This window comes from Megalopta genalis, chromosome 6 (assembly GCF_051020955.1).
Source record: "Megalopta genalis isolate 19385.01 chromosome 6, iyMegGena1_principal, whole genome shotgun sequence".
NCBI lineage: Eukaryota > Metazoa > Arthropoda > Insecta > Hymenoptera > Halictidae > Megalopta > Megalopta genalis.
In genome coordinates, this window is record NC_135018.1 from 8,662,667 (window position 1) to 8,733,592 (window position 70,926).

The 70,926-nt window shown below is 40.9% G+C and overlaps 6 protein-coding genes and 1 long non-coding RNA gene across 12 annotated transcripts in view; 2 read left to right on the forward strand and 5 right to left on the reverse strand.

Annotated features, from left to right (window-relative positions):
• Positions 1–30,766: 30,766 nt before the first annotated feature.
• Pomp (proteasome maturation protein) lies at positions 30,767–32,106 on the reverse strand. The gene is made up of 5 exons (XM_033476385.2): positions 31,951–32,106; positions 31,635–31,729; positions 31,489–31,549; positions 31,240–31,415; positions 30,767–30,938 (listed from the first exon to the last, which is right to left on the reverse strand). The coding sequence occupies exons 1-5, from the start codon at positions 31,951–31,953 to the stop codon at positions 30,851–30,853; spliced, it is 423 nt and encodes a 140-aa protein (XP_033332276.1). The 5' UTR covers positions 31,954–32,106; the 3' UTR covers positions 30,767–30,850.
• A 383-nt stretch (positions 32,107–32,489) lies between these two features.
• On the reverse strand, positions 32,490–33,331 carry LOC117223841 (uncharacterized). Its single transcript, XR_004491020.2, has 4 exons — positions 33,192–33,331; positions 33,010–33,085; positions 32,869–32,927; positions 32,490–32,759 (listed from the first exon to the last, which is right to left on the reverse strand). It is a non-coding gene; the product is annotated as an uncharacterized LOC117223841 (long non-coding RNA).
• A 116-nt stretch (positions 33,332–33,447) lies between these two features.
• Positions 33,448–34,419, forward strand: LOC117223840 (SOSS complex subunit C homolog). 2 transcript variants are annotated; one of them, XM_076523263.1, is made up of 4 exons: positions 33,448–33,678; positions 33,756–33,895; positions 33,964–34,088; positions 34,218–34,419. In XM_076523263.1, the coding sequence occupies exons 2-4, from the start codon at positions 33,868–33,870 to the stop codon at positions 34,371–34,373; spliced, it is 309 nt and encodes a 102-aa protein (XP_076379378.1). In that variant the 5' UTR covers positions 33,448–33,678; positions 33,756–33,867; the 3' UTR covers positions 34,374–34,419. The 2 variants fall into 2 exon arrangements, with proteins under 2 accessions (XP_076379378.1, XP_076379377.1); XM_076523262.1 differs by having other exon boundaries at positions 33,448–33,655.
• A 50-nt stretch (positions 34,420–34,469) lies between these two features.
• Aldh7A1 (aldehyde dehydrogenase 7 family member A1) lies at positions 34,470–37,293 on the reverse strand. Its single transcript, XM_033476384.2, has 8 exons — positions 37,125–37,293; positions 36,853–37,069; positions 36,609–36,796; positions 36,350–36,549; positions 36,036–36,280; positions 35,856–35,965; positions 35,537–35,797; positions 34,470–35,463 (listed from the first exon to the last, which is right to left on the reverse strand). The coding sequence occupies exons 1-8, from the start codon at positions 37,278–37,280 to the stop codon at positions 35,251–35,253; spliced, it is 1,590 nt and encodes a 529-aa protein (XP_033332275.1). The 5' UTR covers positions 37,281–37,293; the 3' UTR covers positions 34,470–35,250.
• On the forward strand, positions 34,525–35,238 carry LOC143259761 (rRNA N(6)-adenosine-methyltransferase Mettl5-like). Its single transcript, XM_076523261.1, has 2 exons — positions 34,525–34,864; positions 34,931–35,238. Exons 1-2 carry the CDS (start codon positions 34,525–34,527, stop codon positions 35,224–35,226), a joined length of 636 nt encoding a protein of 211 aa, XP_076379376.1. The 3' UTR covers positions 35,227–35,238.
• A 134-nt stretch (positions 37,294–37,427) lies between the features above and the next one.
• On the reverse strand, positions 37,428–42,412 carry ebo (exportin ellipsoid body open). 2 transcript variants are annotated; one of them, XM_033476382.2, is made up of 16 exons: positions 42,228–42,412; positions 41,892–42,095; positions 41,631–41,822; positions 41,358–41,517; positions 40,958–41,214; positions 40,692–40,858; positions 40,302–40,608; positions 40,132–40,224; positions 39,892–40,060; positions 39,687–39,825; positions 39,257–39,615; positions 38,860–39,187; positions 38,597–38,794; positions 38,246–38,524; positions 38,010–38,175; positions 37,428–37,933 (listed from the first exon to the last, which is right to left on the reverse strand). In XM_033476382.2, exons 1-16 carry the CDS (start codon positions 42,228–42,230, stop codon positions 37,856–37,858), a joined length of 3,099 nt encoding a protein of 1,032 aa, XP_033332273.2. In that variant the 5' UTR covers positions 42,231–42,412; the 3' UTR covers positions 37,428–37,855. The 2 variants fall into 2 exon arrangements, with proteins under 2 accessions (XP_033332273.2, XP_033332274.2); XM_033476383.2 differs by having other exon boundaries at positions 42,176–42,412.
• Positions 42,413–68,257: 25,845 nt separating this feature from the next.
• Ets98B (DNA-binding protein Ets98B) overlaps positions 68,258–70,926 on the reverse strand; it is a 104,185-nt gene continuing 101,516 nt past the window's right edge. For all 4 annotated transcript variants that reach the window (XM_033476396.2, XM_033476393.2, XM_033476394.2 and 1 more), the window contains one exon: positions 68,258–70,926. This exon is cut by the window's right edge and continues 5,829 nt beyond it. The gene's annotated coding sequence lies outside the window, so the exon portion shown is untranslated.

Below are 70,926 nucleotides of genomic sequence, written 5' to 3' on the forward strand. Positions count from 1 at the left end.
AATCTCCTCGAATAGTGTGTAAATTACTGCAATTGTATCGTGTATATGTCCTATTCTTGTCTTCCCATCTCCGTCACTCCACCACCCGAAATCCAGCTTATGTTTCTGGCCTTGTTACTAGCAACTTCAGCATTAAATCTCGCAAAAGCTATAAATTGTCTGCGCCCAAAAAAGGGGAATCATTAGCAGATCGCGGAACTTTACGCAAAAATAAAAACGTTCTGCACTAATTGTGAAAAACTGGGATTGAATAAATATGTGTTCCTTCTTTAAATCATTTTAACGCGCTAACAATAATGCAACAATATTTTTATGTCATCATAGTATCGCATTTCACCGAACCACTTTTGCCATAAATGCACAAAATCCGCAGTCTAATCGTTAGTTCAGTTTTACAAGCTCTACCGCCGTGTAAAATCTCATCAGAAAGCGAGTGTCACGGCTGGTGACCTCTAACTTGCAAGTCTAAAGTATGAAAGCATTAACCTTTTAGGCACGACGCGCCATTATAGTGGCTTCCGCGGATATCATTTTTTAGAACGACACGCCACTATAGTGGCTTTCGCGGATGTCTTCTCTCTGAACGACGCGCCACTATAGTGGCTTGCTCTAGTAGCTCACTCGCTCATCGTTTGAACCAAATAATCGTCTTCATATGCATTGTTTCACACTTCTTTTGTCTTCACATCGATTTACAACAGTCTACAGGGAGTCCCAAAAATGTCTCGCAATCCGGAAATGGCGGGTTCCTCGGATCATTTGAAGCAACTTCTTCCTTTACAAAATTTTTTTCTGAGGCACCGTTAACGAGTTATCAACGAAAAACAGTGACCAATAAGAATCGAGTACGGCTGACGCGAGGCGGCCCAGTCAACCAACGCACGAAGCCCAGTTCCGCTCATGGGCTCGGTCGCCTCGCGCCAGCTGAGCTGGGATTCGACCGCCTCGATCGCTGGCGCCGTTGACTCGGCCGACTCACGTCAGCTGAGCTGGGATTCGACCGCCTCGACCGCTGGCGCCGTTGGCTCGGCCACCTCGCGGCAGCTGATCTCGCCTCTCATTTATCACTGTTTTTCGTTAATAACTCGTTAACGGTGCCTCGGAGAAAATTTTTGTAAAGGAAAAAGTTACTTCAAATGGCCTGAGGAACCCGCCACTTTCGGATTGCGAGACAATTTTGGGACACCCTGTATATACAGACAGAATATACAGTATCAGACTCTGTACAGTACACATCAGACTCTGCCGTCCAGAGAAATAGCCTCGCACAGAATTCAGCCGTACCTAAAACGTTAAGCAACGTTCAATCACGAAAAGAAGTCCCCGGCGACGGTTTGGCTCGCTCACCAGCGCGTGTGCCGACGTTATCGCGACGTCTCTTATCGACTCGCAGAAGAGCGCATAAACAATAGATGCCCGGCACTGACGGCACTGCCGGCAGTTCATCGGGCCGATTGCGATACCGTGCACGTAGTCGCGCATGGGAGCACGGATATTCGTCAGAGGCGAGTACAGTGCGCGGGCTCGAGCCCGACGCCCGACGCCCGACACCCACGCGTTAGAAAGAGTCGACGTATGAAGATTGAAAATGGATTTTCGGAACGCAATTTCCCAGCGAGAAAATGTAGAGAGAAAGGGAAAGAGAGAGGTAGAAAGAGCGAGCGAGCGAGCGAAGAGAGAGAGAGAGAGAGAGAGAGAGAGAGAACGTGTGCACACGACCAGGCCCGGCCATGCGTGTTCCCGGCTCGTACGTTGAATATTAACAAAAATAATCCAGCCTCGCAACAGCTACACCGTCGCGTCGCGCAACTCTGATCCTCATTTGCGCGGAGGCCGGTCTTTCAACGGGCGAAGCCTCGTTGCAACCGCGGTCGGCCCGTAATTCCTACGGTACTTTTCGAAACGGCTTCGCAACGCGGAGCCAGATAATTCGAAATGAACAGCGGGATTATCGCCGCTACGATTAAAATGTAATTCGGTCGCAAAATTTCGTTTTTATTCGCGTGGCACACGAGGAGCGATGACATCGATGGCATCGATGTTGCCAATTATAGATAGCCGTGACACCAAGAAGAAGAATATGTAGAATAGTGGAGCCAATTACCGTGGACTGACCTTTTTGGACATGACCTATTTAACCTATTTGACCTATTTTTGGACATAATTAACTTTAGAGAATAAAAGGATAAAGAAAATAACAGAATGGAAAAATATTAACACCTTTACAGTCGAGTCATGCCTCCGAAGCGTCACTGAAAATTCTTATATCACGTTTCAAAATAATTGTTGCATTATCAACTTCATTCACATTTAAATAACTGTTAAAAGTGCAGGTCAGAAGAACTATTTTGGATTTAGAGTCGAAATGGCTTCGAGTGCAAAGGATTAAAAGATAGAAGAAGTGAAATAATAAAAAATATTCAAAAATATAGAAGATAAAGAAAATAAAACAATCAAAAAGAGTATTTAAAAATAAAGAAAATAAAACAATAGAAAAATATTCAAAAGTAAAGAAAATAAAAGACTAAAAAATCTTAATATGTCTTATTCGATAAACATAAAGTGATTTATGCCCGAAAAGAAATCAAGGGCACAGCAATTGGTCACCACGGGATAACCGACACCATTACCTTACAAGAAAAACATCTTACCAGCATCGTGTGTCGGGTTCATCGGAGAGTTCGATGCAGATTTCGGTGAAAAACGTTCGAAAACGATTACAAATCGCGTGTTACGCTATAAAATGGAACTTGGCGTAAATAATACTAGCCACCGGAAAACAGTGTTGCGGGAAACAGCTCTGGAATGAGAATATATTCCCACAGGATGCCGGGAATGCGCTTGTCGAATGTATGAACTTGTTCCCCGTGGGACCTTTTTTGACGAAACAGCGTGTCACTCGACCAGTCCGGCGACACTCGTGCATGGGCAAAGTGTAGAACCGTAGACTGTAGGGTAGCGTAGAGTGTAGGTAACGAAGCGGCCATTGAAAATGTCTTATGCCACGAAAGCCCTTCGTCACGCGTACGAAACACGGCCCGTGTCTGTCAGCTACAGGATCATTTCCAATCATTTTCGGGCACACTTCGCACACCGATCGAAAATCGATGAAACGTATCGAGTGGTGGCGATCGAATCGCGCGCGCTGATCGCATTGGCCCACGTCGTGTCAAAATTGCAGACGAAATTTCAATAAAAGAAAAAAGACAAAACCAGCGCAACAAATGAAATATGGTTAACCTACATTTACAAATGTTCGGCATCTCTGGCGATGGCATCCCTTGGAGAAGAATGAGGAAAAATGTGCGAAAGAGGAAAGGTCCGGTGACTCGGATTGTTCAGCGAGTTTATCGGCCCGTAGGAAAATCAGGTTAGACTGATACGTATCAGATCAATGAAATTTATCGCAGTGTTGTAACGATAATTACGTAGCAACGCGTTAATAGGTATTATCGTGAGCAGCACAGCGTCACGTGCAGCCATTAATGAAATCCTACGTGAGAAAGGTTTCGATCAGCGAATCGCTTTTAATTACGTTGTCATTCTCTTCAATTTACAACCGGCAAATAACATTTTCAGCGACGATCCCCCGCTAATTCTGTTTCGCCGAAACTTCCGCGAAAACCCATAATCGTTCCGCTCGCGATCCTGCATCCACCGTGGGATTAACATTCTCTGTTTATTTGTTTGTTCGTTTGTTTGTTTCTTTCTATGAAACATTAGTTGATCAGGGAGACGAGACGAGGCGCGAGTGTAACCGACGACACACCCGATATAAAATCAATAATCGACGTCCCCGCGCATCGATAAAGACAGGTATGCGGGACCCGACGTGCCACCATTACTAGGCAAGGCCTGATGAGCGGCTGTTTTACCAGTTACCACTGAAAATAAATCAGTCTGTCACGCTCTTTGGACACGATCGCTTGTCATTTCGCTTCACCTCGCCCCATTCGTAAAACATTCTGTCCTTTACCGATTTCTCTCCGATAGTAATTTCTCTCACATTAACCCTCAGCTTGGATGCAAAACTTGAAAAGAGGAGATACGATTATTTAAGCCTTGGGGCTCGTTTCCATAATTGTTGACAATCGGCAACTATAAAAACGAGCCGTGAGACTTAAATAATCGTATCTCTTCCTCCGAAATTATCCATTTTTGTTTCCAACTTGTTTCTGAGAAACAATTTGGGAGAATTTACTGTCCTTCAATACTGCCGTGTGCCAGAAGATGCAGCTGTTGATGTTAACTGTAATGATATTTTTGTAAAACAAAGGTATCAATTGCTATGTTCACAACACTTTTAATCGCAAAGAAAATTGTTTTTTAATTCTTTTAATTTTTAATCTTCCCACTGTGCGATAGAGGGAATTCTCCTCGCGGATTGCTTCGAACGAGTTGTTTTCGCGTTCGAATCTTGTGGTAGCCAGAACTATCAATTCGAACATTTTTAACAACATGAGAAAATGTCCGAGGAGAAAAACGTGCCATTCGGTGACTCCTCAATTATTGTCATAGGGGAGTTTTTCCGGAATTTCCGCATATTCTCATCGGTACATTGTTATACGGCTAGTGAAAAAACGAGTACAATCATGTGTAATCTGTTGATATTCGATCCATTCCTGCTGCAGCACGGTATGGTTGAACAACTTTTGCATGCATTTTTATTTTCATTTTTATTTTCACGCATTCATGGAAAAATGCAACGAAATATATGGTCCGATAAAAAATTTAAATTTCACATTGCCTATGATCCGCTAGTAAAATATTCGAATTATTAGACACAGGAAATAAGCACGAACACTTCTGTTTAACCTCTGCGTTCATCGATTTGTTTAGAAAATTCTATTTTGCATAGAAGTCCGCATCGCGCGACAGTAACCATGCAATTGTATTATGAGAGAAATTCATACAACGTTCCGGATTCATTCATTCAGATGATTTTTACGACTCGTCCTATACAGACCACCGTATAATACAAGACCGAGCAACTGACAGTAGATAATGTGTTAATTGGTTCTACGCGTCGACCGACGAGCAGAACAGGCAGATCGGTTCGTTTCGGTGTGAATGGCTGTAAAAATTTCATTTTAATACGAGGCGGCGCGGCGGTGTATCGGCGATATGTTCAAGTTCCAGCGAGTCGAAAAAAAAATCAAATAAAAATCGCTTCGGGAGGCTCGATAACGAATAAAAAGTCTGAGCCGCCTGAAATTCCCATTTGTGAAAATATACAGTGGCGGTGGAGAAGGCGGCGGGGAGCAGGGAGGAAAAAGGACGCGCAGCCGATCCCGCGCCACGGTACCGTCAGGCAGATTTCAACCCTCCGGGGCCCCGGCAGCTAACCTCAGCTAGAGCCGATTAACGACGCAATTTATCAAAAAATAAAAGCATGCTTTTAAGTTGATATTTCGGGACACATGGCGCTGCTACGCTACGACCGTGGAGCACGTTCTGGATCGAATAGCCTTCGTTTTTACTGAACGGTATAATTACTGCGTTTTTGAAGGCTCGTTTACTTGTCAACCAGGTTGGTCCTGTTCGATCCGACTCGATCCGCTTATCCTTTCTATACCGATTAACGATTTTCCTACTACCGTTGACGGGAAACTAGTTGATATCATATCTATGTCTCCTAAGCTTCGGATATGTTGGAAGAAAAAAAGAGGAAACGTTGATATAATTGCTAAGATATTCTGATCCCTATCGGTAGCAATTAGTAACGTATCCATAATTACTGTAGGATAGTGGAACCGGCTACTGCGGAGTAGCCAGTTACTGTAACTTTTGTTTATTTTCAAACATAATTAACTTTGTATTTTTCGTATAAGACATATGACATTTTTTAATTTAAATTCAAGTAATTATTTATTTATTAAAATTTAACATGTAAAAGACGGAAGTTCTTCAAATACCATAAAAATCATTTCAATTTTTTAGTAGCGAAAACTCCTGAAGGCTGCTAACAGGGCTCAGTAATTCTCTCTACTACCAGTTTTATTCCACTACCTGTTCATTTTACTGTTACTGTAATAAAGTCTGTACATTTCATTGTTAATGTAACGAAGTCTGTTCATTTTATTGTTAAAGCAGTGAAGTCTGGGCATTTTATAATTAATGTAGTAAAGTCTGTTCATTTTATATATAATTTATGTATCGGAGTCTCTTCACGTTCTGGTTCATTGCTTACCAATCATAACGACTTCATAATTGATCGGCTGAACAGTTAAAAAACTGACAAGAGAGAACTCCAGATTTGCTCCAGATGATAGCTCGCATCTCCATTGATGTTGTTAAGGTGTTTCATTATCATCAACATTTCCCTGTATTTCCTGGGAAAGCATGCTTTTGTTCTACCTATTACTTTAGCTACGTCAACGAGGATATTGCAACATCTGATTGAATATATCCCAATCTGGTGCATCGTTCATGTTCCTTGCGTCGTGTGCTCATGCTGCTCCCAATTTACATTCGATCAGCTGTAGCAAGAATACACCAAAAGACGACAGGACACAATATCCTCGTCGGCAAAACTAAAGTCATAGGTAGAACAAAAGCATACTTTTCCAGGAAATGCAGAGAAACATTGGAAATAATAAAACGTTCTAGCAACATCAATAGGGATACAGGCTACCACCTGAACACAATCTGAAACCCCCTTCTCCCAGCTTTTTAATTGTGACCAATTAAAAGGTCCTTTTGATTGGACCTTTCATTAACCGGAACCTGAACAGGCTTCACTACATTAGGTGGAGCACCAGCAGGCACACATCAATATCAGTGTGGCTTTGACCCTCCGATGTAATAACGCCAGGTTGATGAGGCCATCTGCAATGCTTGCGAAACGATGGGACAATTCTTCGAAAAGAATACCGATGACACCCGACGCACAGTGAATCAATTTTCGTCCAAAATGGCTTAATAATTTGTCAAAGAAAATACAAAGATGCATTGATTTGCATAGAAAAAATTATATGATTTCATACAAAAAAAAATTCTTGTCACCTTTATTTTTTATCGAATAAAAACTTTTACGCAGATTTTCATTAACACAATTTATTGTTAGCCGTAATCCGAGTAACTTATGCCCAATTCATTGTTTCATTAATTTTGCCTAAAAATTTGTAGCCGTTATAGCTACGTATTTTGTTAAATAACTCGAAAGATTGCAACTTCTCGCAATAAAAGTTTTCATAATGTCAAAATGTACTATCCGAGGAATATGTCGGAATAATAATCCCATGATATTTTGACTCGTTGTTTCTTTTCAAACATTATCTAAAGTGTAGGAAAATAAATCGAACTTAATTATCTCATTTTGGGTTGTTGTTATTATTATTATTATTATATTGCATACAAGTATTATAAAATTTCTGTATAGATGCAATCATATAACGTCTGGCCATTATTTTCGATAAAGATTACTTCGTAGAGTGGCCTTTCGTTCATAAGGCAACGTAAACAAACTGCGATATGAACTAACGTACTGTTTGATCTTCCTAATATTCGCTCGGGGGACTCGCTCGAAATTAAGCTCCTGCTGAATTTTTCGCACGTTCTCTTGCTAAATATGATTATTTAGGCATTTTAACACATCATACACATCTTTTCGAATAGATACGAAGCAGTGACTTTTTATCAATTTTGTCCATTGACGGCCGCATTGTGTGACGACCAGGACAATAAGAACTGAACAATGCCGGGCCGCGAAAGCCTCGAATCTCTGATTAATATTAGATTGCTGTCGACGGATAAATTTAATATTCCTTCGCGGTGCTTTCCCGAGAGCACTCGACCCGCGTGGTTGGTTCGCGGGCGATCGATGGGATTTCTTGGCCGATTCAAACAGGCGACCGGTGGAAATTGCCGGAAGCAATGTCAGACAATATTTCGCTCGTTAAGGTCCACAACGGTAGCAGCGAGAGGGCAGGAGGTATTAAAAGTAAGGCACGCTGGCCGAACTTATCTCATTAGAACAGCTTGTAAAGCCAATCTCCGCTGTGCTCCCGAACCGACCCCGGATTACGCGCCACTTTCGAAGATGATTGGGAGTTCGGTCCTGTCTCTACCATAATCGAAGCCGTTCCGTCATTTCGCGACGCTTCGGAAGAAGATCTCAGGGAAAGTGGAACGAAGTCAGAGAGAAACGCTCGTCGCGTTCATCGATCGACATTAATACATACACGATTGCCATCCATGAGTGGACCTTAATTTCATAGGATCACGAATTAGCTCGAATCGATTCCTTAAAGCGCAACGGCGCTTGGTTGCAAACTAATACAAAACAACCGCTTTTAAGTGCTCCGTAAATCTAGCGGCAAAGAACCACAATCATAGACGCATAGTTTCCATAGACGCATAGAAGCATAACAGATAGATAGCGCATCCCTTTAGTCTCAACCTTTTTTTCTCTTTCCTTTTTATTTCGAGCAATTTTAATCTCTCTTGAGATTATTTTGCATTACATCGTATGTACAAAATGCTGTCGAAGTTACATGTTGCTGAGAAGTTACATATTTTTACAATATTACAGACAGATTGTTCGTAGCTTGTTTGAGAAACCAGTTGACTGCAGTACAAATTTCTACATTATATATTTCAAGTATTTCATTTTGTGTAATTTTCTGACGAGAATGGTTCTGTGGTCTTCGAATAACGGACATTGCCACAGTACGTGGTCAATGTCCTGTCTTTCGTGGCCGCATTGGCATTTTGGGGGTCGTTTGTAATGCCTGATCTCTGTCTGAACTTCGGAAACACCGGAGAACAATTAGATATGTATCAGAATATTAAATAGCGTCCCCAGGAGGAGGATCGTATTAATTGGGTGATCAATTTTAAGGAATCCCGGAGATCGCCTTCCACGGGGAAGCAATTCAGCGAGGGTGGGACCGATCGATGGGAATACGCCGGCAATTTTGCCCTGTTCATTTTTCGGCCGTTCTCGAATCATTATGATGATGAGTCGAGCGACCGCGAGCGGAGCTGCGCGGCTCGGCGTAGACGCACGATTACGAACTACATCAAATCGGCCCGCGGATATTGAAATATGCTAAGAGAACCAACCCATATCGCCACCTGTTCCCTTAATGCACTCATATGTATGTGTAGGATATTCTAATGCGATTTCCAATTCATAATACATCGATGCGCGACCAACGAGGGCCAACGGGGTCCAACGTGGGGAAGAGAACGATGGAAACATGAACGTGACAGAAACAAGGAGAACTGCCACGGCATGGCCGTCTTATCGGATCATCGAGACTCGTTCGAGCCGATCGAAAGCTCCCACAAAAGAGGAATCGAATAGGTCCGATGGATCGAATTTTTATTAGCTGCTCCGCGAGTCTCGGGACGGCTAAAAGTTACCGCGGGATATTAAATTACTTGGCTGCCCCGTGCTGATAGTTCCGAGCCCGCGAACAAACTTGTGGAGCCACGGTTTTTTCAAGTTTCGTGCACTTTAAAGAGTAGGCAAGCACGCTGTATACAGGGTGAGGCACTTACAACAGACCATCCGAATAACTCGATTGCTGCCGGCGATGGAAAGATCACCTATTCGGTGATAGAGTAGCGGAGCCAGTTACTGTGGGATAAATAATTATTGTGCCTATTTATTCTCAAACATAATTAACATACTATGTACGGAAGAGGTATCGATACCTTTCTAAAAAAATTTATTTTTTTTAATTTCATTACATATATAAATATGTAATGAAATTACAAATGGGATATGAAATATCCCTCGTTATATACTTGTTATCAAAATCTTATTGCCAGTTTTGCAAATATTAAACGTTCCTTACAAATCTGAGATAGTGTGTTAATTTTATATTTATCGTATAAGACATGTCAACGTATTTCATTTATATTCAATTAATTATTTGTTAAAATTAAACATATAAAAGACGGAAGTTCTTAAAATACCAGAAAAATTATTTCAATTTTTTAGTAGCAGAAACTCCAATAGGCTGCTAACTACCATAGACTAGACTGCGGGTTTTATTGCATTCGTGACGAACATTGGTAGATTGAATGCAAAACATTAAAAGCATATGAAGATTTAAAAAATTTCTTACACTTATTGTACCACAATTTTTAATTTGCATAAAAATCCGTAGTCTAGTGATAGCCATCTCACTATGTGTTAATAGCTTTTATGTGTGTGTGGGTGAAAACATACAAAGATCATCCGAATCTTTGTTCAAATGTAACGATATAGGTCATCGATATTTTTTTTAATGAAATCATATAATTTTGTATACACGATTCGATACTCTCGAAAATTTTGAATAAATATGTATTAAACTTATGTCAGAAAACTATTACTTTGGAAGATATATTATCCTTATTATTAGTACTACATAAGTGAGTAATTATGAAGAAAAAAGGGGTGATATCTCCGATTTTGCCGAACGAAGCGACGCTATGAATATGCACAATTATAGATATATTAAGAGACTTTATTGTTAATAGATACATTTTTCGTACTGTCAACACCCCCCAATGTGTTGACAAATGTTCAACTTATAGATGTTGAGGAAAAAATTCCTATAAATCACTGATATTAAACCAGTTTCGACCCTTAAAAAAAGAGAGAATTGACCATCGTACCTGCTCATTCACCTACAAAGAGAACCATTGACATATGCCATTCTCGAAATCAAGCAAGTTTCGTCTGGCACTTTAATTTTTCGTGGGAAAATATCTTGGGAATAGAGAGAAAATTTTATAATTAGGTCGGAGGTCATGGCACGGCTGAATTATCCACAAGGTCCTCTATACCGGCAACTGTCCGGAAGAATCTGTGCTTTATCGTAACGAGATTCGATAAATATTTCGAAAGCGCAAGATGGAAACGGATATGATGGTTAATGCGAATAAATGGCCGGGCAACCGTCCATGCAGTCGGGCATTATGTTATAAATTAGCTATTGTTGGCTGGTCATATCCGGATGTGACTAACTGACGAAGGATAATTTAACCGTGCCGGGTTCGGCACTATCCGCAGGAGTCACTGCGAGCCCCCGGAAATGCCCTTTCTAATTAGCATGCCGACCCGTGTGGAAATTATGTTCGATTTGCTGGCGATTTGACAGCGCGCGGAAGGCAACGAAATTTTCTGGACTCGCGCGGCCGTACGGCTGCGGTGGAAATCCCGCACTCTATCCGTTCGACGCAGCATCCCCTAATTATCTTCGATAATCGACGAAACTATCCTGTCTATGAAAGCGTACGAATGGCAAACGCATTTCGTAATTTCGCCCGGAAATTCTGCTGAAACACTGCTAAAAAATCTGAAACTTCTCGCAATTAAATTTATATATGCAAGAAACTTCAAAAGCGTCCATTATGAAATTACATTACGCGTTATTACAATCCACAATTATTACTTATTTACCGCTATTCAAGCGGGCTTCTCTTTATTTGTTAATTACTCGCGTCTGTTTTCTTCTTATTCCGTATATTATCCCGTTAATTACCTTTCTGATGCATCAAACAGCTACCATTAAATAAGCTACAGAGCTAATTGTTTCGGAACACAATCGAAGTTTTGCAGTATTTCCCACACCTCGAATTTTATTCCGTCGGAAAGTAAACGCGATTCAATCGTGAATATTTATCGGCATTGAATTATAAATCCTGTCGAATTTGCAGTACTATAGACAAACAATTTTCACGGCAGCCGAACTTTATCACATTTGGGCGAATGTACGTATGCATAAATATTTGCAGGGCAATTATGGCGTACGCTACTTACGTACATCGTTGGCACAGAGTGCCCGCAAAATGTAGCATATCAAATTTCCAATTACCGATCAAACCTTGATGATACAACTAAAAATTGCACTCGTTTTAACGCTTGAACATGAAAGTCGATCGTTAATTGTTTTTGAAAATGGTTTTGCATCGTAAAGAGCAGGAGAAATGCTGCAAACTGAAAGGTGTTTAAAAACATTATTAAAATACTATATAATTATTAATATTATATATACAGGGTGTTCCAAAATTATTTTAACAGCCGAAAATGAGGGGTAGCTAAGGTCATTTGAAGTAACCTTTTCCTTTGCGAAAATGCAATCTGCGGCTTTGTTTACGAGTTATTAACGGAAAACACTGACCAATGAGAGGTGACGGCGCGAAGTTCGAGAGCCCGCAGCACGAGGCTTTCACAGATGGTCGGGACGGACTCGAGCCGCGTTCGAAGTATTGAACAAATCACGAAGCGAGAACTTTCCGGATATTTTTTTTACTACGTAACAGTGATATTTTTAAGAAAAACGCTGTTCACCTCTACTTTAGAACGTCTGAAGAATAGTTACTAATTTTTCGGACCCAAAATAATATGTAGTTTAACCGTGACAGCCGTTTTAATTTTCTGGTGGATTTTAGACCAAAATCCACCTTGACATAACCTTGGCACGACCTTGACACGACCTTGACATAACCTTGACATGACCTTGGCACGACCTTGACATGACCTTGATATAACCTTGATATTGTACGAGGTCAATGCACTATCCTGCACACATTTCCGTGCATGAAGTGGATTTACAACTAAATGGATGAGTTTCTTATTGATAATATTCTTCATATTTCTCTAACAAACATATCCCTTACGTCCTTTAACACGATTAGTATTTATTAAATTAGCTTTGCGAATCATTCGTTGAACTGTGTTCGGACACGGAATTATTTAAATTAAAATATCATTTACGTACTTTGTTAATCTTCACTGTACACCTTGCTTAAAATTTTCATATGTTACACACAAGGTGTCATGCACACTAGAAAATTAAAACGGCCGTCACGGTTAAATTACTTACAATTTCGGGTCCGAAAAATTAGTAAATATTCTTCAGACGTTCTAAAGTAAAGGTGAACAGCGTTTTTCTTAAAAATATCACTGTTACGTAGTAAAAAAATCCGGAAAGTTCTCGCTTCGTGATTTGTTCAATACTTCGAACGCGGCTCGAGTCCGTCCCGACCATCTGTGAAAGCCTCGTGCTGCGGGCTCTCGAACTTCGCGCCGTCACCTCTCATTGGTCAGTGTTTTCCGTTAATAACTCGTAAGCAAAGCGCCAGATTGCATTTTCGCAAAGGAAAAAGTTACTTCAAATGACCTCAGCTACCCCTCATTTTCGGCTGTTAAAATAATTGTGGAACACCGTGTATATATTATATATATTATAATTAAAGCTATTTCGCGAGTGAATCTGATGCGGATTCAAATTTGTCGATTGTTCTAGCAACAAACGTCGGTAACATTATGATCAGATTTTATTAAGATTTTTTTAAGATGCGGATTTTACAGATTTATGTCAAAAACGAGTGGCGACAATTTCAAATAGTGAACAAATTAAAGTAATTAAAGAGTATCGACTCGATAAAATAATGTGTCGATAAAATAAATCTGTCTCTTACAATCGATGTAGCATTTTTATTTTGCATAAAGACCCGCGGTCTAGTTATGATTATCGAATATCTAGATTGCGATTACTATTCGTAAGCATTGTATCCGGGAAAATTGATAAAGGTTTCGGCCATTCTTAAGGCTAGCCACACGCAGAAAAATTCCCTCCGCGATCCGAAAGAGCGACAACAAACATAAAACATAACCGTGGTACCCGCGATCGATCGATCGTTCGCTGTTCACTGCGAATTGAAAAACAATTAGCGAATTGCGGTTTGCACCGGTACCCACCATCGTTCGAACGTATCGCGGACCCAACTACCTATCCACCCCCGTCCACAGGAAACCCTGCAATTCTCTCGTACTCGGGGTCGCAGATTTTCGGGCGAGGTCATCGCATACACACGACGTTAATTTGCATACTCGCGCGCGAGAGAGAGAGAGAGAGAGAGAGAGAGAGAAAGAGAGGGAGAGAGAGGAAGAGAGAGAGAGAAGAAGGATAAACGGCGAGGATTCAACGAAAGTACGGGGAAAGTAAAATGCGTCTCCGTCCGAGGATGCAGAGGGGCAAGGAAACGAAGGAACCGTGGCTGTTCAAAGAGATAAAAACGCGGTGCCGCTGAAAAAATATTTTTTAAATAAATCTCGAGCCCGAATAAACTGCTCGCGCGTTCGAACGATCGTTGGTCGGTGTCCCTTCATCTCCGCCCTCCGACTAACGCAAATCGAGTCGCTATCATCGCGAAGAATATTTAACACATGTTGATAGAGGCGACCACTCGCCATGCATATTGCACGCGGATGCATTGCCGACTCGCGTCGATTGATTTTCCAACTGGTTTAATAACTCTTTGCCTTGTAAAATGGTACCAAACTTGCGAGGAATATTTCGAACAGAGTCTGCTAAATGAGTGGGTTAGAATCATAGTAGCGTGAGTGATATTTTTGGAAAATTCAATTTACGTTTTAAAATCTGATCTAAATAAACCTGCCAAAGTGTTAGACAGATAAATGAAATAAATGATAAAATTACTACAAATTAACTCATCATCAAATATTTTGTCAAAATGAATAGTGAGAAAGTGATTTTTTACGGAACACACTAAAAGCAGGTGTTCTCTATTACTTTATAAAAGTAACAATAAAACATTTATTCTGATTTTTAACAATTGTTATTGTAATATTTGCCTTGCTGCAAGTGATACATACATATATATTGAATAAATAACTCATGAATGTATGTTTACAATCTGAATACAGTAATTTCTCCCTAATTCGCGCTCAGATTGTTCATTTTTGTTTGTAAGCTGAGCATCGATTAGGGAGAATTTACTGTACTGTCTTTTGAGGACTAACGATAAGATTCTTGAATCACGCATGCTTACCAGACGTCGAGTTGACGAGCCAGGATCGTTTCTCGGTGGCTCGGTTACTCGAACAGCTTCACCGTACATTCGCGCACGGTTGTAGGTGCTCGAAACCCTGGGCTGTAGTTTTACACAATTTTCCATTTCCAGCCGTCTACGGGTGCTGTCGGTGTGACCAATGCCCACGATTAATACCCCGGCCATCATCACTCGATAAAATGACTTAATCACGAAGAAAAATTCGTTGAAATAACCGGCCTCTCGTTCTTCCGAGCGAGTTCCAGCCTCAATATATCTCGCTTAACTTTTCCGAACACTTCGGCCCCGTCTCTCTTGTTCTTGCCCGCTGCCTATCAATCTGTCTTCCCACCCCGCGCGCACCCACGCCCGCACCCAGACCCCCGTCGATTCATTTTTACTTTGCTACGGGTGCCCGAGTCCGGGCCAATCCGTCAGAATAAGTTCGAAACGCGACGGAATAATACGGTTAACCAGTCCGACGATCCGTGCCCTGTATTCCCCTTCTGCCGACAGTTCGCCACTCCGCGGAGCTTCGGCAAGAAACGTTGGACAGTCGAAACTTTGTTTCTTTTACTCGCGAAGAACGAGCGATTTTGAAATATTGCTCGTTTGAAATGCTCGTCGTACACATGTATCTGCAAGAACAGACAGCGAGTACACGAATACGAGTATATAATGACAATAATAATGACGATAATAACAGTAACAGTGGTTAAAGTTTTCCTTAGGGGACCAAAATTTTTCGGCTTTGTATCGACGAGGAAACACTTAAAAGACAAGTTTTAAAGTGCGAAACTGATTGCTTCAAAAGTTTTCCTCACAATTGATGAATTTTCAACGTTTTAAGCGTTCTTTCAGCGCCGTCTTGTTGCTTGTTTGTAAACATCGTCCAGTGAGCGATGCCGTGAGGCGCCGCCATATTGTTGCTTAGTCAGCCCAGGTGCCGCTAAATGGCAAAACGCGTAACCTAGAACGAAATTTTGATCCCCTAATGAAAACAATAACCGTAACAGTAATGACAGTACGACAAAAGTTGAGAATGTGCGTACAATAGCGACGGCAGAGCGTTGTATGTATATGTATGTACACAGTGTACTGCCAAACCTATTTCTGCGACTTCGCGTCGTACAAGTTTTCATTTCGTAACAACGGCGACGCTTGAACGATACTAAAACGGCGGCTAAAACACGAGCCTAACATTACAGGCTGCGATTATAAACGAACGATCATCGAACGATTTATTCATCGGGCCGGGCGCGGGCTGGATTAAAAGGATAGAGCGAAGCGAAAAAAAAAAATTATCAGCATTCCAGCTCGGCCGACTTTCAACAAATATTTCCCGATCGAAAAATCGCTCGGCCCTGACGCCGAGCGGATACATATTCGCCGCGAAATTCCCGGTTACGCGTAAAATAATTCCGGGTCGCGTTATAAACGACTCGTTATAAACAGCGGAGACGCGACACCGGCCGCGCCTGGTACACGGTAAACGTGTCAATTACCATACCGTTCGTTCGTTCGTTCGTTCGTTTAATGCAATTTGTCACATGCGAATAAAATAATCCGCAACTATCAAACACAGTGCGCACGGGGCCGGACTTAAGTGCGTGTATTTGAAGCGGGACGCCCGGGACACATCGCATCGCCGGGAATTTGATTTTCAAGTGATGCTCGACAACAGCGAGGATCGACGGATTCCGATCCAGCGTGCATCGATCAGCATGAATTTCTGGACACGCGCGTTGCGCGTGTATAAAGCAGATGATTGTCAAAAGTACGTTTGCACGCGAGCGGCTGAAATGATATGGAAATCAGCCCGTAGGCTCGCCTATGGGAAACGCCAGAGCTCCGCTGATTCTGCGTCTCATTCGCGTGAAATACATATTTTTTCGCGTACAATGCCGCCACCGTCGCGCCCGAACTGGATTCCCATTGGTGTAGCGGGAACTGTATCGTTCGTAGAAGAAATCGTTGGTCCCGATTTACTTAGGCACAAGTTTGAGCACTCTTAACCCTCGAACGGCGGAACATTTTCACAAGTGTACTATTGACGATATTTGTAACAATCCTGAGCTTTGTTCAGCAATGTTCCGAAAGCAATTTATTTTATTTAACTACCGAAAATTGAGTTATTAAGTGAACGATTTAAATACTCTGGGTCAAAATTGACACAATCGGCAGGACGCATGCGTTCGCCGCTTGCGACTAGACGCAACGTCTGCACGCAGATGATATTTTCTGTTAGCGTCGGACGCGTGCTACCATCCTTCGTATATGATGCATTTGTGCGTACGATGCATTTATTATTCAGTATATTACCGTATACCGAATAGAACAGTATCGGATAACGGTAACGAGTGAGAAGTTATGAAAGACATGCGATGATAATCTAACGTAAGCAATGTTGAAATATTTGTCAGTCGATGCGACGCATCGTACAGGCATCCCCTCCGAAGGATTAAATTCAATTAAGCAAAGAAGAGATTGAACTTTCTAATTACGTAGAAGATGAAGTTTCCGAGTAAATTAGAAAGTTCCAAGGTGCGTTTACAACAGGCTAAATTATACCTAGTTTAATATGAAAATTTACTGAAAACAGTACTCGCGCGCATCGGCCAGCATTCGAACGGCGCCCTAATCTGGTTCATGGCATTCCGGATTCGGCTGAGAAGCAAACGACAAGCACACGACAGCGCGTTAATTATCGGCCGCGGGAGAAGCTTTTCTGGGATAAAGCGGGGACGGTAGGCGTCATCGAGGACGGCGCGAAAATCTGTATAATTCGTTACAATTTTTCCTGTCGCGAGTTCACGGTTCCGTGGATTTTGAAGTTCATCAGATGATTATACCGACTAATGATCTCCTGAAGTATGCTTGGCCGCGTGCTCCCCGGCTCTCGACGCGACAGTCGTTCCGTGCTGCAGCGGCCCCGCGGCCCGGCCGGCCTGCCCTCTCCTCCTCCTTAGGATTATTAAAACATTAATGAATGAAGATTATTTCGCCGGGTGTATAATTGAGTCGGTCGAGTGGCAAAAGCCGTAAGGGGGTAACAGGAAAATTATTAAATCCTCCGTTCGTGCGTGCACGGTATCGGCCCGCGCCTTCTCTTTCTCTCTCGCTTCGCAGTCTGTCGTTACTCCCGCGCATCCCGATCTTCTACGTTTAATTACATTGTATAATTACACGGACAAACGTTGCATCGTGCGCAGCGCAGTGCTTATTCCTTTTTCGCTTTGAGGGCCACGCACCCCGTATCTCCGCGGCCCCCGCGTACCTGCAACCCTGTAACCTGACACCCCACGGCACCCCGCAACGGCCCAGAAACCTACCCCCACCAGCTATCGCAACGAGAGATCGTTATAAATTGTCAAGAGGCGAAAACAAGGACAGCATGAAACGATACAAGCATCCTTAAAAAAGACTCGACGTTAAAACGTGACCAGAGTAATGACAATGTTAAGGATAGGTACGAACGTTGATTGAATTTATTTGGATCAAAAATAAAAATATCGCTCGGGTAATTGGTCATGTATACGGGCTTCCACTTACATCCAATTACTTCGCTATCTTTACCGTGGCACGGAATCCCTTAATTGTGTATTCGAGAATTCCTCCCTGCGTCATTCGAACGAATCGGGATTCACGATTTCGCGACGTATCAATTTTCTCGTATACATTTCTGTGGCTACAAGGGAAAACGCAGCAAGTCACAATTTCAAAAAATTTCGGTTAATGCATTGATCGAACTGTGGTATATGGGATTTACGTATTTATCAGAAATATCATCGTGAAAATAAATTCTATCGACTCAAGAATATTCTGCAATTTGAAAGCAACAATATCTCGGATATGACCTGCGGCGTTCTTTCTTGCAGGGACAGATTTCAAGACCCGCAGATGTGGAATCGGCATTTAACTCATCCACTGACAAGCCTATTTTAAGCCTATTTTCTAGATGCCAATATTTCTTCTTTTTAAGTAAATGAACTGAATGAGTAAGAAATAATAAATAAATTCATTTTTTGTTGTTCGCAGAAAAGGATAGTCGACGCTTTGACTTTAAATGAACGACTAATACGACCTCCATATCCGAAAAAATATCTTGTAGGTCGAGTTCGTGTTGAAAATGAAATACGTAAACCACCCGTGGCAAAAATTCTGCAATTAAACGTGTCGAGTCGTTTCGTGTTTTAAATTAATAACATGTTATTAACGATAAAGAGAAATACGATGACATAAACTTCGTAGTATGCAGTGAAAATATACATTGATATGCAGATATTTATATTATACGGTAAAACATCGATTTTTCGAATCCTCAATGTCAGAATTTATCGCGTCGCGATTGTCTCGGGTACCTTAAATAAATTTAATACCGATGCGAGAAGTATGTAGTTCGATCGTCCCCGAGCGTGGAGAAAATTCGTCTGGCAAGCTCTTAAACGCGAGCCAATGATTCACAAAAGTTTGTAAAAATTTGGCGGAATTCAGGCTCGTTGTTCGGTGAGATACGAAATCGTTTGATTTTTCATAGACGACTCGACTCGTTGATTTATTTAGCGAGTTCCCCAATGAACATCGGCCGGATGTTATCTAGACAAACTCGCTAACGAGAGGGAAAGAGCTGGAGAATCGGCGCGGGATAACGGAGGAAATTTTGAAAAGTTGTAATCTCTGTCGACGATGAATGATGGGTGTATCGGCGGAATTAATCGCAGATGCGCGGGTACGGTACGCGCGCGTGTCGTGCCCGTTCGCGTGAATGGGCCGATAATGCGGCGACACATGCATGGAAACTTCGATTCGTTCCTCGGTGAAAACCGCTTAATATCTCGGGATACATCGGCCCCCGCACCGCCGTTCGCTCGCTCGCTCGCTCGCCGATTTATCGGTGCGTACGAACGATGCACGATGAAATTTCTATTTGTAAAATTCATTATGCACTGCCTCCGGCGCTAGATCCCCGGCGGATAATCCCTTTAAAACGGCGATGTTTCGAGCGGTCGCGAGGCGTCGCGTCGCAACGCGTCGTTCCGCCGCTAACAATAACAGGCTTTTACGTTTAACAACTGTCGGCGACTCCCGCAACACGGTTGAGACCCGAGCAACAAGCTATCTACGCTTGGCCGTCAAATGACGACGTTCCATCGGGCCGGCACCCCTCGTAAATTCTCCCCCCATTTACGACACTGAAATCGAGCCACCGTTAAACCGGCCCCCCCGATTTCATAGTTTCCCGATCGGCCGTGTCTAATCAAATCATACGATACCCGTGTTGCACTGCTCTCCGTCTGCTGGTCATTCTTCGTCGGACGTCGTTACTTTTCGCAATTGTTTCAGCGGTTCTGTGAATCGGTGCGAATGTTTGAACGAGCAGAATTGTAGGAGAGACCGGGGCAAAGAGGACATTGTTGAATTAAAATTTCTGTACAGGTCCGATGTAGTTTCAAAACGACATTAAGGTTATTTGCAAATGCGATGCTTTGAAATTAGATAGGGAACATATTAAATTATAATCTTTTGTTTGAGTATATGCTTTTACGAAAGAAAACGTTTAATATCCTTCTCCGGGCTTTTCTGGTCTAATTATGCCCCGGTCTCCCCTACAGGGAAACGACGTTTTGCGAAAAACGCATCAATTTTCGCTACGCTCTCTGCGATAATCCTATTAGCACAAGTGCCCGTTCTGCTCTGATATTTCGATGGAATTGTGGTGCGTTCCTCCCTCTCGCCGCGCCGCCGCCGCGCCGGGAGCAAAAAAGGGAAGCGCGACATGACAATTATCTCCAAATCTCTAATTTACAATTTTGAAACGTGCACCGACGAACATTATGTTCCGCGAAAGGATTATGTACATTCCGACAGCGAACTCGAATTAATTAATCTAGATGTACAGGTAGAAGCGAATGTCCGCGCCGACGGACAACAATGTTCGCACGAGCACATTTGTCAAGAATTCGAAAAATGATAAATAACGCCTGAGGTAACGCTCTCGATATCCGATAATAGATCGAAACTGCGAATAACGAGAATCCAAGTAGAAAAGGGACATTATTAAAATAAAAATGGTAATACATAATGGTGGAAAAGTTTCGAGTACGCGACAATGCATCATCGGCCAAGCGAAGCGGAAGCGATAGATGGGGAAGTGGTTCGGGGTGGAGGGGGTGGGAGGACAGAGTCGATGGAAAACGTGGTGTTGGTCCAGTGGCCTAATTCGCGTATTCTTTTTCGTGACTATACACCGCGCGTACGTGTTGCAAATCGAAATTCTATCTCCGAACGATGCGTGGAAAAGTGCCATCGACAAGAAGGGTGATGTCGGGTTTCGGGTGGTAGGCAGGGGAGGGTATGAACATCGCGTTCGATGCCGATATTCAGCGTATCTCGACACACGAGTTCGCACGGGTACACGCGCCGTCGCACGCTGCTCCGAAACCAGCGCGAAACCAGTCCGAAAACCAGCCCGATCCGCAACGTCCCTACACGGGCTAAAATCAAATTCAACTGCAACCATGCTAAAGGACTTTTTTTTATACGTTGCAAGCCTACCGTATGCAGAGCGAAATAAACGACAATGCGAGCCGCATCTCCGCTGACTGGGCGCGTGTGCACGCGCGTTTACCGTCGCTCTCCCTCGGCTCATAGCCCGCTCCGGCTCTCTTCGGGGGCGTGAAAGGGTGGTCGGCCCGTATACGAGTCACACTCGCGCCCAGCACGCATACAGCGCCTGCGACGGGACCATACAGTTGACAATGTAACATTGAATTTTTCAAATCCGCGGGAAATTCTGCGATCATGCCGGCGGCGGAAAAATTTTTACCGAAATATCGCTTCGAGGATCGCGACGTAGATCGAATTATGCGGTAACGTCGAGCCGTTCTGGCCGACGGTTTTCCGAAATTTCGATCACGAATCGCGCAAAAATGGAATTTCAAAGATGACCACGGTACCTGGCGATTTTTCTCTCGATACTGTGCTCTTTGCTCTCCGATACGGTTAGGAGGCGCGGTTCCGTTGCTCTGATTCGCAAAGTGCCTCGACGCCGGTGTGGTCTCGTTGTTCTCGCGTTTCTCCCTTGCGAAATAATGCTCTGAGGGGACATGGTTTTGTTGCGCTTAGCTGGGAAGCTCTTCAGAAATCGCAGATTCCACGTTTCTGTTACGAGCCGAGGGCTCGGCAGTTGTGAATGTTGTGAATGGCCGACGTTCGTTTGGATTTCCTTGGAATTACGTATAGCTGCAGACTACAGTAATTTCTCTCACGTTGTCTCTTAGCTTGGGAACGAAAATGGACAACTTGGGAAGAGGAAATACGATTATTCGAGCGTTGCGGCTCGTTTTTATTATTGTTGATAATCGGTGGCTATAATTTATAGTTGTAATTATGAGGTTTTTATAAAATTGCATAGATTGAATTTAAAATTAAGTAGAATTCATTGGTGTTACAGATTAGTCAGTTCTTATTAGGAATTGTTTCGACAAATTATATGGGGGTATAATTGACAAAATGAATATTAATTTAAAATTGACATTAGTTTTATGACTTTAGTACATTTTTAATTGAATCCACAAAAATTTCATAATTTTGTTATTATTTATTTGAATTTAGCTAGGAAATTGATAGTTAGGCTAGTTGATGGTTAATTTGATCTTTGTTTCTAAAGCTGAGAAATAATTTGAGAAAAATTACTCCAGTCGGCGTCTGTTTCACCACCGTGTCAGAGGACTTGGGAAAAAGGGTATGATTTATGCTCGTACCTTTTAACACTATTTTCACCGATATTTTGTATTATACAATGTACCGAATTAATTTTGTAATAACTAAGGAAACATAGAAGAACATAGGAAATAATTTTTATTGGAAACCATTAAAAGATATCCTTTAAACTCCGGCTAGAAAAATAGTGTTAAATAGAAGTTATTAAAAGATATCTTTAGGCAACATCGATATATGTAAAGGGATATCGTTGTGCATCGTACTAGCAACTGATATGGAAGAGTATGTGACTGGATAGATTAATTAGACTCGATATACTAACATTGAAGTATAGTATGTTACCAAATAAATTAGGATTTTACAATTATCTGAGTATGTATGTACTGTCTCGCGGATTCTATTATAAACCAAAATTTTATATAAAAATATCAAATTAAACATGAACGTTCAATGTCGAAAATTGCGACATTCTCTATAATCTTCCCTTATTCTAGAACATCTTAAGTTTAATTTAAAAAATAATCATCTCTCTATCTCATTTCTGTCAAAAGTTCTACGATTTTGACACAAACTTGGTCATTTCTCCCGACTGTTGAGCGCGCACGACTCCCACAAAATTGCCAATAATGTCACGATCGAATATCGCTGAATATTACATTGCGTTAAGAAGAACCGATTAAGCAGATTCATTTTATTCAGATTATTTTGAAACGCGAATGAGACGTTGCGCACACATTGCGCGCGCGTGATTATCACAGGCGAAAATAATCGGTAAATAAGTAAAGCCGGATGCTATTTGTCTGGAAATCTGCAACTCAAAGGCGGCACGCGCGCCGTCGGTGTTAGCGAATTGTTTTGTAATTATTTCGCCGAGCATATTAATTTTTGATGCACGCGCGCCGTTATTCCTCGGCAGAGAAACTTCATAACGATAATTAACTTCATGAATTTTACATAAACTCGCGGAACAACAAAACAAAACACAAGTTCGTTTGGCAGCGCGCCGTTGCGTCCGCAGCATCCATGCGATAGTATCTCAATTATTCGTGTATTGGTTATTCGATGCAATATTTAATCGAACGACGTCGCTTTTCTTTTCTTTTCTTTTCTTTTTATTGAAACTAGCAACCCTTACGAGATTATTACCACACAGCACGTAAACATATACACAGTTAGGAAAACAAGTAATATAAAAGTACATAATACGTAAATAAGAGTAGTACAATAGCTAAAGCTACATGGGGAAATAAATAAATATAATTATAGAAACAAATTGTACTTTTTAAAGATATCTTTGAATATAACTTCGAGATGCAACACGTGGTTCCATTTAAACAGACTTCAGTGACGTGGGCGGAACGATGTTCCGGCGTTCGAAATCTTCAAGACGACAACAAAGCGGCGGCCATGAAGCCGACATGGAAATTATGGAAATTATACGAGTGCCGCAGGAGTCTTTTCACCGCTGCGCGCCGGTTGTCGCGCTTCGTGGTAGGAGACCTTTCCGGTCATTTTGACGGAAAACACAATATTGCAAAAAAAAAATGAAGGCGACCGAACGCGAGCTTACGCGACTCGTTTCAATCCAATTACCATCGATGAATTTATATTGACTCGCTTACCCGGTGTTATTCGATAAATACAATGGTCGCGAGTTAAAAGCGCTCGTGCAAGGCAACGTAAACAAAACGGTCGTTGAACGATGCATGCGTTCGTCGTGTACGCGTTCGCCGAACGTGTGCGTGCGGTTGCGTTTGCAGTGTGTCGCGATAGCAAGACGATTGCCCATAAATATGTCGAGCAAAGAGAGTGTGAGAGAGAGAGAGAGAGAGAGAAGAAGAGGGTGAGAGGAAAGGGCGGTAGGACTCTTTCGTATTCGCGTCGTAGCTTATCACGCGTCGCGGATACCAACGAGCCGTGGCTCGTGTTCGAGCCCGAATGCCTTATCTCGATCACGAGATTCGACTCGGAAGGGTTTGTACATACGGATGACGCGTGGTGGCGGCGCGGGGGATGGCTCATATCGGGGGCGGCTCTATGCAAAGTTATGCCGTCACGTCGGGACCGACGCGAGAACGTCGACTTTGGTTTCCAATGCTCGCCGCGAAGAAAAGTCCGCGAAAGTCGGTGTAACGATAAATCTTCTCGCGATGCAGCCTCCTCCCGGTTCGGAGGCAATTTAGCCGAAGCTTCGATAAACAAGAATCCGAACGTAACGCGACAACCGGGCCCGGAAATTGTGCCGAGATTAATGCGCGAAAACTGTAGTCGCGAGCGTTGTTTCCACGGGAGTTCGAAACGGCCGATTCCATTTGCAATAGTTTCGTTTCGAGATTTCCGATGATTACTCAGCTTCCGTTTCTTTTTTTCAAGCTTCCGTTATTCCACGCCAGACGTGCTCTGTGGGGCACTGTCCCGTGTCTGGAGGTAACGAGAGCACCGAGACTCCTCCTCCTGTGGGCGGAGCCTCGGCTCGGAGCCGCATTTCATTCGCAGCTGGTCTATCCGATGCATCAATCGATGGAAAATGTTTTTCCATTAGGCTAGCGAAAAATAATTTTGACGTTCGCCTTTCAAATTCCTATCAGTGAAGAATATTTAATGACTGAAAGACTTCTTTCGTGTTGTCGAAAAGTGAATATTTTTGATTGATGAGAATTGGCTTCGTAACTACAGTCAATAAATTACTTCCACATTATCAGATTGTTCATTATTTTGTCAAACTCAAAGAATGCTACCTCTGAGTTCTCAGCCGTTATTACACTTAATAATTGCTGTTTTATTTAATACACTCCAATTGTATTAGTACAAGTTATTTGTGACTACCGTAGTCGTGAGTCCAGAAATCATGCGAACTTCTCGGAAAGAAAGGTACAGTCTCTTATCTGTTTTGTACAATTTTCCTGCATTTCGTTCTGCAACATTCGCGACAGTCTCGATCCAAGGCGATTCTTTCATGCCCGATCGTTCAACTTAAAAGCTATTTTGTTTATGGAAAAAGCCACAGGTCACCAATATTCCAATCTGACATGACCTCTATAACAGAGGTTAGCTTAATATCTAATTATTTGCAACTTCTTGTTCCTGCATTCTTTTCGATCTCTAGTTCCCCATGTTTTCCTTCCCTTCCCCTCTATCGTTCTCCTCCCTTTCTTTCTGACCTAACCCATCGGCTTGCCTACGGTTTCGCTGCTCGAGGCACTTTTCCAAGCGCTAAATGGCAACCAAACTGGAAACTCAAGAGTCTCGATGAACTACCCTTTACATTTTACAGATCAAACTTTAAAGGAAATAAGAAGGAGAGATAGAAAGCCGGGGCATCGAGATGATCTCGTTCGATGACGAGTCTCGGAGTCTCCGGCTACCGAAGCTGTTCATTAAGCGAGCTTTCCAAATGATTCTTCGAAGCAACGCCTATTCCAACAAAATCCTAAGATCGCTTCTCATAATTATGCAACGCGTCCAATACATTCGCGTTGCCTATCCAGTCTTGCGATACGTTAGCTCGGATGGAAAACAAGGAGAAAGTATCCGAACTCCTAACAAACGCCACCCGATAGCGAAATGCTGCACCGTTATGACGACTGATTCAACAAAACCGATACTAGTAGAATATACTTAATTAATTATTCTAAATCTTTAACATTCAATTGTAACGTGTTTATCGAATCTCCTCCATAATTCCAGATACAATCAAATCTACAGTTTGAAACTCGCTGTTTCAAATCGTTCAACTAGGAAGATTCAAGCTTATTCGAGTGGACCGTACGGAATACATCATGAAGAAGAGGAAGAACAATTCAACGGATGTGGTAGTACTTCAGGAACGACACGTTTATACTGCTCTCCTCCTTGGGCCTGTATAATCCGAAATGAAATTTATGTTTGTAAAGATTCCATGTTCGTATTTATTTTATGCTGAATATTTCGTTTGTTTATATAAATATATTATATTTGTATATATTTACAAATTGTTATATCCTATACATAGAATATAATATTAAATAAATAAATCCAGAAATACGAATTAAACGTCGTCTTTTGTGCATCGTGTCACCGTGATCCGAAGGGATACGCATGCGAGGCATAAATAAGGGGAACACGAAGGTTAAATCAAACGAAAATTGTCAAACATCCCGATGACGCCAGCAAACACGTGTTCGTATACCTTTGCAGTGCACACTGTTATCAGGAATAATCTACGTCGTTCATCCTGCTGTGCCTAATAGGATAATCGCAGAGAAGCTCCCGTTCGCCATGATCAACAAGAAAGTAAGGAAAACAGTTGGTTCAGGGCTCGAGGGTGGAGGCAGGATGCAGGAACGCCACACGTCTTCCGGGAGGACAGTAACGCCGAGGAACAGCCGCGGGCGGCTCCACGCTACAAACAGAGTCCGCCCCCACGAGGAATATCTGAATTTCCCTCTCCTGCCTCCTCCCTCCCTCGATTTTCTTCGTTCGGCCGGGGTTCTTCGTTAGCGGTTTCGAGGGTAAAGTACCGTGGAGTTGGCTAATTGGTTGAACGCCTCCGGGCAGCTACTCCCGGAATCCATGAGATATCCAAAACCCTTCGGCCCTCTCCCTATATTTTCTCTCCGTCCCGAACCCCTAGCCCCTTTAGCTCCTCTAGACCCTCCCCTCGGTTTCCTATCTCTATCTTGGCATCTGGATCGACGCGAGAATGAAGAAGGTGTAACTATACAGGGTGGTCCCTTCTGTGTGTAAGGTCATCTAAGTATCTCCTTAAATTGTTGGGGTACAAAAAATATTTTGTACGCTCTATGTCAATGGTTTGAGAAAACTATTATATTTCAATAAAGTATTTTTTCGAAAGGTCAGTTTTTCGGAGTTTACAAGATTACGGATGTTTTTTCGCGTACAAAACCGCATGATCTTGAAATGAGCTTCGAATTCGGGAATTAAAAGGGAACGTGAATTACATCTCCTCCAGCAGTGTGGTTATGTTTATATTTTTATACATATTTTTCTAATATATACACACTTTTTTAATATATAACTTTATATACTTTTCTAAATATTTATATACTTTATATACTTTATATGCTTTTTTCATATACTTTTACTAAAAAGTAGTACTTCTTCAAAGTTATTTTTTTTGTGGAGTCTACGGTCATGTTTGGTACCTGGTTGTATTTTTACATCAGCTACGTGATGCAATGAAAAAATTACGCGATTGTACGTATGGAGGCTATTATTATATATACTATTATTATATATATGGAGACTCCGAAAAAAACGCCCTTAGACAAAAAGTATCTCTTGCAAAATAATGGTTTCTTTTCGAAACATTCAAACAGCATAGAAAATATTATTTGTAACCCCACAATTTGTGGAGATATTTAGACAGCCATACTTAGGCTGACCACCCTGTATACTTTCTTCGAGATTACAAAATCGCGTTTTCTCTGTTCGAATCGGTGGCGGGGGGGGGGGGGGGGGCGTAACCGCGAGGATGGTCACCCTGTCTCTGCCTGTCTTGTCTGTCTGTCTCTCTAGTCTATCTGGCCGTGTCCTCTGTGTGTGTATGTGTGTGTGTGTGTATGTGTGTAGAAGGGAATGAACACTCCGGAGGACGTTCCCGTCGAGTTTATCGTGAAAGTTTTCGCCAGTTGTCCGAGGATAAGGACGAAATCCAGAGATCCCGCTCGGCGACAATGAGGACTTCTACAGACGATATCCGACGATCGTAATATAGTGCCGTCGATTCCGCCGGCGAGCATGGCCGCGGGATATCGCGGCCGATGTTTGTTAGTTTTACCCCTTGCTCCGGGTTCAATTTGACGCGATCCAAAACCGCGGAAACCAGCGTTATTTAAGCGAGCGTGTTATCTATTATTGTGCGAGATACCACTTTTGATTAGCAGGTGTGCACCGTCCGTCATACGAATTTAAAGCACCGACATCCTCTGACCGAATGCTGACGTACAGGTCATAGTTGGGTCGTGCATCCCATAAGTCAAAGAACCTTTCTAAAATTGGAAAGATTCATCGCGTAATTAAAATTTTTTGGTTGTTATCAATGGTATTAATAATTTAATAATAGTATCATTTTAAATTCGTTGTGTAAATTATTGTATTTTATTTGAGTCTATTCTATTCTAATCTACTTTATTTCATTTCATTTTATTTTATTCTATTTTATTTTATTTTCTTATTTTATTTTATTACATGGTATATAATATATAAGGAAATGGACCACTTGTAATCCGTAAGGAAATCGATAAAGTTGATTAATGAAACTTGCCACCAGTTTATAACCGAAGGAGATTGTTCGTTGCGAGTATTTTGCGTTGTTAGGCCAAGAAAGATCGTGAGCCACGCTTGATCCTCTAACAGGTACTCTCATTCGCAAACCGTGATTATAGATTGAATCGAGCCGAGAATTGTGCTTTTGAATGCGGCCCTATGCCGGCACGGAATGATTACGAAATTATAGAAGCGCATTGTGCCCCACGATTAAAGCAAACGCCTCACGGCGGATTCTTTTGTTTCGTTGGGTAAACGCACCGCTACACGGTCCCGTGCATACGCGACGATCTGCTTATTTAATCAAGTCGATATTATATCACGCGATCGATGCGTTTCCAATGTATCCCCCCTGGGAAGAAATGATTATTGTGATACTGTGTGCATTACGAGGCGATATAGACCTCGCATTAACGAGTCGATCGCTGGTCAAGAAATAAATAACGTGGAATATTATTAATATTCTTGCCATTTCGCGATAATTTATCGAACGGACCAAGTTTCATTTAACCCGGTGCCAAATTATAACTATTTTTCATGGAATTGTTTGAATTTCAGTTAAAAATGCCTGATACCCGATCTCGCACATGCGGTGTGAAAATCAATTTATTCGGTCGAAACGTATGTCTTGGCATGCCACACCCTTGTTCGAACGTGTTACAGATTGCAGGACTTCTTCTTGCTATAAAGATAACCCGTGAACGATGCGAGATGCGATTTTTTATGAAAAAAGATGTTGAAAGCAGAGAATAAAATTTGTTCATTTGAGACTTCGTTTTTGAGAAAAATGCTAGAGACTAGAGAGCCGCGCTGGGTGATTGCTATTCGATAGCACATTCATTCCCTGAATTTTCAAATGTATTTTTCTCGTTAGCATAACCTCGAACGAAAAATAATATTGAACGAATTTTTCATCAAACGCAGCATGTTTTCCTTCATAATTAGTTCTTCTAATTCTGAATCTATATAAACCAGAGAAAGTTTTAGTCGACAGAAGATTAATGAATTCCAAATTAGAAAATATTTTTGTTCTACGAAGTAATCTGAACTAATACCGCGATCTACGTTTATCAGTTGCATATTTAACAAGTTTGAAGATTAATGGAGTTAATGTTATATCTGAGGAATAGATTCTCAGACAGATGGTCCCATCCACGATCAAACGCTGAAAGTGCTGGATAAAAGCTATGTGTATACCGATGTATGATAAAATTTCCAGGTGTAGGTACACATCAATTATAACTTTGCAGTCACCAATTCTACTATTTTAAAATTTCCTAATTCAAAGCGAAGTTAACGGAAAAAACTGCCTTTTCCTTTGATCAAATCGAATCAGCTAAAAATAAATTCAGTTCAGAATGACAACCACATCTTGTGGACTTGTGGCGCCATCGTGCCATCAGGTCTGGCACCTCGTGAGTGTTAATAGGCAGTTTAGGATCCGTACAGACCCAAATAAGGTATGTACCATGTACATTGCCAGGTATTGACGAGGTATACTTCGTCTTTGATATAATATTCCGTGTCAAATTCATCGTTACTCACATTTCCGAAATGTGTATACTTATTGTTACTGAGAATCGAGTATTCTCTATACCTCATCTATATTGTCACAGACCATATCTGGTCCCTGCTGTAAAGAACAATTTAGAAATTCTTCCAAAATTACGAAATTATGAAGAGAAATAGTTTACCTCGATCAATCAACACTAATACTGAATTTCGGTTTAACATAGAAAACTCATCAGCTACGACTTCAGCAACATTATGCAATATTTAAAATTTCAATTTAATTCTTCAAACATTATACATGAGATTTAGGTACCTAATTTCAATTTTTGTATTATAAAATTGTGCATACGATCACTTGTACACCCACAAAAGTTACAAATCCCAATGGAACAAGTTGTAAATATATATGACGTTCAATGAAATGCATGATAAGAACAAAATATTATTGTAAGAAATATAGCATATGTTACATAGTAAATAAAAGTCAACCTTTTGTTGTTATTTAATAAATTCAATTATACAAAACCATATTACATATCAAATATAGATTTTATAATATTCCCAGGCTCTTTTCAACGACAGCGTGTGGTTGGCCCATTTGTTCTTTAAATTCTGGTGTGTTCAATATATCTTCGAACCTAGAAAAAAGAGAATAACACAAATTAGTAATATTCCCTCTAAATACAAGTACAGCAAAATCTCCCTAATTTTCCTTCAGCTTGTAAACAAAAATGGATAATTTGAGAAGAGGCGATACGATTATCCGAGCCTTGTGGCTCGTTTTTATAATCGTTGACAATCGGCAATTATAAAAATGAGCCGCGAGGCTCGAGTTCTCCTCTTCTCAAATTGTCCATTTTTGTTTACAAGCTGAAGGAAAATTAGGGAGAATTTACTGTAATATGTTGTCAAAATAGAATTAGCAAGTAAGGTTTTTACCCTATGTCCTCGTCTCTTCCAAGTAGAACATCTCTCATCAAATTTGACGATGGCAGAAATGGTAATCTTCCAATTTGTTCAGTAGCTTTTAATTCCATTGCTATACGTATCGGTGCATGTATTCCTTGAATGTTTCTAAGTAACACCATATTCATGGATTCACGATTCTTTTGGGCCTAAAGAAAGTCTACAGTTGTATAACATATAAAAATAATATTACTAGTCTGATTCTTAAAATGATTTTCTTACATTTTTTTCAGTGGCTTCTAACGGATGAGAGAAACCTATGCTTTGTTTAGCCCCCGACAGTCTGAAAAGCAAGAAAATATTGCAATAAAAGCAAAATAAGTGATGTAAGTTTTCATATTATTTTTTAATAACGTTATTATTTGTACCCTGATATCATGGGATTCGGTAAACCATAACAGTCATTGTGAATTGCAAATTTTTCGACAGTTGGTTTTGGACCAAGCGATGGCAAATTGTAACTCTGAAAATGGTCATTATGTTAATTTCACTGCTGCATAGAAAGTCATAGAAACAGTTTCTAATCAATAACTTTTTATATTCTGCTTTAGAATACTGTAAACACATCAACTAACACAATCTTACAATAAAGAAAAGTAGAATTTTCTAAATACACATGTTAAAATTGTTCATAGTTAAATAAAACAGTCTATAATTAAAACTAAAGCTGACATTATTTTTTACCATTATGAAGTGTATTTAGTTCAACTTTTTACAGAAAGCAAAAGTCACTTCGGATGAATCCACGAAACTTGTATATTGTCCATAAACTTATTGAAATATGTATGACTTGACGTTTCACAATTTCACGAATGGTCATACAGCACAGTACATATAGTAGTGGATGCTGCAATACCAGAAATTGCTTTGTTCTGATTGGCTGACGATTCTATGTTTGCAGAAACATATCACTGTATTGTACAGAGTGTCCAGAAAATGTCTCGCAATTCAAAAATAGGAGGTTTCTGAGGTCATTTGAAGCAATTTTTTTCTTAATGAAAATGCAATTCGCGGTTTTGTTAACGTATTTTTAACGAAAAACACTGACCAATGAGAGGCGAGGTTGCCTAGCGCAAGACGGCCCAGCCAACGAACGCACGAAGCCCAGTACCGCTGATTGGCTTGACTACGGATTGCATTTTCGCTAAGGAAAAACTTGCTTCAAATGACCTCAGGAACCCCCCATTTTCGGATTGCGAGACATTTTTAGAACGTCCTGTGTATGTATTTTATAATTTAGTTTATTAATAATATATTTCTTTTTTACATTATTCTTCATAATTCTACGCAGGACACGTTTCAAAAAATTCTATAAATTGACCAGTTTTCGAAAAGGAAAGGTAGTAACAAAACAGAAAGTGAAGGTACAAAAACAGAATACTAAATTTACTTATATTCTCAAAAGTTTTTTGGTCCAGTGTATTTTTCCGGCTTGATAAACCAATCGCGTATTCCGATTGTACGTTCTTTTTACTTGAATCGCCAAGTATTTTCTATTTCACAACAATAAAATAATAATATTTTTGTTATAATGTACGTTGCAATGATGAACATATATATGTATTGTATAATGGTAGTGTACATATACACAAAAATTCTTACTTTCATGTGAATAGTTCTTCTGATTTTCGATAGTTTCGCATCAGGCGTATTTTTTATTGCTGAAAGTGCTACGGTAAATTATTCTTATTTTATCTAAGAGATTTCGTCTATATTCAATAAAATTAATGAATCAAAGCTTACATAAAACACGCATATTGTTGCCCGGTGACATTAATCTTTGAAGTCTACACCTCTTTATTGATTGCCTCGGGTGATACTGTTATTTTAAAAAATCAAAATTATGGTGTCACATTTCAATACGAATTTTTTCTTCCGAAATATTTTTATTATTTAAAATTTTGTATACGCTGAATTATGCTTACTTTGTTTATAACTTCTTGTAAATCCATCGAAGCTAGATAGCCTAAAATCATGATTAATGGTAAAGAGAATAACAAAGCTATGTAGCAGGGTTGCTCACACGTTTGTGATTGGTCACATTGCGTCTTCAACTACGCTGCCCTCTACCCCGACCCGGCTGAACTGCCATCCGTGACGTCACGGGCAGAGTCACGTGATATTTAAGAGAATTCGTGACAACGGTGTCATTCACATTTTATTGCATTTCATCTAGGGTAAAAGCACGGCAGAAGGTAGAACTGGCTAGAGAACTTAGAAAATACTCACTTGACAATACAATTACAGATATTTTATATGAAATAATACTTTAGCGAATTACCAATATCACAGTTAACAAAATTCAAAAGAAAAGACACGTGACAATATCACGAAAACAAATGGTTCGTTCAGTGACCTTTCTGTAGTTAATTATTTTGATGAGGTTAAGGTAACGCACGATTACTCCAAAACGTAAACATTGTTGAGATATCTGTAACATTATCTTTAAGCAAAAAGCCACATATGTTGAATATATTTTTCTAAAATAGTGCAGAGTAACATCAGCAGAGACTGACATCGTTTATTTTTCATTTTTGGTCCCAATAACCATACACATTTATAAAGATTTACGTATTCGAGGAACAGGAACCTAAGTTTTTGATGGCTTTTTCACAATCGAATTCAAGAGGTACCATCATTTGTAATTTTACAATGTTTCGAAATATAAAGCGATTATTTTATTTGGATTGGTTGTAGAATTGCAAAACAGGAAAATCTTAGAGGAATTGCAACTGAAAAAGCAAATGTTGTTGAAACAAGGTGTAGCACCAACTCTGAACACTTCTGTAGCACTTCCACCAGCAGGATCTCCCTCTAATTTGGTAACACGTACTTTTCATATTGCTAATTTATGGTAACTCAAAATAGTCATGCACTAAAAGATAATTTTTTAAATTTTTTCACTCAAATTTTAAAACATAGCGTACACTCAATCATATGTTTTTCTCTAGCCTTCAACACAACCTTCCGATGGCATTGCAATGAGTGCGTCACAAAGAGCAGCCTTGCATAGTGCTCATGCTGCTTCATCAGGATACTTTGTGACTCAGGACTCCTCTTTTGGCAATTTAATTTTACCTGTTCTGCCCAGATTCGATACTAAATGAAATAGCTAGCTTATATACATTCAAATTATAAATAGTAAATATTTAAGGAGACTGCATTTGTAAATAACACAATAGGAACTCAGCAAAGGGGATAAATAATTGTTTAAGTACATATATATATTTTGCGAGAACAGAGAACAACTCGATCAAAATGGTTAGTTTACAACTACGCAAGTTAGAGGAATACATGCAACAGTTGGATGGATTCGAGAAACCAAAAATATTGCTCGAACAGTACTGCACCAGCGCGCATATCGCATCCCGCATGTTGTACACTGCACAAAGCCAATTCGACGATATAGAAGGTCGTGCAGTGGCTGATTTAGGATGCGGATGCGGAATTTTGTCCCTTGGAGCACAAATGCTAGGGGCAGGCCACGTTGTCGGCTTTGAAGTAGATACTGATGCACTTCGGATACTTTCTAGAAATTGCAGTGACTTAGAGCTGTTTGTGGAAGTTGTACAATGCGATGTACTTCAGTATCTACCAGGTATGTACAAAGTTATTCATTTTAATCATTTAACATCACACATGTTTTCGAATAATTGCGTTGTAGGAAAATTCGAGAAATACTTTGATACAGTGGTGATGAATCCACCTTTCGGGACGAAACACAATACAGGAATAGACATGAAGTTTCTGGAAGTTGCCACGAAACTCGCATCAAACGCCGTGTACTCTTTGCACAAAACGAGCACGCGTAATTATGTGCTCGAAAAAGCGGCGCGGTTCGGCGCGAAAGGGAAAGTCATCGCCGAACTGAGATACGACCTGCCAAAAGCGTACAAATTCCATAAGAAAGTCACTGTGGATGTTCAAGTGGATTTTATACGTTTCGAATTAAACCATTGAATATTTTCAAGACACCAGCACGTTCTATTCGAACTTGATGCCCTGAGCCAATGGCAAATCGTTTCCATAATTAATCGTGATAGTTGCACGTCGCATGTAATGCTTCCATGCATCGCTGCCACTCTCACGACCACCTCCAGTCGCTTTCTCCCCTCCGAATGCACCGCCAATTTCTGCGCCGCTTGTTCCAATGTTTACGTTCACTATTCCACAGTCGGAGCCATGAGGACCAATCCACTGCACAGAATAAGTTTGTACAATCATCACCTTCATCTAGATGAAAATATAAATTACATTATCATTCACTTACCCGAAACACATTTTCTAGGCTTTTAGTAAATAGAGAACTGCTCAGCCCCTGTTGCACGCCATTGTTCAGAGCTACAGCATCTTCCCAGGAGTTTGCCTCGAAAATGTAGACTATTGGCGCGAATGTTTCGGTCTGAACTATTTCAGTATCGGCCGACAAACCGGAAATGATTGTTGGCTCCACGTAAAAGCCTGGTCTGTCTATCTGCTTTCCACCGAATTCTATTTTACCGCCACTCTTTACAGCACTGTCAATAGCTTTCTGAAAAGAGTGATTTTTATATTAAATCTTGAAGCATGGGTACCTTTTATGCACCTACTTTGTAGCTGTCGACTGCATGCTGATTGTGTAGAGGTCCGTATAAAGTATTGTTCTCTAGAGGATCGCCTATCCGCTCCAAAATGCTCTCATACGCTTTCTTCAATTTTCCTGAAGTAAGTAATTCGTCTAAAGCAACGTTTTCACAATAGTTTTAAAGCTAATTTTTATATTTGCTCACCTAGAAATTCGTTTTTGATTTTTTTGTGCAGAAGTAATCTTCTGGTAGTTGTGCATCTTTGACCCGCTGTTCCCACACAAGAGAACACCGCTGCTCTTACTGCCATTTCCAGATCAGCGTCTTGTGCGACTATTAATGCATTATTGCCTCCTAATTCCAACAAAAATTTTCCGAATCGTTCCTGTACCTTCAGAGCCACTTTCTTTCCTACACTTGTACTTCCAGTAAACGAAACCAGAGGTACACTGAACACAAAAGAGCAGTTAAATAGTTAAAAAGAATACATTTTTGCCATTAAAGTATGTTATGCTCACCGCGTGTCTTCGACTATAGTTTCACCAACATCTGAACCACCTGTTACCAATGATGCAACTGATCCTGGTATACCATTTCTCTCCAAAACACTTGTGACAATTTTAGTAGTTGCAATAGACACCAAAGGAGTAGTCAATGCTCCTTTCCAGACTATAGTATTGCCACAAACCATTGCAATCGCACTATTCCAGCCATATACCTAAAAGCATCTTTTTTCTTTCAATTCCATTGATTATTATTTAATTAAATGTTACTTACTGCAACCGGAAAATTGAATGCAGAAATGACTCCCACTACTCCGAGAGGATTCCATTTCTCCATGAGAACATGATTCTTCCTTTCTGATGGAAATATACTACCAGGTAGTGTTCTAGATAAGCCAACAGCGTAGTCACATATGTCAATAAACTCTTGTACCTCACCAATACCTTCTGGTAATATTTTTCCTAAAAGATTGATATTATTGGAATCTTTTCAAAATCTATGAATAAGGAAGAATTACCCATTTCCAGAGATACCAATCGTCCCAGGGGTTTCAAGTTATTCCTCAATTCATCTCCAATTTGTCTTACTATCTCTCCTCTTGTTGGAGCCGGTAATCCTGCCCACTGTGGCCATGCCTTACGTGCTTCTGTAATAGCATTGCTTGCTTCCTGTGGGGTCGAGGTCCTAACTTTTGCTATCACTTTACCGGTCGATGGTGACACTGATTCTATTACCTATGTGATAACTATATGTTAACAGTCAGCTAAAAGATTTCAGTACTTGAAATACCTTGCCAGATCCTCCCCACCGTCCATCATAAAGGCCTGGATTTTCCATGGTGAGGCCTAACTCTTTCAAAAACCCATAATTCGGATCAGTTACCATGTACCTCGCCATTTGTACTTTCGTAATGTGACTACCACTTCTTGACAATAAACGGAACATTGTCTACTCTCAGCTAGCTCCCTAGCGTATGTAATGCAATGCAACAATCTTGGGGTTATCAACGTAATACCAGTTATCAGGAGGAGGAGGAGGGATATGATAAGTGAAAAGTAACAAATACTTTGATAAAACAATTGATCCCACCGCTTAGTCTTGTACATTATACTTTAATTACAATGTTATTTCGAAAACGATGTAAATTGACATTTAATATTTATATAGAAAATTCGCGCGTGTTCGTATTTTCTTCTCATGGGAAGAACATCTCGATAAAATGCTTCGAACCATACCGAAGAGTAGGAAGTACGTGGATGGCAACTGAAATGTAAAAAAAGGTCGCGATTTGTTCTGTAACAACAATGTCAACATTTCTATACAGCAGTGATTTCTACAGAATGATTGATGACTTCGAAAACTTCATGTCCACTTTCATTGCACAGTAGAAAACACTTGATATTTGTAACTAGATACAAAGAAGGGAGATTCGTTAAAAACGTTGATGTGTCGAAACTTTACAGCTGGTTAAAATCACGTTTAATCTTATGAATCCTTGTCTCCACTGGAATGTAACTGGTTCAACCGGGTCGACAAAATTGGTAGCATCTTAGGTCAGAAATCAATTGGAGCACTGACCTTGTCAACGTTGGTTGATCCTATGAACATTTAACAGATGTAATGAAATAAGTCGCGGATGTAAATCAGAGCAAAGTGTCTTCCAATTTAACTCACCGTGGACTTATCAAAGTTCCCTAACAATGTAGCTTTCTGCATATCATCTACTCCCTCGCATCCTGCTAGAAATGTCGGCAGGAAGTGTCCAAAGAACCATGCTATATTTACAGAAGCTAAGCTATGAATGGCAGCAGCGATTTCGTCTGCTAATAAATTGTGAGACCTGCAGTCCAAATGATAGTAAATTAGTAATGAAGTTTGCTACCAATAGAAACGTAAATTTTTTAACTCACTGTTGGAATAATACGGTGAACAACGCCATCAAGAACCTCTCTAGCAAATGCACTTTGAACACGGCTCTCTGATAAAGTCGCCATCGTAAGTTTAATTGTTCGAGACTCTGTAAACTTTGTCGGAATATGTTCACATCAGGTTGAAGAAGAGCTTGGCCGAAAGCTTCCAAGATGGCTACCAATTCCTCCTTATGTTCAACAGTTTCTTCCTCATCAGTATGGCCGAGAGTTCGTAGAACGGAAGTGTTGTAGAAGTATTGCCATCGGTGCATTAAAATACTGTGGGGTCATAGTAATTAAAACTCTATTACTATCGTCTATGATATTATAAACAGAAGTTTTCGGTAATACCTATGGAATAATTTTAATAAAACAAGTGTGGTATCCGGATGCGCGCTGAGGTCGTTTCCGACCGCTGGCCACACTTGTCCCAAACATAAACTAGTCACCGAAGGTACAAATGCTTTAAATGCGCTGCTGGGCGCTGACACGACCAATATTAAAATCTCTAATAACTGGTCTAACGCGGGCCCCGCAGATATATTCTCCCTGGAAATGTGTGAAATAAAAAATTGTCTCAGGTTGTTTTAATCGAATGGACTCGGATAACTTACCTAGTATAAATGTGCAGCATTCCTTGAACCGCATTCTGAGTAAACTCTGCCCCCAATTGTTGCTGTAATACTGAGAACACTGAATGCAGGAAGCTGAGTAAAATCTCGCATATACTTTGACATCTTATCATATATGGCAACAGTTCTAAAGTTCGGTTGATTGTTGATCCCAAACAAGAATGCAACATCTTTTTAATTGTCGTAGACGACGAGGAACAGTCTTCTATCAGCTGGGTTAATGGCACTACTGTTATCGCAATCGTCGATTCCGGAGGTACTGGTTGATTCTCCGAGCCCAGAGGTGTGGATAATGTTGAAACCATGGTGCCTAGCCCGATCAGTAAATTATTAACTTTTTGTCAATTAATTAATTATATTTTCTCTCGTCCTTACTTACTTAATAATCTTTCTCTGATACTTCCATCGCCGTGCGGTAGAACAATTGCATTTACCAGCGCCCTCCGTAATACCTTTATCGTATCAGGTTTCAAGAACGGATATGTTACCATGGTAATTAAATTTCTAAATACAGGTTCGTCCCACAAGACTGGTTTTAAAATTGCAGTGACGCTTTGGAAAAGGTGTGTGGCAGCATGAGTTAGACTCGCCGGTGGTGGATTATCACAGAAGGTCGTATAATCTAACGCTAGGGTACAGGAATCAATGCAACTTTGGCATAATGACTCCTTAGTCTTTTCTGGTCTGTTCACTATCCAATGGCACCAGGCTTGAAGGGATGCTAATAACTGGGAATGCCTGACAAAGAAAATATAGTATGGATATAAAATTCCTGTTCAAATGAAATAACCATAATTGAAGTTACTTACACTTCTATAAGGTCTATCACGATAATAGCCGGTTGCAACGATGCTTTATACAATTGGTTAGCTTTAGCAAATTTACAGGCATCCAATGTTTGTGATACTACTTCTTCCGCTAATGACTGATCAATGCTATGCTCATCTCCTATTAACAGAAAAAATCATCGTTTTTCTATGATTCAGTATTATCGTATTTATATGCTCAACTCACCCAGAAAGAGTGAATAGAGTCTGGCTAACGCTTGAGTAGTGGACGCTAAGTCACGCAGATGTGCGTGTACATTAGAAGCTTCAGATTCGTTTAATAAAATAACTTGGTTGCTGGCTATGGCGGCACCTAGTTCTCCGAATATTATTAAACCCTCTCTCCACGAACGGTACTGAAAAATTTATATCAATTAGTAACTATGAATTAAACTTAATTCATCCACAAGTATACGTTAGATTTTACCAGTAGCGTGAATACTGGAATTGGACAAATTTCTGCAACTTTTGCTAGGCATTCCACGTTGCATCTTAAAAAATGTTGCCACTCAGTTTCATCCTAAAATTTAGGTAAACAATAATATTAGGTAAACATATTATAAAGAAAATGTTGATAAATTTCAGAAAATTATTTACATTTTCATCTAGACCCTCAGTATCCAGATCTTTTAATATGCGCGAATTGAGTTTAAAACTCATCTTTTGCAGCACGCGCTCAGCAAGAGCTAATGCTACTGGTGCATATCGAGACTGTGTACTTTCTAAAAGAGTGGTCCAAACGTCTAAACATCTTAGATATCCATTTACTGTTGAGCACTGTTGGAATGTGTGATGGCATAAGACCTCTAATAAAGTGTTTACCGGAAACTTGGGGCACGATTCAACTCTTTTCAGATGATTCGTCACGAATAACTGCAAGTATTCCGTGAGTTTTTCCATATAACTAAAAACATTAAAAAGCACTGTTAAAATGTAATTATAGTCATTAAAATGTGATCAAAAGAATTAGAGTATACAAGTAGATACCTTTCATCTATGGAATCCAAGCGTTCCATATACTGAAATAATGTGACTCCATTTTGAAATATTTCTACTAATAATCTATCGGTCACATCTGGAGAATACAATGGTCGATATAAAAGCTCATTTATCGTGGTTACAGCCTGCACAGCCAACTCTATCTGTTTACCATTCTATTAATCAACCTTACGATTAGTTGAAAGTTTCACAGACTACTAGACAACTGTCGATACGTAAAGTGTTAAAATATTTGTATCAGATCAAAATCCTACCATTGCTTCATGATACCTAGCACAAGTAAAAATAGCATCCAGCAGGTTTGTTGAAATATGTTCTGATAATTCGATCCAACCGAACATGTGAGCCAATACATCTAACGTAGCTATACAAACATCGCTGGTTCCTGTGGCAAGTCCTTCAACATCTAAAATAGCCCTTACAGGTGCCATGGTCTGGCCACTGGTGGGTGAAGGAGGTGGTGTAACGGTTCCAGAGCGGCTTTGCAACTTTGTTGTTTCTTTCAGAAGTACTGCACAGAGAAGGTAATATTACATTCCACTAAGAATGTACAGTGTGGTCCACCTATAGATCTACTTCATTTGGAATCTGCGACTACCTTTAGATAGATCACCCTGTGTAAACAACAAAATAGAATTTTAAAGGGAATATTACTTGTGAGGGTATCCAAAGTCAAAGGTACTTGAGCACAGAGAAATCTAAACAATTCGTTCTTTCTCTGTATAGGCAAATCTTCCCTTGGTGTAGCTAGTTCCTCCGAAGCTGTTCTCAAGTAAATAAGTCCCAATAGTCTCGTATGTTTGTGACCTAACAACTTTCAATACAAAAAAAAGGATCAAATATGAAAAACAGTTTTAGAATAATTCATACTATTGCTAGATCTGTTATCACCAATGAACTTTATCAGAGATTAATGTATCTACGAACCTGCAAGATATTCGAGTAAAAGTCTGGATAAAAATGTGGCCAGTCATGTCTTGCGATGTCTACAACTAATTTCACTACTTTATTTCTTACGAAAGGAGCCACACCTCTTTCTAATGATAATGTGTACAAAGTGGATCTCGTGAGAGCTCTGTCTTCCCATGGAAGAATCGGCCACCGTCTTCCAATTGTTGTCTGCAACGATATTCCTCTTGTAAATAAAAAATCAATAATGCTAAAAATGGATAAATGTAGGAAACGTACCTCCAAAGTGGACAAAGCAAACATACTGACATAATGATTATTGGTAGAGGATAAAAAATGTAAACAAGGCCTCCAGGAGTTAATTTGCCCAGCAAACTCTTGAAAATTCCTTTCGATCGTACGTTTTCGTTCATTGTTCGTATCTGACGAGAAGAATTCAGTCATAAGGTGTTCCAAATTTTGCAGTGCAGCTGCATCATTGTCCTAAAAATGTAATCCTTGTTTTATACGGATCCAAAGACTCAAGAAACATGTTTAAAAAGCTCGTAGCATATGAAATATACGTATGGCAAATCGGTGTGTGTTTCATGGAAAAATGTAAGTACAATCACGCACCATGATAATTGAGATTGAAACGCGCGTTCCGATATAAATGTGATATAAACACGCAGTAACAAAGAAATCTGGCTTTCACTTGTCAGATATCATGTTTGGAGCGACAAAATATGTAATCAAACACTACTAATTTTCCCTCGATTGGTACAGGTGACGCTAGACTTGTCCCACTTTTAGGGGAATGTTACTAAATGCCCATTGACATGTATGCACCGATATGCACGAACCAAAATTAATAATTTCAGACGATTCTGCAATGGACAGATTTGGGCGACTGTAACGCCTTCAGTGGAGAAAACGTAAAGCTTAGTTCGATGTCTGTACAGCGCCGATTGTCGGTACTGTGCTGTCTACAAAATACCGACAGTCGGTATTTTGGCTAATAGTTTGAGCGTTTCGCCACTACTCCAATTTGCACTTCGGAGTTTCATTCTTACTCCAAAAGAGGCACCGCAATCGCCTATATATGCACAATACAGGGTCGCCTAAAAGCATTAATTATGGCAAGATTAGGGCATTAAGAAACTAAACGAAGTACACGGAACAGTTCAGAAGCATCTGCTGCACCGATTTCGTGTAAGGAAACCAAACAACAACAATAACGTAAAATACAATTAATCAATATGATAGTTAAACAAACTTCAAGGAGCAATTAACACGAATTGATTCGATCAGTCAGTGCACGTGCATTTTTATGGAACATATTTTGTAATAAAACAAATTTTTGGAGTCTCTCAAGTTCACAAATTGTATTTTATATGTGAATGAAAGAGAAGTAAATAATAATTGGAAACACGAATAGACAAGTTCTATTACGATGCGATACGTAACTAACTATTTCTAAAAGTTTCAATGTTTCAGACGCCAAGTATTCGACTAGATAAAATGATAACGATTATTTTCACCGCACGAGTTTAACAATAAAGTTGACTAGTCCCACGTCTGATGTTCTCTCGTAGAAATCTTGTTTCTAATTAGAAAGCATTGTCCGTCGCAGTTAAAGCGACGCGTCCCGTTAGAGGACACGCTCTCAAACGAACAATAAATCGCTGTGCAACAGGTAGAGTGTTCGCGAAGGTAAGTGTTCGGTATGGTAATGTCTTGGAACAGGGTAGACGAAAAGTCTCTTCGGGAGCATCTATCAACGTGTGCAGCAGCAGCAGCAGCAGCAGCAGCTTTTTGCTGCCGATTCGACGGAGTGCACTCTCCCAATCAGTGCACTCTCGTTGGAACGCGTCCCGATACACGATAGCGAGAGCCCGACAAAAACTAATATATCTGGCGGCGGGGAACCAGGAAGAATCTCGCACAATCAAAGAAACACGGCGAGATCGCGGCGGTATCGGACGGTTTTCTTAACGGGGAACACCGACACCGGTCACAGCCACGGCGAAACGAGCGCGAGCGGTTCGTCTTCGGCCGATCGACCGGTCCGATAATCCCGCTTACGATTTACTGTCATTCGCGTACGGACCAACTCCGCTCCTCTCTGCACCGGCTCGAGGCGGCGGGAAACAGCGGCGAGAAACAGCGCCGAGATAGTAGCCCCTGAATCGTAGCACCGATAGAGCCACGGTTGCGTTATGTTGCCGCTAATTTGGATTTATGTTCGCATTCGCACGTCGTATCCTGTCTACAGTCTACCGACACCTCGCGCCGCCTCCGACACTGGTCGCGGCCGATCGGAGATCGCCGCCCCCCTTTTTCCACGTTCCGCAGAAAATTTAGCGAATCCCGGGCCATCTCGTCTTCTCGCCGTCTGCTGAAATCCTGCAATCTAACGAGCCACCGATCGTCGATGCATCTTGCGATTACCGATAGTCCAGAAAGTGGGCCATCATTCAAACGTTTGCTACTGCAATCGGCGAGTCTGTATGCGCTGTCACGAAATCATTCGGCAATTTGTGTAGTAAAGGATTCTTTCGGTTCCCTTTAACCTTTTAGGTTCGGCTGAATTCTGCGCGAGGTTATTTCTCTGGACGGCAGAGTCTGACGTGTACTGTACAGAGTCTGATACTGTATATACAGGGTGTCCCAAAAATGTCTCGCAATCCGAAAGTGGCGGGTTGCTCGGGCCATTTGAAGCAACTTTTTCCTTTACAAAAATTTTCTCCGAGGCACCGTTAACGAGTTATTATTATATAATGCCTCTGAAATAACCAATAACAATATTGATGACGGTTGGCAGCACCGTTAACCTGAAATGTCAAAATAAATACCTTGCAAGTTGTCTGCAGATAGAAACCAAAGGGACCATCTTGTGCAATTGAGATTATTTGTGCTTTTGTCGGTGTTTACTAAATAAGAAAAAAACGTATATAATAGCTCTGGGTTCTTATATCAATAACAATTTATTTATTTGCATTTCATTAATCATTTTGTTACTATTTGTACATGATACAGTTTTGTAACTTTCAGGTTACATTGGAATATTGTGGTAGATTCGAGTGTATCTAGGACAATAGTTGTGCTTTCTTCTATTTTCAAATTTATGTATCAAATACCCAAAGTATGAATACAAAATCATATAAAAATAAAAGAGGAATTAAAATTAGTTGCATTAGCGGTAATAGATCCGAAGATTTTTTATTAGATTCTGAGTCCGATGAAGGTCATCCAGTAACATTTACCAGACGACGCATAGATATTATTGACAGTGACGATGAATTTAGTACCGAATTATCATCGGATGAGGAAAATTCAGGACCACAAAAAACTATTCGGCAACCAATTCCAAATGCAACGTACATCAATGTTTAACGCCAAATTCAAACTGTTTTATGGAATTTCACGCTTAAGCATTTACGTGCAGAAGTGGAAACATTGTAAGCCGTTGTTATTTCAAAGTTACAAATTGAATTAATTATAATAAAGTTTTTTAAACTGTTAAATATTTTGTTAACTAGCATATACAGATTTATAATAATAGATTTCCCGTTGCATAAATTTTGTTATATTTAAGAAAAAAATTCGGCCCATAGAGGGTTAACGAAAAACAGTGACCAATGAGAGGCGAGCTCAGCTGGCGCGAGGCGATCAAGCCAATGAGCGGAACTGGGCTTCGTGCGCTGGTTGGCTGGGCCGCCTCGCGTCAGCCGTACTCGATTCTTATTGGTCACTGTTTTTCGTTAATAGCTCGTTAACGGTGCCTCGGAGGACATTTTTGTAAAGGAAGAAGTTGCTTCAAATGATCCGAGGAACCCGCCATTTCCGGATTGCGAGACATTTTTCGGACACCCTGTAGACTGTTGTAAATCGATGTGAAGACAAAAGAAGTGTGAAACAATGCATATGAAGACGATTATTTGGTTCAAACGATGAGCGAGTCAGCTACTAGAGCAAGCCACTATAGTGGCGCGTCATGCCTAAAAGGTTAAAGCTCTGAAACTCACGTTTAATTATGAAATAATTGCGATTGTTATATTCTAAGCGCGACTTCAAACGAATGTTTGAATTTTCGGCATCCAACGCAAGGCTTAAATCTAAGTCTATCGACAGTAAACATGTTAAATTAAGTAAAGGATTCGTTTCTTCGCTTGTCGTACTTATGTGCAGGATAAACACTGCATTTATTTAACGCCTTGTCGTATCATTTGCGTCGCAGGTAACGGTGATTAGAACTCTTCCTTTCCTTTCCTTCAGAAAGGAAAGTTGATACTTGTTTTATGCGTTTAGTAGACTCGGTTGAATGCTTAAATATCGGCCCGAAGAGGAGAACGTTTGATTCATACTTAACAGGTAGGTTATGTACCTATAGAATACATAACCTAAGATAGCCTAGATAACCTAATAGCTTATGTACCCGATAGAAATCTTCATCACGAGTCGGACTCGTCGAAGTATGCCGAAAGGATTAACAAAGTTGTGCTTCGCTGAGGGAGAAGTTTGTTAAAGTACCAAGATCAAAGTCTTCTCGATAATTTGTTTCACTTTAAATTATTAAATTATGAGAGAACGAAAGAAATTGTTACTTGCATGTGTTCGCAATTGTCAGGGTTCACAATTAGAATGATTAGAACTTCTTTGATCATCAATCGTTTCTTAGAAGAATAGGAAACTCTATGTTTATTGTATATTTACACCTACTTCAATGTTTGAATATTGACGACGAGAGAATAGAATTTGATATACCGAGACATAAAGGTGCGAAACAACGTTCATACTCGACAGCTTGTTACCAGATATCTCCACCGGGAGTCTCCAAATGTTGGCGAGGGCAAGCAAATGTTAAATCTCGTTTCGCGTTCACGATAGATTTCGATGAAAAATGATCGCGGAGGGGTTTCGGAGGAAAGGGCGGAAGGTGCAAAACCGCCGAGTACATCCGAGGATAACTTCTATCGCGGAAACTATCGGTCGTCGTCGAGCAACGCCTGTAATCTAGCACCGTAACCACATCGTCGCAAGGGGGCGGGGGAGAAAAAACCGGCAGAAAATGAAATACGGATTACAGTGGTTGGCCGAGCCATGATAATGACGGATAATGACGACCTCGGCCGTACCCCTCGCTACCACGGTGCCGTCCGGATCAGATTTTCCATTTTTTTTCGAGGCCGCCCCCGCCTGCCGTGGCATCTTCTGTCGTCGATGCCGCGCGCAATTTTCGTACCGAGCCACCCCCTTGTCGTCTCGCCGACGGGACGCTGCGGGACGCGACGCGGACTTCGTATAAAGTATAAAGTTACTCAGCCATGGAAAACATAATCGTCCAGGCAATCGCTTGCAATTTTTAGAGCCTCCGCAGCATCGCGTTCATTCGCGTACAGCGATTTCTCTATTTGGAAGCATTCGCGCGACAAGAGATTTCCTTCGAGCGCATCTTCGTTTCCTCTGCAGATTATAGCTTTTTATGAACTGTGTTTGTTTATCATTAATTTATTATCAAATTATTAATTTATTATTAAATCCTTATTAATTTATTATTAATTTATTATTATATTTAACTGTGTTTATTTATTATTAATTTATTATTATATTTGACTGTGTTTATTTATTATTAATTTATTATTGATTAATTACAAGAAGGAAAAAGTACAGAGTAAAAAGGAAGAAAAAAAGGAAAATAAGATAACCGCAATTTCTTAAATTAATATGATAAATCTCCACGAACTATAATAACTGGACTGCGGATCTTTACGTAAAATAAATATTATGTGCATTGACTGCAAGTTATAGGAGCTTAACTGTATTTCTCTCTTTAAATAAACTTAACAAGTTGAACGTAATACAAACGTAACATAAATTGTTTAAATATTTTCACATGTTTCTGAATTTCATTCATTCATTTTTACCGTAAATGCATAAAATCCGCAGTCTAATAATAACGTTGCGATACTAAGTAATGCGTCTTAAATTCTATTTAAAAGAGGGTAGTACGATTGAAAAGTTGTCTTATGTTTCGGAGTACGAAAAGGTTCCCTAGATCTGAGATGAAACATCGGAGCGTTCCGGCGAAACTTCTCCGATATTGCTGGAGAATCGAGGAGTCCGTTAAGGATTTTATACGCAAAGATAATATCATATCTTTTACTGCTCTGCTCAAGCGTGGTTAAACTCAGAAAGGCGAGCATAGGGTTATAGTCGTGATCCGATATCTGCAAGGGCTGACCGACGTGCCAAGATGCTATACGTTAGAATTTCTGCTGCACCATTTCTAACCCAGCGATGTACTTATTGCGATAGGGTGCCCAAATTGTACAAGTATACTCTTAACCTTTTAGGCACGACACGCCACTATAGTGGCTTTCGCGGATGTCATCTTTCAGAACGACACGCCACTATGGTGGCTTTCGCGGATGTCATCTCTCTGGACGACGCGCCACTATAGTGGCTTGCTCTAGTAGCTCACTCGCTCATCGTTTGAACCAAATAATCGTCTTCATATGCATTGTTTCACACTTGTTTTGTCTTCACATCGATTTACAACAGTCTACAGAGTGTCCCAAAAATGTCTCGCAATCCGGAAATGGCGGGTTCCTCGGATCATTTGAAGCAACCTCTTCCTTTACAAAAATTTTCTCCGAGGCACCGTTAACGAGTTATTAACGAAAAACAGTGACCAATAAGAATCGAGTACGGCTGACGCGAGACGGCCCAGCCAACCAGTGCACGAAGCTCAGTTCCGCTCATTGGCTCGGCCGACTCGCGCCAGCTGAGCTGGGATTCGACCGCCTCGACCGCTGGCGCCGTTGGCTCGGCCGACTCGCGCCAGCTGAGCTGGGATTCGACCGCTCGACCGCTGGCGCCGTTGTCTCGGCCATCTCGCGGCAGTTGATCTCGCCTCTCATTGATCACTGTTTTTCGTTAATAACTCGTTAACGGTGCCTCGGAGAAAATTTTTGTAAAGGATAAAGTTGCTTCAAATGGCCCGAGGAACCCGCCACTTTCGGATTGCGAGACATTTTTGGGACACCCTGCATATACAGACAGAATATACAGTATCAGACTCTGTACAGTACACATCAGACCCTGCCGTCCAGAGAAATAGCCTCGCACAGAATTCAGCCGTACCTAAAAGGTTAATATCGACCTGACTAGGGAACAGTACAGAAGTCTAAGAGTGTGGAGTATTCCGGAAAAGTTCAGCCACTCTGTGAATGAGTCCCATTGCGCTTTGTAGCTGCCGGATATAATACTTTTGCAATGTTGAAACAATGTTAGATCGGAGGAAAAGATGATACCAATGTCGCGTATTGTTTCGACGGTAGTTGGAGTATAATCGCTAATATTGGGTCGGCAACTAAGTAATTGCCGATTTGTTCAATGAAATAAAAATTTTTTTTACTTGGAACGAAGTTTAATCTGTAATGTATTTTCCATTTTGTTCGATGACCTTTTGCCATCTCTCTGACAACTTGAAAATTCCACGCTCGTAGAAAGTTAGTTGAGTTAAGTGACATTTTACAGCGTCATCATCATTAAAAGTTTTACCACGAAGGGAGTTGTCCAGGGATCGAAATAAGTGGTAATCCGATGGCGCGAGATCAGGGCTATATGGTGGGTGTAACATCAATTCCCAAGCAATATCCATCAATTTTTGCCGAGTGGACAAAGACGTGTGCGGCCCAGCATTGTCCTGCTGGAAAATGACACCTTTACGATTCATGCATTCAATTTGTCGAGTTGCTAACATTCACGGATAATAAAAAATAACATAATAATAATAATAATAATTTTATAATATAACATTTACGGATATCATAAAAATGGGAGTGAGAGACGTCTATAACTGAAATCGGCAATTACTTAGTTGCCAACCCAATAGTATAATTAGTATCGAGATTATTCATCCTACGACCGAATCTTAGAGTATAACATTTCTCTAAATTAAGCGACAATTTGTTTAAAGTACTCCAGTTCGGAGGTCTGTCGAAATGATATTGAAGTAAGGTGGCGCAGTTAGGGCTGCCAGTGTGGCGAGAAATATTTGTTAACCCTTATCGGACGTACGTCGCGTCCCACGTTTCCGCCGTTCGATAAAGGTTAGACTCGCTGCTGCGTTTGCGATGCGCATCGACGTTGCGAGTTGCGAGCTGCAAGGTACATACAGACCATAATCGTCGGACAGCGAGTTTTAAGAATGATGTCTACTATTCGCACCGTAGCGTTCGCGCACGAGCGCATAAAATCGAGCGGAGCGCGCGGTAAGGCGAAGTTATAGCGGCGTTGATTTTCGAATAGCCGAATGCCGTTTTATTTAAGGATCCCTTAAATGCTTTAAATCGCGAACGAGCACATCAGCGGTGTCGTAAATGTCACCGTTATGCGAATGCCATTTCTGAAAACAGTGTATCGATTCCGGTAGCCGCTTCATCTGCAATTCTAATTCGCCGCGCAATTTTATTAAGCCAGGTAGAAGCTGGCTCCGCGAACCATTATACAAACCGTATCATAAATTCCGTTTAACGATATGAAACCAATCTTTTTTCCACGTCGCCCGGCTGGAATGGGAAACGCATGTGGGTTCCTTCGAACCTGCGAACATGCACGCGCAAAATAGAATCTTGACTCTCTAATCTGAAACACCGGCGCTGCACACAGCCACGGACTCGAAGAGCTGGCTGTTTGTTTGATAAAAAAAAAAGATACATTTTCTCATGTAGAAGTTTATCGTGCATATATCTTTGCTACCTAAATGTCCATCGCTTAAAAAAAAAAACGGTAAAATTGCTGGAACTTATTAATCATTGTGATTGGAAACACCGTTCGAGGATCAACATTTTATAAATTCTATTTTTCACCATTCTAGTTTTCACCACACCTTGAACGAAAGAATTTCACGACAATGAATTGCTGTATTCACTTGTTGCATTTCAGAGAAATTTGTTAACGAGTTATTAACGAAAAACAGTGACCAATGAGAGGCGAGCTCGGCTGGCGCGAGACGACCGAGCCAATAAGCGGAACTGGGCTTCGCACGCTGGTTGGCTGGGCCGCCCGCGTCAGCCGTACTCGATTCTTATTGGTCACTGTTTTTCGTTAATAACTCGTTAACGGTGCCTCGGAGCAAATTTTTGTAAAGGAAGAAGTTGCTTCAAATGATCCGAGGAACCCGCCAATTCCGGATTGTGAGACATTTTTCGGACACCCTGTAGACTGTTGTAAATCGATGTAAAGACAAAAGAAGTGTGAAACAATGCATATGAAGACGATTATTTGATTAAAACGATGAGCGAGTGAATTACTAGAGCAAGCCACTATAGTGGCGCGTCATGCCTAAAAGGTTAAAGCTCTGAAACTCACGTTTAATTATGAAATAATTGCGATTATTATATTCTAAGTGCGACTTCAAACGAATGTTTGAATTTTCGGCATCCAACGCAAGGCTTAAATCTAAGTCTATCGACAGTAATAATTTTATAAATTCTATTATCCACTTGTTGCATATTTCAGAGAAATTTGTTTCCGCCTCTGTTCATTTAGATGATATTTTTCTTATATGTATAGCTCGATTCAAATGTTGTACTTGTCGCTAAACTCGAACACGAAGAAACGAGTTCGACTGTACGGCGACTTTTTAATGAAACGATTTCGTGCAATATTTTCGTGCACGATTTTGATGCGTTGTTTTACGTGTCCTATCGACACGCACGTTTCTATGAGATATCGCTCGACCAGCAATTAGCTCTATCGCTCTTAACCTTGTTTACCCATCGACCTCTGCCTCTTCGGCTCCGCATCCTTGGGATCGATTACATTCTTGCAGGACAAGGTTGTTAGAAAGGGCAGCGAGAAAGACCGGTGAACGTGTCCGCGGCGAGGTAATAAGGTGCAAAAGGAAGCTCGGGGAAACAGGATAAACAAAGCGTCCCTGTCGCGACTCGTGCATCATTATTATCGCTGGAAACTTTTGCAGACATTAACGGCGAGACTATAAAATCGTTCTCCAGCTTTCTCGTTTGCTGTCAAAATGCGGAAACTTGAATGCTCGTGTTTGTTCAGTTTCTATAATCTGCATAAGCGGCTGCTTTGAATAATTTACGCCGACATTGCTGTTGAAAGAATATTGTAAACTGGATCGCAGAACAACATGTGCTCGTTGATTTCGCGTCTTCGTTAATATTTCGTATAACATGCGGGATGATTCGCTGAAGCCGTCACAAGGCAATATCTCCATTATCATTAACGATACTAAAAAATGCTAGAGGAACAGATTGCATGATTCGACGGGACACATGTTACAGTGGAGACGATTTCTTTTTGAAGGTCATATTTTTCCTGATGTCAAGGTCATCGACGTTTCCTTAAATGGGATCACATGTTTCTGTCGTTATATCGTGATAGCTAAGAACAAAACGAATCCAATGACCTGTAATAACATGATCTTCGCTCGACCTTGACATAGCAATGTCTAACAATGTCTAACATAACTCAATGTTTAACTTCTTTTTTACTGCTTCTTAAACGCGACATAATTCTTGTAAAATTATATTGATTCTTATGAGAAATATAAATATACTTTTCATATTAATACTAATTTCAATATTTTAGGAAACCAGTGAAGGCTTCATCCGAGACGTCATCAAAACGCAATATTTTTTCTAAAACTAAAAATCGACTAGAATTTTTTAAAATGATAGTAGGACTCTAATCTACTAGATAATGACCATAATATCTTTTTTTAAAATTTTACTATTACTTGAAATGACAAAACAAAAATTAAAAAACATATTTTTTAACTGCTTTATCTGAGCCAATGTCACCTTTATCTTGGTGACTTATATCCGTATTGAAAATTTCGTCGAAATCGGTTGACCTTGAAATAAGCTGTAAACAATCAAAGATCGATCGATTAAAAACTCACCATCATTTAAAAAAGAATTCTAGACGTTTAGTCCAAGTTTGAAAAGAGATATGTATATACATATATACTGCGTTTTGAAGTGTCCACACAATTTTGTGCGGTACTGCATGCTCGATTCTCGATGTTGGCACGCCAACGGAATTATTGTACGCGTCGATGGCCGATTTCCCATTTTAGTCTTTGTGTAAATAACACTTACATTAAAATTTATATTTCATTGTGCAATTTAAAATATATTTTTTATATGAATAACCCTTCTGCTCGTCAAACTATACCAATCCATCCGTAGTATGTAGTTACTCCGAAAAGCCGTTGGTTTCTTCGGAATTTAACATTTTATTTAATTATGATCCACAGATGATCACCAAAAAAGTCGAGCTTTCACCATCTAGCCTTCATAGATTCCTTTCTTCTGCATGCTTTGTCAAGTCGAAATGCTTTCCCGGATTTATTGGCTGCAACGTTAGATCGAAAGATTGCGCACTCTGCCCACATCGTACCATAGTTCTATAGTTCTGTCTTGCTTTGTTTTGATTAGTGACGAAACAAGCCTGGTCCGGGCCTGCCTGCAAGTGTAAACAAGTTTGGACGGTGCCGGGCGGCCTGGCACGCCGCGAGCACGGCACGCGTAGTGTGAACACACCGAATGTAAATCAAATGTAACACGTTGACTGCCACGCGTATTTACAACAAAATCTCCTACAGGCCACCCGTGCCGCTATAGGAAGCGTGCGCTGTTAATTCATATCTGTTTCTGTTCCTGCACGAACAGTTGGAATCTTTGCCGAGTACCGAATGGTATAACTTAAAATCTCTGCCCTTATTTTTGTTCAATAATGAAAAGAGATCGGATTGCCCGGAAGGAGAAGCATAAATAAAATTACATCGTCAGATTCTGATTTGGATACTGATAAATATAATCTTAGCGATAATGAATGTTATGAAGATACTATTGACGAGATTTTACGAGAGAATTGGTCATGGAAGAAGAAAGAAATGTTGATGATACCGAGGAAGCTATAGTTCAAATAAAAGATACGAAATGGACCGATCAGAGGCACGAGCATATCTGAAAAAACAAACAACTTTTTGTCCAAGCTGTCCTGATCAACCTCAACTTTGCAGAGAATGTTTTAATGTTATACACTGCGAATAATTTTTTTAATAAACCATTTTTATAAGAATTCAATAGTTTCATTACCTCCTGTAGAATATTTGTCGAAATATTTTCGGAAATCCTTTGTAAGTAGTCGAATCAGCGTCACCCGAATTACGGGTGACGTGGCCTGACGAGAACTTTTGCTGTCACCCGAATACGGGTGACGCGGCAGTCAACGTGGTAAGAAAGAGATTCGGCCTTGGTCGGCCTTGGAGCATGGCCCGAGCTTAGCACGTAGACGCGGCATCGACCCTAAAGGGCTGAGCCGATAAGTGGCAATGCGCTCGCAGAGAAGGGACCAGCCTTCCTCGGATGGAAAGATGAGATACACGGCGTGTATCACCGCGAGACGGATAAACACGAATAAAGACGAAAGAGATTGATCGTTTCCGATGGCTTTGCAATCGGCATGCATCGAGCACGCGAGGTTGCTTTCCATGTTGAATGAATATAAACGATTCCGCTTAACACCCCTGTACCGGCTAATCGCAGCCGATTACGATTATCGATAATGGCCGTGCACGGAAGCAGACACTCGTTCGGAAAATCGCCGGACCTGTAATATTCGGTATTAATTCTCTGGCACCGAGGATAAGACGATGATTGCTCAATCGGTGTACGCGGCGACCGACACGCGGATTTCACGTTCTCGATGAAAGTGTCACGGGACACTTCCAGCAAACAAAAAATATATAAAAGGATCAAGTGTCACACGCCTCAGCTATGTGACGCCTGAATCCACAAAATACAATATTAACCCCTTAACGCGCAGAAACGTATTAACACGGGCGTGCAAAACCGGCCAAAATGTGCAGACCCGTATATATACGGTCGGCGTCGCAACTTATGCGGTCGCTAAAATGTTCAGATTCGAATATATCCGGGTAGTAAAAATAACTTAATAAAAACCAAGGAAAACATTCAATTTATTGATATTCATCGTGTAATTCTGTATTGTAAGCTGTAAAGTTTGTTTATTTGGGATTATAAAATATGGCCTTTTAGGGTGACACTTATAAGCATCTCTGACCTGGTAATTGTTTCTATCTATCTATATCCATTATTGCGTATCTAATTAGCGTTGGCACTTTTGTGAGTTTTGTTATGACTAATTTATTTATTACTCTCCAGTTATCTCCGATCTCTTTCTATTTTTTGCTTATTCAGGAATAAAATATGCACTTTTAGGATGGAAGTAAAGTAGACGTTATCAAAGTGAATTTCTTCAAAGACAATTGTTTTTTATTTTTTACAAATATTATTAGTGTCAACATATAAAAACGTTTTTGTTTTATGGTGTATTTTTATAGAGAGTAAATTGGATTTTTAGTGTATAAAAGGTATGTTTTCTAATGTTGAAATAAGGAATGTTGGGCTATGTGCTGCACCTTGTTTTGAAATTTACCATACAAAAGAAAATTTTGAATAGTTTTAGTTTATTATACATTTTTCAGCTAATAAATATTATTATTATATTATTACAAATTTAGGTAAAATTAAATATTTTTCAGTTTTTTTTCGTCTCCTCCTTCCCCTTCAAAATAGTAACTGGTAATTGAAAAACAGTACGATGGGTACAAAATTCGATCTGCAATGCGATTCAATATTCACTATAATTATTTATCCACTATTTTTATTGAATTTTTAGTAATTTTTGCATTTTTTTTACATATTTATTGAAATTAAGGTCCAAATATGTATTTTCTTAGATAAAAAAAATTGATTTTTTTTGGTCGGTTTCTTTTTTTTAAATTGTGCATTAAGGGGTTAAGGGTATAAGGCGTCCTCTGACTTGATCCTTATATTCCTAAGATGTACGTAATGTACTTGTCGTTAATTATGCAGCGAGACGGTCTGAAGGTATAATAACGTGAACGTTGATCGGATTGAGGACTAACACTGAGAGTTTATTGAGGCATTCGGGGGTTTATATACAGAATATTATCGGTCGTAAAGAGGGGATGTTTAGAATTCCTGAGGTTGATAAGAGGCCTGCTTCACAAAAGCGGGCTTCTTCAACCCGTTCACTATACCAATAATTATTTATTTATCGATCACTATATATTTGTCTGCAAAGACACGTTTACTCGAATATAAACGATCCTTGCAAAAAGATTAGAAATTATGACAAATTCGAAATTTAAGAGATTATGTAGTTCGACGCTAAACCTACCGACCTAGTTTTACCGATGGCGGTCAAATGACCGCTTTTCAAATAAACATTATATTCTTTTCCAGTTGATTATAAACAATACGGAAGTTGGCATAGGCAAAACAATACGAAATAATTATTATTTAATAGTTAAGAATATACATTTTCAACAAGAATACGCGAAACAGAAAAATTATATGTCACTTTAGTAATTTACATAGATATCGTTACTCAAATTAGAAGAAAATTTATTCGTGGTCGCACTTTTTACAGATGAAAGGTCTTTCCCGTAAACATTTTCTACAAATATGTTTTTTACATGTAGATCAAACTTTTATGGCTTTATTTCTTTTTTTTGTTGCAATATCCAATTCGACAGGTTTTACGTCTTTCAGAAATCGTAGTGGAATCTGCTGAAGTTTTCTTCATATTTTCTGTTTCTTCTTCCTGAAAATCTCGGTATTCGGTGGCAAGTTTCTCTGCTAACTGAAATACAAATTCTTGTCGCGATATCCTTTTTCCGGTTGTCAGGTAATTGTAATAAATTTATTTAATTTATATTATTTATATTTTCAAAAGACTGCTTACGGTAGATAATGGTAGAGTATATATGCTTATCAGGGAAAACGAAAGAAGAAGAGAGATAGAGATATCGGAAAATTAAATAGCTATATATCGTAGAAAAAGTCGTGCGGTATGATCAAGAAAAATGAAAACCTTGAATTTAACCATTTTTGATTAAAGTCACAAAAGCGGTCAAATTCACCGCTCTGGTTGGTTTAGTGTTAAACCCAATCTTAAATATTATAGTAAATTCATTGAATAATTCACCAAGTCCAATTAATAATAATTATTGATGGAATATTGGATCGATCCTAAGATTTTTCTAATATAATATATGCTTTTAAAAGAATTATTCAGGTCGATGTTCCCCTCGTTGTTATCTTGTCGCGATGTCGGAGCTCGCCACGAATCTTTGCAATATCTCCCTTTATCGACACACCCGCGAATCGCGGGTCGCGATGCATATGCTAATTCCATGTTCGAGTACGTCGCGTTTCACAATGAGCGAGAAGCCATAACGTTGGACTACTTTGAACGCAGCAGGAGGCCATCGACAATAGCTTTTCGAGTCGCGGGCATTGTTTTATTACGGGAATGGAAAGTGAAAGATTTCGCAACGCGCGGGCTGTTTTTGCGGCATAAAATCGGGAATGCGTGCAGCATTAGCTTGCATGTGGATGACAGAATCCTTTCCGCGTGACTCAATTGCGACCGAAGAGAATTAGTATCCAATTGCAATGGAAGGCCTTGATTTTTCTGTTGCTGCCCGATCGACTAAACGGCTCCGATTTATTTAGACCTTGATTAAGGCCGGTTGCTGCTGCAGCGCGAGAATAGCGATCGACGCGCGACGCACAGTGGCCGGTTTCCATACAAAAAGCGGAAAAAAACGTATAACGACTAAAATTATATATTTAAGCCTTACATTTGCAATTTAAATTACTAGTATATATATACTAGTATTATATATATATTATATATTATATTAAATATTACTAGTATATATACTAGTAATTTAAATTGCAAACGTAAGGCTTAAATATATAATTTTAGTCGTTATATGCCTCTCTCCTCCTATATATATATTTATTTAAGTTTTTGTTGGGATAGAATAATAAAAACAAAATGCAGTGTTTTAATTGTTTATCGACAACTTTTTAAAAAATACAATTTTTGTTTTCTATTCAATTCAATTCAATTGAACATCCTCTCCATTTGTGTGCGACGCGACGCACAGTGGTCCGGCGGAGCAGCGATCTGTAGCCAAAATTATTTTAGCGTTGTTTCAACGTTTATGTATCAACGATTTAAAAAAAACATCGAAGTGACCAGCTTTTCTTATGAAAAAAATCTTGTTTCCACAAGCTTTCATATTCTAATTCGTAGAAAAGTGAATAACGATCGACTTTCGTTGGAAAAATCTCAAGTATACTTTCTTTTTGAAATTCTGAACATATATTTTGCAACTCAAGCCTAAAATTCGTTTGACACTAGAACTACGACGACTAAAAACGCGACTATTTTATATTGTTTTATAGCAATGCTTTATATAATATTATAGAGATAACAATGTTTTATATTATAAAGAAGTGTACATAAAAATTTCTCCTAGAAATATTTTCATAATGTATCAGGAATCCTGAAAAAGAAAATCAGAAACCAATCGTATTGACTAATTTGGTAGTCTAGTGTTATATCGATGAACTTTCCTGTAGTCTCGCGAATATCGCGGAAACTGAAAAAGAACGGCGATAACGGTGTGTAGCAAAAATTTGTTCAGAATGATAACCTTGACAACGTATATCAATGTCATTGAAATCGGCATACAATTACCAATTTTTATTTTATCTTATTACAGATCTGTCTGGATGAGCTAATATTGCAGATCTGAACGCACCGACAGGTTGTGAGCCCATTAGAATAATCAATCGATGAAAATAAGATAGTTGCGAAATTGACTTTTGGCCATGGATCGCTGCTCCGTCAGACCACTGTGCGCCGTTCCGGTGATTTCAACGCGTGGCGCGGCGCTCGGCGTTCGGCGCTCGCCTTGTAAAATGGAGCATAAAGAGAACTAATCTAGCATCGTGGCCTGCGACATTCTGCACTAGCGCCTCGCGCTGAAATACCTCTCCGCTTCTCGCGAACGATCGGCAACATATTCGCAGATAAATCGAGGGCGTGTAACGTCGCATTCCTTCGAATTAAACGTAACGTTCTCTTCAAACGGACTTCCGAGCACGGGGACGCGAAGTAACGAAATAATCCGCAGGTAATGAAACGCTTCGCGCCGCGCCGCGCCGCGCCGCCTCTTATAAAACGAATTACGAGCTCTGTTCGGTGCGCGCCGATAGGATAGGAAGCGAGAAATAAATCGCGTACAAGCGGCGGGAATGCGAGGAGAATTGAAAATCGTGGTTACGATACGTCGTCGTGGACCATAGTGGCCGCGCTGTCTCGAGAGTATGTCGTTACGCCCGCGAAACCTGCAAAACGAGCAGAACGAGATCGTTTAATCACCGTCGCGACTTATCGTCGATCCTTCATCCTCGTAATATATTCCGCTCCTTTTCGAGACGGTAATAAGACCGAGCCGCGTTTTATATAGACCCCCTTTCCTTTTCTTTTTCTGTGTTTTTCTTCTTTTTCATTTCTCCCCCGCCCCCGCCCTCGCCACGGTATCCGATCATCGTTCGTGCATTTATTTAGCGAGCCACGATCGATCTCCGAATCGGCGCGACAATGCTTGTTGGCCATAATGAATCTTGGTTGTCGCATAATGAGAGCATAAATTATGCGCTCGCGTACGAGCAGCCCTCTCCTTCTTTAATGTGGTCCACCGTCGCGTCGTACCAGCAATAAATTCTATGCCATAGAGTCGCCTCTCTCTCCTCCTTCTTCCTCCACCTTGCTCGCTCCTCCTCCTCCTCCTCCTCCTTTTTCTCCTCCTCCTTCTCTTCCTCCTCGTCGTCGTCCTTCTCCTTGCTCTTTGTATCCTCTACAGTTTTCTTCGTGCATCGTTTGCTGTGCCTTTTCGAAAATCCACGTCTCGGTCGTCTAGGACGCCTCGGGCAATTTTTAATTGTCGCATCGTCAAATTTTCTCGGTCGAAACGAAAGCGTCTTGCACCGTTATTTCCCGTTCGTAATCAAGGACGTTGTGCATCGCGATCTTCAACTTCCGCTTCACATATCGGAGCAAAAACTGTTATCGTGTGTTTGTCATTGATTCGTTTCTGGGGTCGATATTTTGTCCGCTCGAGTACAAATTTCGGATCGTAGATGGTTTCGATGACTCCGCTTTTCGAAGTTGATGCCGGAGAATGGAAACAGAAAATTTCTGAGAGGACGCAGGCGATACAGAAATAGTAATCTCTTCCTAATTCGCGCTCAGATCGCGCACATAAATGGACAATTTCGGAAGAGGCTTGCGGCTCGTTTTCATAGTTACCGATTGTCAACAACTATAAAAACGAGATTCGAGGCTCGAATGATCGTATCTCCTCCTCCCAAATTGTCCATTTTTTGCGCGCAATCTGAGCGCGAATTCGGGAGAAATGACCGTATATCGATATTTCGGATGAAATCACCGGCAGCTCGGTAAGGGTTAGAATCGTGCGATCCTCTTCTTACGAAGACCGTGGAGCTCTATATAGGGCACTGTAATTCACGCTCTATCGTCTATCGTCCGTCGTCTATCGTCTATCGGCGGTTGCATCCTTCGTGTATACCGAAACTGCCGATCTATCTGCGTTCTTCTCGATATTCGCTTTTTGTTCCACGAATTCCTCTCCCCGACGGAGTTTTTCCTCGTTTCCTTAGGTTTCCTCCCGCACGCTGCTATCTCCGCGAGCATCTCGCAGCATCCTCGTTGCCGGCGGACGGCGGATGGTGGATGGCCGGGTACGAGCACGCGGGTTCACGTGAAGCTGTATCGGCGTGGCGTGTGTTCGGCCGCGCTCGAGCGAAACTCTCGTCGCTCGTATATACTTACCTGGCAATTAGTTTTACGGAGAATGTTGTTGTCCTTGGTCGTACGAACACGCGCGCAGTCTGCTCGTTCGCGGGGGTGTCCCCTGCGAGGAACAGTCACTATATCGGCGCGGAACAACGCTCGGTGGCTTCTACCCGCGGCCAGGCTCCTCGATAAGGTGCAAAACGGGCACAGGTGCAACCCGGCCCGACAAACGCGATAATCATCGGCAGATTCGAAATAAATACGGTCTTGAGTCAGCCCTAAAGAAATATTTTGCGAAACAATTTGGCGATACTTCGTTTCACAAGGCGCACACAGTAAATTCGCCGTAATTGCCGCTCAGATTGTACACAAAAATGGACGATTTGGGAAGAAGGGATACAACCATCCGAGCCACGCGACCTGTTTTTATGGTTGCCGAGTGTCAACAATTATAAGAACGAGGTGCGAGGCTCGGATAAACGTATCCCCGCTTCCAAAATTGTCCATTCTTGTGCACAATCTGAGCGTCAATTACGTAATCGTTCAACGAATACACGAATCGGCATTTCATTAGGAAATACTAAATAAATTATCATTAGGAAATACTAAATACTTTCGAAAGGGGAGGACGATTTATTGGATGTTCCATGGCCGCGATATCGGTGGCCAATCATTTTTACGCGATCCCCTATATCGAACCGTTATCTCGACAAGAGTCGAAGCGGCCGCGATACCGATTTTTCCGGGGCCGCGAGACCGTAGCGAAACGCATCCACGTTTAAATTACATCTGCTGGAGAGTGTCGGCCGCGGGACGCGGGACCGCGCTCAGATCGCAAAACAATGGCGGCCCGATAAAATGACTGGGGGATTCATTTGTTCTACGTAACTATACGTGCCCGCGCTATCATAAGAATACGGGGTACCCTATGGATCAGCGATGCGCTGGCGATCATCGGGCTTGACCCACATAAATCTTCGGAGGCCGCGATACGCCGCCGCGCCGTCGAAACGGACGAGGAATTACCTTCGCGTTTTATACTCACCTTTAGCCGTACTCCAATTAACATTATCTTCCTAGTTCCGAAAATACTGTTGCGCGGATACAAGACAACTTATCCCATTTTAACGATTTCTTATATTTTCGAGCCAAATCATTTCTTCAACCGATTCGACGCGAAGAAAATGATCATGGATTCGTATTATCGACCTTCAAACATCAATTCTATAAACTCTGCACTAATTTTATCTTCCGTTTTGTATCATCTATCGTATCTTTTCTTTTATCGTTTCTTTCCCTTTCCTTTTTTCTTTGTTTCTTTTAATTTGCTACTTGTGCGACTAAATGTCGTATTTTCGTGACGCGGAGACCGTTGATCAAATAAATATTGTTATTATAATTATTACTATTATTATTATTATTAACACTAGATTTACGGAGCGTAAAAAGCAGCTGTTTTATGTTAGTTTATGAAAGTAACAATAAGTCATTTATTCTGATCTTGAACAAGTGTTATTGTAACATTTGCCGTAAGTGACATAAATTGAATAAATAACTCATACATGTATCTTTACGATATGGATAATCGTAAATTAAGGAATTAGTGACCCGTCATTTTGACGGGTTCTGTAAATCTAGCGTTAATTTATTATTTTTATTATATATTATTATAGTTATATTATTATTTATTATTTAATAATATTATCCCCACACACCTTGGGAGTCTGGCTGCTCCCGGGGATCTTGTTGAAGATTTTCCTCCGCTATATATAACCCGCCCCCTTCCCCCTCCAAAAATGATTATTATTTCCTGTACAACTATGCTCGCTATGGAACACCGTGAACGTAAACCGATCTCTTTTCACCGGGTCCCTGTCCCTGGAAATCCTTCTCCAATCAGTTTGGCCAGTTACTCTCCTCTTTAACGCCGCGGCGCCCCTTTCCTGGCACCGCGTCAGAGCGCAGCGCAACACAGCGCAGCGATTCGACGCGATAGATCCAGGGGTAAAAGGAGCCCGAGCACAGCTCTGTCGATTCATTCGGGCGCTGTGTTTCCTCTCGATCCTCCTTTCGTTCCCTCGTTCGTTCTTTCCTGGAGGTTGGAGGTGCGATCGCTTCGACCCCTTCGACTCCCCTCGCCGCGCTGGAATCGTGGAGAAACGGCGCGGCGGGGCGCGGAGCGGCGGTAACGTAGATACGCGGGTACGAGGTGTTGTTGCAACAAGGTGTTAGATTAATTGTACGATTAAATCGTCGTAAATCTCGAAAAGGGACGCCCACTGGCTTGGTGCCCGCCCCCTTTGCTCCGCGCGCGAGGGATGATCGAGGACCGGGCCTGGAAGGGGGACAAGGAGGAACGAGGATAAACGGGGATAAACGAGGATAAACGAGGGTAAACGAGAGGGAGCGGGAGGACGGGGAGAAGCTCGACGTTTCCAGAGCGATACGAATCTTTATGGCGGAAAGATTCTCGCCATCCTCCGGAGTTCAAACCCTTTGCTTTTGTTTGTTCTCGTTGCTCCTTTGTTCGGCCCCCATCGGCCCCCTCGACACCCTTTTTCGTTTGTTTGTCCGCGCAGAGAAGGCTTCCTCCTCGCCTCGACGTGGATGCACGTGGAGAAGCTCGCGATCGATCATGCTTTTCGATTGCTCGCGATGCCAAGTGCCGTTTGATCGCCCCGGCGAACTCGTTTAGCAAAATTCTAGCAACTCGATGCACGGCAGATGTAACGGTCGTGGCCTGTGCACCTTTTCTGGTCATCGATATCGTCATTCGTATGTTCTTATTATATTTGAAATTGGCAACAGTTTCGAACGATCAACCGAACTTCGAACTGTATCGGATTGGCAACTAAGTTCCCGCCGCTTTTATAAATTTGAACATTCCGCATGTCATTAAACGTTTTTGGCACAATGTTTCAAATCGTTCGAAGGAGGATGTTTTCTTCTACCAGAATCTATGTTTTGTTTTCTTTTTCTTCGAGTTAATTTATGTTAATCTTCAGTTCATTAAAATGGAATGTCAAGTCGAGAAAAATGAGCATTTTCGACATCTCCTTGTTTTTGCTTCTGATCAAGGTTCTGAGGCCGCGAAAGCTGCTCGCGACATTTGTGCCGTGTATGGAGAGGTTGCCATAGCTGAAAGAACCGCTCGCGATTGGTATGCCAAGTTCAAAAATGGAAATTTTTTACCTCGAAGACGCACCTCGTTCTGGCCGTTCAGTTGAGTTCGATGAAGAGCGATTAAACCAACTTTCGCACGAAAATTCGCGTCAAACGATAAGGGAACTGCCAGAGAAAATTAAATGCTACCACGCTAGATAGAGAAGATATAATAGATAAGATAGATAATAAATAAGATAATAGATAAGAGAATATATAGAGAAACATTTTCACTCAATGGGAAGCATGAGTTCCTCATGCTTTAACCCTTTGCCCTCGAGTGGTGACACCGAGGCGCCATTAAAAATTGTTATGTCGGAAGCCTAACTGTTGCATGGGTCACAATATTCAATTTTATATGCATAAAATGCAGTATGTCATATAAAATGAAAAAACTGTGGGTTCGGAAAAACTGTTTTAAATTTTGCGGTAATTCGGCTTCGAGTGCAAAGGATTAAAGTGATAACGAACAAAAATCGACGAGCTTGGTTGGATGAATTATTCGAGTCGAAACCGGGTGATATCTACCAATGAGGTATTGAAAATCTTGTTGAACGTTGGGAAGAAGTGGTAAACAACAAGGAAGAATACATTATTGATTAATTAGTTGACAATTTTTATTGAAAAATAAACTTTCAAAAAATTTAAAAAAACGGCGGGAACTTAATTGCCAATCCAATAGAAGATATATTGCTTCTATTAGATTGGTCGATAAGTCATTGTGTTTTTCTATATTGCTATCTATGAGGAAAAATCACTTATTGGTGGATACGTACAATTAAGGAAAAAACCATTCGTTCTGCACCATAAAGTATTTCAGTGAAAAACATGCGGAATTGTGCGTTTTTTCATTGAATAAACGTAAAAGTCGCGCGTCAAGCAGGATAGCTACATTTACTAGTTAGGCGTACGAAATACAATAAATTCTCCCCAATCGTCTCGCATCTTCTAAGCAAAAATGAACAATTTGGGAAGAGGAGATACGGTTATTCGACCGTTGCGGCTCGTTTTTATAGTTATCGACAATCGGCAACGATAAAAACGTGCCGCGAGGTCTCGAATAATCGTATTCTCTCTTCCCAAATTGTTTACAAGCTGAGGGACGATTGGAGAGAATTTACTGTATGCAGAATCACGATACGTATAATCTGAACATAACCTCAAGAAGGAGAAAAATAGAAGGAAATTGGAGGAAGAGGAGAAGACTAAGAATGAAAGGAACAAGCGAAACATGAAAGAACAACGCAAAAGAACTTTTTAAAATAAAACTACTTTCCCGTTATCATTACATACCATTATACGTTGCAACAAGCTCTTCGGATACCGCAAAGTAAAATACAGAAAAGCGAAATTCCCGAAAAATTTCGCTGCATTCGAATCACTCGTATCATTTCTTATTACAAATTTATGATACGCGTACAATGAAATTTATCAGGTGAAAAATACGCATTTCGCTATTTCTCTATCGCGTTAATATTTGAATCATTTTCTCACCCTATCGCAAAAGTTCGATATCGAAACTAAAAGCATTAAATAATCTATAAAAACTTGCATATTTCCTGTGCGAAAATTTCCTTTCCTTTCTGTGAAGATATTTGTGATGAAATTCATGTGAATCCTTAACCTTGGCCACAACCGGTGCACCAAGCCTAGCTCCGCGATCTCGTTTAACGAGGGTGTAACGGCGTCGTTCGATAACGAGAGTTTAAGAACGCTGCCTAATGATTTCCCCGGTCTTTGGGATCCCTCTGTGATCCAGGACACCGCAGTTCTCCTCGAGATTAGCTTGGCTTTTCTAAATCTCATTACACCGTGCTCGATCTTCATTACGCACGACCTAGAGCTTCTCTATGCACTTGCCGCTTCGGGAAGCGCGGTTACTCGAGTCTGTTTCAAATTACTACTAATTACCGCACTTAATGGACTCGTTCGTCTCCACTCTATTTACCGCTGGCCAAGATGCTGCGCGCGTTTGTTCGTATACCGGCTTTCGCGATTCCGAAATTCTTTCTCGCCCGATAACACCGCTTCCGATCTCACCCGGTCGTGGCAAAATTAATCGAACGACACGAGGCTTTTTTTTCAAAAACCCGACAGCGTCGTCGAAACAATCGCTACGGGGCTGATCGCGGGAAACGCTCGTTCTCAACACTTGCACCTCGAATTTCTGCCGGCAATAAATCCTGGCGACGCGGTATTTATACGGCGCGTATAAAATTCGCGCTCCAGTTGCCGTGCATCTTCCCGTTAATCGGCGTAATTACACCGATGCACCAGGGGCCAATTAAAGCGCTGTAATTGAAGTTGCTAGACCGTGCCGCTATTAAAGCGACACGTTATTGCCTTATTTGTTTTCTGTCCTTTTTAATTTCCGTCGCGGGTGGAGAATAATCGGCGGTGTTTACCGGCCACCCCTCACCGATCCTCTTCCCGTTTAATTGCCTCCGCGAACCGACGCGATTTCCCTTCCGTAAATAAAGAAATTACCAGCCTGAAAATAACGCCGGAAACGATTTTATTATACCTAGGGCAGATGTCCCAGTTTCCGCGCTTTTAACCCAATTTCTGCTTCGCCGAGACTTTCATCGAATACTCCAATTTTCATTTAATCCAGTAAAACTATACCGCGATTTTTCAGATATTTCTGCTTTTAGGAATATTTCTTTGAGTGAGAGAAATTAGTAATTCAATAATGTAACTGCTCTAGCATCCATCGAATAGAAAAAGATAATATTTGAAAAGTGAAGTTTTATATATAAATTAACGATTTATACTTTTTTTATCATGTTTACCTATCGACATGCAAGATTTAGAGAAAAGTATTATATTGTTTACGTATTAAAATGTAGTAACTAACATATAAACAATGTAACACTTCCCTCTAAATATTCCATGTCGATAGATAAACATAATAAAAAAATATAAATCATCAATTTATATGTAAAACTTTTCTACACGTTTTCAATATGGCGGCGTAGAAATTGGGACATCTACCCTCTTTTCGCAAGTTTCTCGGGTCCTCCCGTGCACTTCCTGTTTCCAGGAACATTTGGATCAATGTTTCATTTTTTCACAACAATCCACACTCGGCTGTTTACAGTTTATGGAAAAGATGTTCAATGCGTTCACTGCCGAAGAACAACGTCTTTAAATTCGACTTAATTCGATGGACGCTAGGTTCGCGGCTTGCGGAATATTAGAAGCATCTATTTTATATTACTCGAATGATCGGAATAACAAAAATATATTTATTCAGATTTTTTAGAGATCGATTTTTTCTATTAGCGATTTTTAGCTATATATACATTTTTTCGAATTACTGTAATTGTACCCATAAATGCGAGTTCACAATTTCACTGAACGTGAATTAAAAAAAGTTTTGACCGCGGATTTTTATGGAAATTAAAAAAAATTGTCTACGTTAATCACAGGATACGGATGCTACGAAGAAGTTAATGTATCTCTTTTCTGTCTTTAATTACTTTATTCAGTTAAAAATGCCGGCATTCTAATTTTCTTAAATGTTCTTACTGTTTTGTATTTGATCTGCTAATTTTTCGTCGCAAATGCGTAGAATCTGCAGTCTTCCATCGCATCCCTCGGATCTCAATTAAAGGCAGTCAAAAACGAATCGCCGGTTTCGCCGAATGTAAAATTCCAGCAACAAAATTCTGGTTGTCCCGGGTCAACGTTTCGGACGGCACGGATCCCATCGCGATTCGATTCGAATGCAATCCGCGCGTCATCGTCGCGAGTCGCAACCGCAGAAATCCAACCGGGACGAGTCGCTCGAATTTATCGCCGATTAGATTCGCATAATTCGAGGACTTTCACTCGTCCACGGGCCCGTGTTGCTTTCGCTTCTCGCATCTCGCTTCTCTCTCCTCTCTTCTCGCTACGAAAATACGTAAGTAGGACTTCGGCTGCCGTTGGAAGTCCTCTCGAGAGAACGCGCTGCTCGGAGCCGGTAAACAAGCGGCAACCTGTTTAAAAGAAGAAAAACAACTCGAGAACGATAATGCGAAAGATAAATATTGTCCTAGAACGTTACGCGTTCGCAATCGATTCGCTAACGGCCGAACAGAATAAACGATTAGCGAAACGGCCAGCCGTTCTTTATTTATTCGCAACGTGGATTTCAATACGGGGATAAATAAAGCGCTCGACAATTTCTAAGGAGCGAAGGAGTTACCTGAAAATTCTGGAGCACAAGGAAGCGAAAAGAACAACACGCTTTCGGTGGTTTTACAATTTTTTTTGTTTTCAGTTTCGTTACCTCTGCACGGGTTTAGTACCTCGCCGTGAAATTCCAGCGGCAAAATCGACGGTATACAATAGTCTTTGTTGCATAAACGCGGCGTTACGGTCTTTCGTATGTGTGTACAAAGAATCGAAACGTTGGTAGAAAAATCGCAAAAATTTTTGGTGAAAGCAGCGCCCGATTATCGCATGGACGGACCGTTGGCGTAACACGATAATTGACAGCGAACACCGCGATCGCACGAACGCTGATTACGTACGAGCTTCGAGAGATCGAATCGGATCGCGTTTCGTCGGTCACTGGCAGCTGGAAGCACTTTTTGCAACTTTCTCCTTTCGCTCGGACGAGCCACGAAAATAGCGGCGTGGGCTCGGGCCGCGCTCGAGCCCGTCAAATCTTTATTTCTTAAAATGATAATCGTTTCGAACCCGTCGACCTCCTGTAAAAATTTACCCGATAGAGCACTCCTTTCCTCCTTTTTCGCTGTTCTAATTCAATATTCAGACATTTAACAAAAAAATGTGATTTAGATACATTCTGTTATTTCGTACCAAATAGTATTATCTGCAATACTATTATTATCGTATTCAATACAACAGTGGTATGTACATCAATCAAGAAACCAGGTTACCGTTCATAGTATCTGCAAGGTGTGGAAAATTTAGTGAAAACAATATTTCGTTATTTTCGACAATCCAATTATTAGATTATAAATTTATAATAATAAAAATATAAATATAAAAACAGAAATGAAAAAAGCTTTAAATTCCTTTTTCTTGGAACTTCATTAGTTGTACATATCTCAGTGTTGAATTAGAGCAGCGATTTGTAGTATTGAACAGTTACTTATGCTATGCTACACTCGAATTTTCAACGGTTTCTCAAATAGAAACATTATCAAAAACAATGGTGTGTCGAAAGTTTTTGGGATTACACCACGGTAAATTGAATCGCTACCACCGAGATGCCATTCGAGTGCAACGGGTTAAGTCCGAATAGATTCAGAGCTCGGATTGCTACACCCTAAACAATTTACGCACAATTGCACCCTGGTAATTACGTTATCGGCATTCTTCGTATTCGTTTGAATCGCGACAGTGTCAATCTCGACGAAATCTTGACGGCCGCGGCTGCGAAACGCGCTGCTGATTCCCAACCGCAAACGACTACCTTGATTTTATAATCTAATCTCCGAGGATGATTCGCCGCCCATTTTCTCCCTCTTTGCGACAGCGGCGCTTCGTGCACCTGCAGCGAGTCTTCGCAAATCGCAAAATCATCGCAATCGTCGTAGCTGGAAAGATCTCGATCCGCGAAGTTGAATGTATTGGAAACGAGCACATTGTCCAAACGAGCGCTGAAGTTTTCATTGATGAGACTGTGCTCGTAAGAATTCTCGAGAATTTTCAAGAATTTCCAAGAATATTGAAGAATTCTCTGCTGAATTCCGAGAGTTGTTTCGCGCGTCCCAAACTCGGCGATTCGCGACAAAAGATTTGCGAGTCGGAGAGACGTAATTTGCATGCTGTCGGTTGGTCGCCGATCGCGCCGCTAAAAGGGGTGAAGATAAATCGACAAGGTGGTCGATCGAAAGCCGCGACACTGTCGAACCAAACCGATAATCGAATGCCGTGTTTACGATCGCCAATGGTTCGCGAGACTTTTCGTTTCGACGGGATTCCGATAAGAAGGCCGACGAAACGGTCGCGTCGGCACCTTAAAATTCTAGTAACAACACCTTGCCCGCCGCTTATTAGCCGGAACTTCGACGACGGCCAAGGAGACGGGCCGACTTTATCATCCATCGAGGCCCGATGCTGCACCTCGTTCGATGATTTCACGAGCAGGCATTGATCGATGAAATCGGGCGACCGCTGAACAATCTCGACGAGCATTCCGAAAAAACAGGTTGTCGAGGTACACGTCGGTTGCTTTCGCATAAATTTCACAGTTTCAACTACATTGTTTTTTTTTTTTCAATAACGCATTTATTTCAGCTGAAAATATTGCATCCGACAAGTTGTCGAGCTCGCGGCCACGTTCTTTGGCTCAACGACCTAACCTTTTAGAATTTTACGCGACCCGACGCGGCGGAAAGATCGCGCGGTTTCGTCGGTGCAGAAACCGCGATCTTTTTACAATGCCGCAACAATCGGGTGTCCAGAGGCCCAACGGATCGTTGTTTTTTTTTGTCTTTTTTTTTTAATCGCAGCTTAACACGCTATATGCGGGAAAGGTGTAGATACTTTTAAAAAAAATTTAATTTCTTTTTAATTTCGTTATACATTACGAAGGAGTCCCTCTGTGAAATCCGAGAAATCCTCGTTATATACTTGTTATCGAAACCTTATATTTTCGGTATTCCAAATGTTAAATGTTTTCGAAACGCGGATTTGTTCAAAATTCACTGATTTCCCCCCGTTGGGCGCGAGTTAAGCTCGATCTCTGACCCGCAGATAGTGTGCTAATGAACATGAATTTAATTCTTCCAAAAGGACGTATGTACATAGTTTCAAAATGTCAGCTGAATGGTCAGCAAAAATTAGAATTATCCCTGCGTCGATCCAATAGCCGACAGAAATCTGAACGGACATGTCGACGAGGTGGACACCCCCGTTTCGAATCGCCGCGGTAAATTGTCACCATCATTCAGCATTCGTTAGGCCAGACGATGATAGAAATCGACATATTCGATGAACGCGATAACTGATGAAACCAGAGCCACGCGAACGATGTTAAACGTTCGCGGCGTCTGGCGCACCTGCGGTCTTCCTAACGGCTATTCGTGCAATATATTAATAAGATTACGAGAACTCAATTAAATAAATAAAAACAAACGTAGAAAATGATTAACGCCGAGACGTATGTACAACCGATATAATCAGTGAGCGAACAATCTTGAAGCGTTAGTAGAACCTGGGACGCGTTCACCGGGCTCCGCAGTCCGCCGGCGAATAAAATTGAATCGTTCCGCGTAAAATAAATTCCGATGCGAGTTCGTGGATGCTCGGCTGCTCGACCTGTAATTTCGCTTTAAGCATCGACGGAATGTCGCGTTTGCCATTAATCGGCGATTTAACGGGCGGAATGAACGGCCGCTCGATACTCGAGCCGTACTCGAAGCGGAGCCTCGTGAAATTA

What these genes read in the sequence shown, in the direction of transcription:
- LOC117223840 (XM_076523263.1), top strand. Translation starts at nt 33,868, where the DNA reads ATGGCTTTTTCACAATCGAATTCAAGAG. An exon ending in TTCACAATCGAATTCAAGAG is followed by an intron (nt 33,896 to 33,963) that starts GTACCATCATTT and finishes GATTGGTTGTAG; the next exon opens with AATTGCAAAACAGGAAAATC. An exon ending in CAGGATCTCCCTCTAATTTG is followed by an intron (nt 34,089 to 34,217) that starts GTAACACGTACT and finishes GTTTTTCTCTAG; the next exon opens with CCTTCAACACAACCTTCCGA.
- ebo (XM_033476382.2), bottom strand. An exon ending in CTGAGGGTCTAGATGAAAAT is followed by an intron (nt 40,225 to 40,301) that starts GTAAATAATTTT and finishes CCTAAATTTTAG; the next exon opens with GATGAAACTGAGTGGCAACA. An exon ending in ATGCTGCACATTTATACTAG is followed by an intron (nt 38,795 to 38,859) that starts GTAAGTTATCCG and finishes ACACATTTCCAG; the next exon opens with GGAGAATATATCTGCGGGGC.
- LOC143259761 (XM_076523261.1), top strand. Translation starts at nt 34,525, where the DNA reads ATGGTTAGTTTACAACTACGCAAGTTAGAGGAATACATGCAACAGTTG. An exon ending in TGTACTTCAGTATCTACCAG is followed by an intron (nt 34,865 to 34,930) that starts GTATGTACAAAG and finishes ATTGCGTTGTAG; the next exon opens with GAAAATTCGAGAAATACTTT.
- Aldh7A1 (XM_033476384.2), bottom strand. Translation starts at nt 37,280, where the DNA reads ATGTTCCGTTTATTGTCAAGAAGTGGTAGTCACATTACGAAAGTACAA. An exon ending in GGTGGGGAGGATCTGGCAAG is followed by an intron (nt 37,070 to 37,124) that starts GTATTTCAAGTA and finishes GTTATCACATAG; the next exon opens with GTAATAGAATCAGTGTCACC. An exon ending in CATTCAATTTTCCGGTTGCA is followed by an intron (nt 36,550 to 36,608) that starts GTAAGTAACATT and finishes AGATGCTTTTAG; the next exon opens with GTATATGGCTGGAATAGTGC.
- Pomp (XM_033476385.2), bottom strand. An exon ending in TAGAAGCCACTGAAAAAAAT is followed by an intron (nt 31,416 to 31,488) that starts GTAAGAAAATCA and finishes GACTTTCTTTAG; the next exon opens with GCCCAAAAGAATCGTGAATC. An exon ending in GGAAGAGACGAGGACATAGG is followed by an intron (nt 30,939 to 31,239) that starts GTAAAAACCTTA and finishes TCTTTTTTCTAG; the next exon opens with GTTCGAAGATATATTGAACA.